We start from the raw sequence: 72,089 nt of genomic DNA on the forward strand, positions 1-72,089 counted from the left end.
TGGAATTGGTAGACCAGCATATGCTCAGGCCAATCTCTTAGGTGAGCTGCCAGGCTACGAAAATCTTGGATGTACTCTGCCACCAACTGCTTGCCCTGCTGAAGGAAGTGAATGCGGGTTTCTGCACACTGGGCTGCTATGGGGTCTTTAAATCTGTCTCTCAACATCTGTATGAAAGCATTCAGGTTTTGCAGCTCTGGAACCCCCTCATTGTGGAGAGACACCAGCCATCCTGCTGCATCCCCCTCCAGATTTGATGTAATGGCATTGACCCAGGCACGGTCATCCAGGTACATCGCTCCATGACACTCCATGTAGTTCCAGACTTGGGTCAGGAAGTAAACCAAGTTGTTTTGTCACCCATCAAACCAGATTGCTAAAGGAGGTGGCAGTCAGTCCTCTCACACTAGGACGTATCCAGGCAGTAACCCCACTGCAGCCAGGATTGCCTGAATGGGAATACTGGCTGCTGCTGGTGCTGTGTGTGCCCCCCGCATGAGATGGTGGCTGGGATGGGAGCTGATGTCCCTTGGTGGTGGGTTCCCATTGCCCCGGGTGGGGGTGGCACCACCGGCTGCAGACGGGAAGGAGACAGGGTAGGCATTGGTTTTATGACCCCCATTCTGACTCCTGTAACTGCCACCCTCGGTGAGGTGGCTCCCTGGACCTCCTGAAGCTGAACTTCTGCCTCAGCTGCTCCATTGACTGCGACTGGGAACTTCCACTCGGTTGGGTCATCTCACTTGGCTGGTCTCCTATTCTTCCACTTGATCCCCCAGGTCACTGTGACTCCACAGGGGATTGGTTATTGCTTACTCTGCTTTCCCCAGGTGGCTTGCCCACAAGCCTTTGGGGTCTGAATAGGGTCCTTCCATCACTCTTTCCCCTTTTAGCGTAGATTGTTGCTCTGCCTTCTCAGCCCTCTGTTTGGAGCATGTGCCAACCACTTGCATCCCAGTATTGGCTTGGGTCACCACTGGGGTCTTTGAGAGGAGGCTTACCATGGCTTCAAACACACCCCTTCTGTTCCTTTGTCAGTTGCTGACATCTCAAAACAGCCTATCTCCTGGTTGGGTCCAGATAGGCTGCTACTGAGAGAGCTAGTTTAATGTCAACTGTCCAGATGGCTAATCCAGAAAAAGTATAAGCTTTACTGAATAAATCCACATTGGCACAGAAGAAGCGAAACCAGCTCTGGGCTTCCCATGCAAATGCACACATAGTTCATTAACCCCTTTCCCCAGAGGCCACCCGCAGTCCATTACATCCACCAATCACTTCTGTTCATTTTATTTTGGGAACCAGACAATTTCTCTGTGACATCTGCTCTGGGTGTCCTTGAGGGAGAGAGCAATGTCTCACAGGAATCCACGATGCTTGGATGCTCCTACCACTCCTATTCTTTGTCAAGCTATGAGCAAAGCAGAATATAGGTAAAAGTTCAAGTCAATCCTCTCTTGTGAGATGGGTGGCTGTACAAATACAGCATGATAAACAAACAAAGAAACAAACAAACAAACAAACAAACAAAATAACTGGCTCATAACAACAGGGATATCCTGGCATTTGCAACTCCTGCACCCTCTGCCCTACTTTCCTTTCCTGTCTGTCAATTAGGCCTTGTAGTACAGAACTTGATTGCCATCTGTGAAGCTGATGGGTAGATGAGACTCATCCATCTGTCTAGCAAGAGAAGCTTTATACTCACAAACTTTATAAACAACTAGATGTCTTTGGTTTGCCTGTTACTTAGTAAATGAGTTGCTAAGCAGCAGTGTTAGTGGTGGTCAAGAAGCAGAGACAAATCAGATGTCTTTCTTTTGGTCCCTGCTTGTGAACTCCGATCTGCTTTGGAGCAAGAGATTCCTGGAGATTGATATTCTCCAAAGAGGAAAATATTTGCTCTGTGAGACTCTGTTCTCTTCTAAAGCCCAAGCAGAAATGCCCATTGAGGAATCAGATGGGAGGAGAGGGTCCTGCAGTAGGCCAGTTGAAGGCCAGCAGTTTGCACAACCTTCCTTAGATTCCTACTCTGTGCAACACAGAATGTTTGCATTGGAAGCTTTATACTGTTTTCCCAAGAGAAATACCACTTGTCTGTGAGGTCCCTCTAATCCAACCTTGGTTTGTCTCAGCAGCTAGCTGCCAAAAAGCTGGAGGCTTAGCTGTGAGCATATATTTTATAAAAGATAAGGGAGATGTAATCCAAGTGGTATAAGGAAGATTTGTGAATGAACCAATCCAAGTGGTCTTCATCAGTGGTGAAATTTAAAATTTGTTACTACCGGTTATGTGGGCGTGGCTTGGTGGGGGGGGGGGGTAATGTGACTGGGTGGGCGTGGCCAATTTTTTTTTACTTTTAAAACCATTTTTTACATGTAAAACCATGTAAAAAAATGCTTTCAAAAGGCTCTGACGATCCCAGCTGAGTTGCCTAATCGGCAGGCAACTCAGCTGAGATCATCAGAGCTTGGATCATCAGAGCTTGGCTCATCAGAGGCATTTAAAAGAAAAAAAGCCTCTGATGATCGCGCGGCTCAGCTGGGGGGTGGGGGCAGGGATTTTTGCTACCGGTTCTCTGAACTGCCCACCGCCATCGCTACCTACTCGCCCAAGCCAGTCCGAACTGGGAGCATTTCACCCCTGGTCTTCATCCTAGAAAGGGTTTGTTGAAAAAGGCTGCAAAAATATTGCTATAGCTAAAAGTCTGCAAAAATATTGCTACTTTAAGTGGCAGAAGGGACTAATTAGGTGAATCACAATAATCTAAGTCTTATCATCCAGGAAGCCCAAAAGTTAAAATATTAAAATATAGCATGAAAAATTTTCCAATAAGAGAAAAAAGAACACATATTACAACTAACATAACTGGTGAATAAAAAGACTTTTACCTAGTACTTAAAAAAAGATGAAACAAGCATTACCAAAACTTTTGCTGAGAACATATCCAAGATATTTTTAAAATTAATTATTTAAAAAATCTTAGAGGACAATATCAAAATTCAGGAGAATTTTGACAAGCTGAATCATTGGGCCAAAGCTCAGCAAAGGATAAAAACTAAGTTCTTGGTTAGATAAGAAAATTCAAAGATAGGATATGTAGAGCCAACCGTAATAAACAGCATTACATAAGCTACTTATTATAAGCAACAGGAATCAGGGTATCTTGGTGGTCACTAGCTGAACATGAATTAACAATATAATGTGATGCAACTGCCAAGACAGCAAATTCAGTCTTAAGTATCAACAGAATATACAGTCAAAATCCAGAGAAGTAATTATTTCTCTCTATTCACGGCTAATCAAACTACTCTGAGAACATTGAGTAAAGTGCTGGACACCATATTTTAAGAAGAACATTGACAAAATGATGAAGGGTATGGACAGAAAACCTTTGAGGAAGAGTTGGATGCAGTGGGTAGAAAAGATTGGAGAAGATTCTATGATTCTATACATATATAAATATGGTTAGGGTTCTTGAGTGGTGGTGGACTCTCCTTCACTGGAGAGATTTTAACAGCAGTTGAAAGACAGCTGCTGAGGAATTTATTTATTTAATTAATTCAATTTCTATAACTGCCCATTTCAGTCAATATAGAGTGCTGGTCAGGGAGTCCCAACCCTTTCATTCTATGAAAATTACAAAATGTAGAATAAATGTAATCTGATCCAAAACCCAGTCTTACATAAAATATGCTTGTATGAAATGACCCAGCCAGATATGTGCTACCCAATGATCTACTTTTATTTCAGATCCAGGCAGGTATGAAAAAAGACTGATTGAATTTTCATAGGAGTCCATTAGAGCTAAATCAAACATTCAAACAATTCATTTTCCCAGCTCATATAAGGGAAGTTTTCATTTCATCAGTTTTATTCTTACCTTTTTCCATTGTCTTTAGGTTTTTTTTTTTGTTTTTTTTTTTACTTTTCACCCTGGGAATGGTAGCAAATACACTTTTGCTGATGCTGGCTGCCATTTTCTTATTCTTCTCCCCTCATTCCAGTTTTCAGCCATTAATATTATTATATAGTCAAATTCTAGTGATTGTTGCACCTTCCAGAAGTCCTTTTAGGGTGAAAGCAATACTTCTTGTTCTTACTGTAGTAAGCAAACAAATGAGGGGGACTGGCATCCACTTTCAGGAAAGAGAGCCATTCCTGCTGCATTGAATTTGACCACTAGTTTGCTCCCACTAGCAGAAGCCCCTAAAGTGAGTTGATTACATATAAACTAAATGTCAAAAGATTGTTTAAAACATTCTCATAATTAATTGTAAATATTACTTACGAGAGCAAACTTGAGAAACAGCTCTGGTACCTGCCTTTCTTTCTTACTGGAAACAGAATCCACCCCCTTGGGCCAACCTTTTTCAGTAGGGTCTCTGTCCAAGAAGCCCACCACAAAATCTTGGTTTCTAGTTGTTAGGATATGGTTTGAGCCTAACAGTTGTCCAGGCAATATAAGTGTACTGTAACTTTAATCTGAAACTGTATTATGTGGCTTTAATGCTGAGTCATGCTGTAATCACATAATTACTGGTTGTGAGAATATTTAAGCAAAGCTTCTGTAACGTGTTCAGTTGCTGCTATGATCTGCTGTTGATGAGGAAGCTGCTATGTTATGCTGCCGTTGTGTATGAAGATGATGAGATGATGAAGCTGTGATGATAAGCTACCATTGAGAGGAGGTGCTATCTGTAATCATTGTTTGATGGATCTGCAACCATCGTGAACCAGAGTGAGTTTGTTATTCTAACCAACTACTGTTTGTTGGGTAAGAAGATTCTGTAACTACTGGACTGATTTACTGGCAAAGACTTGGAATTTGTTTAAAGACTATGAGACTGTTTTTCTATTATAAAGTAAGCTTTTGATAAACCAGTTTGCTTATCTCTTATTCATTGCTCTCAGCAACGTTTCTCTCTGCAATCCACTCTGCTAGTTGGTAACACAACAACAATAACCTTAACATTGGTTATGGGCCCAAAGCAAACCATAACTAACTAGGATTGTTATAGCTAAACTGAGAGTTAATGTGAATAGAACAAACTGTGTTTGTGATAAACAATCCAAGTGAAGATGGCACTAGAACAAGCAGCAAATTTTTCCATGATAACCCAGCTAGATGGAACAAACTATGTATCCTGGTCTGCAAAATGTAGTCTACTTCTGCGTAGAGAAGGACTGTGGGGCATAGTTAATAATCCACCGGATGTAACAGCATGGGATCCTGCTAATGAGGAAGATGAGAAGAAATTAGCCAAGTTTAACAGAGACAATGAATGAGCTCTTTGCATTATTGGACTAATACTGGGTGACCAGCAGCTTGTCCATATTTGTGGCGAAGAGTCTGCTGCTAGGTGTTGGACCAAGTTGAAGAGACTATATGTTCGTGACTCTGTGGGTGCTCATATTTATCTCACATGGAGATTATTTAAACAATATCTTCTTAAAGGTGGAGATATGATGGCTCATTTCGAATCCATGACCAGAATTTTCCAGGAGCTGCATGAAAAGGAACTTGTTTTCTCAGAACTACAATAAGTTTATATAATTCTTTCTTCATTGGACGATAGTTATGATGACTATGTTTCTTCACTAGAGGTTTTGTCCAGAGATGAACTGACATTGGCTGGCATAACCGGTAGGTTATTGGAAGAATCCAAAAGAAGACAAGAAAGGGATCAGTTGAGAGTGCAACAACCAAAAGAAGAAGAAAAAATGTACTCAACTGCCTATATTGTAAAACATTGTTTTGCTTGTGGGGCTAAAGGGCATATAGCTAAGTATTGTAAGAATAAGAAAATGTCTGTTAGGAACAATACTAGACCCAAGAAGGGTTGTAATTTAGCTATATCCAGTTCAACTACTGATGTTAACCAGGATTGTTGGGTTGTTGACAGTGGTGCTTCTCAATCAATTTCTAGAAATAGAAAATTTTTTGTAAAAATGGAGAAGAGTAACCAGCATGTTAAACTAGCTAATGGCTGGAAGGTTAAGGTAGCTGGAGAGGGTGTTGCTCGTTGGTCATTTAATAATGAACCATTACCTATGTTATATATTCCTGGGTTAAAATTCAATTTATTGTCTGTTAAATCATTACTGAATTTTGGGTTTACAGTAACATTTAAAAATGACAAATGCTTTATAGAGAAAGATGGCAAAGTTGTTACTGCAAGTTTAGAAAATGATTTATTTATTTTAAGGGATAACCCAGTATTGGTGGCTAAGTCTAAGTCTGTTTATAAGAATGTTAAACCACATGATGAATGTATTCATTTGTTACACCGGAGACTTGGGCATTTAAATTTCAGGATGTTAAAGAAAACAGTTCAGTTATCTGAAGGGATAAAACTGCAAGCATGTAGTAAATATCTAAACTGCAATGCTTGCAGTCTGCAGAAAAGTAGGGTTACACCAGCAAACCGTGTTAATGGTTTTAAAACCAAAAATCCATTAGAGGTAGTGTTTATAGACCTAATTGGACCCAAGAAACCTAGCATAGGAGGTGCCTGCTATATTCTGAGCATAGTAGACCATTATTCAAGATACGGATTCTGTTATCTAATGAAAACAAAATGTGAAACATTCCAGCATATTAACAACTGGCTACGTTTTGTGGAAAGGAAACAGAAATTTAAGGTTAAATGCTTAGTGACTGATAATGGTACAGAATTTACCAACCATAGATTAGAAAAGTTTTTGCAGGATGCAGGGATCCAACATAAATGGTCTGCTCCGTACAGACCAGAACACAATTCGTTTATTGAAAGACGAGGTCAGACATTACAAGCCATGACTAGAACTATGTTGGCAGATTCTGGTTTGCCTGAAAATTTATGGGGTGAGGCTGTTATGTGTGCTAACCATGTGTTAAACAACGTGGTTCATTCCTCTACAGGAGAAATACCATTCACCTTATGGCATGGGAGGAAACCAAATCTTAGTTACTTACACACATTTGGAACCCAGCTTGGGTACATATTCCATCTAGTTTAAAGAGAAAGGATCAACAGAGAGCCAGAAAAATGTTTTTCGTTGGCTATGAATCAAATCATAGATCTTTTAGATTTTGGGCACAGGGAACTACTAGTGTTTACTGTAGTGCAAGTGCTAAATTTCTAGAGCACGAAGGATGGGATAAACTAGAGCGTGCAGATTATAGACATGATAATAATACTGTTAGTATAGAGCATAATATTCCTGATGATATTCCTGAGGATTTAGATAATGTAAAAACCTCTATCAAGGAGGAAGAACAGGAAGTAGGCTTAGAGGATGCAGTTTTAGGGGAGGAGTCAGATGAACAATCTGTTGTAAATCCTGTATTACCTAGGAGATCAACTAGGGAAAGGCATCCACCTGATCGATATAAAGCAACCGTAGTTTGCCAGGTTAATATTGAACCTTCAAGGTATGAGGATATCAGGCTTTATCCTGAAAAGGAGCAGAATGCTTGGAAGGAGGCAATGAGTAAGGAAATTAATTCTTTAACTAAGTTAGGTGTTTATGAAACTGTGAAATTGCCACCTGGTGAGAAATTAATAGGTTGTAGATGGGTTTACAAAATTAAGAAAAGCATAGATGGCACAGTAACCCATAAAGCTCGCCTTGTAGCTCAAAGTTTTTCTCAGACTGAAAATGATTTCGATGAGGTTTTTGCTCCTAGTTTACGAGCTAGTACTTTAAGAACAATGCTAGTATGGGCAGCTAAGCATAAATATAGCATTAACCATATAGATGTAGAGACAGCATACTTGCATGCTCCATTAAGACACACCATCTATATGAGGAAGCCTTTAGGAGTTGAAACACAAAACCACACTGATTGTTGGAAGTTAAATAAAAGTCTTTATGGTTTGAGACAATCAGGGTTTGAATGGAACCAATGCATAGTTAAAGAGCTAAATAAGATCGGTTTTCATGAAGGTGTAGCGGATAAGTGTCTCTTTAAAAGAGAAACTAATGGTGTAGTATCATTTTTGTTATTGTTTACAGATGATATAGCCATAATAACCAAAACTGACAATGAAGCCATAGATATTGTTAAACAGTTAGAAACTAAATTTAAAATCAGAAATTTGGGAAATATTAGGCATTATTTAGGTCTAGATATAAATCAAACAGCTAGAGGTTATAAAATATCTCAATCTAGCAAAATAAGCCAAATGTTAAAACGTTATGGCATGGAGCTATGTAAGCCAGCTAAAACGCCTATGGCACAGGATGTTCAACAAGGTGAAATCCAAAGTCCTAAATTTAGTAAGGAGATCTACCAGTCTCTTATAGGTAGTCTATCTTATATAAGCAATTGGTCAAGACCCGATATTTCATTTGGAGTAAACCAATTAGCGAGATATAATGCAGAGCCAATTGATAGGCATTGGCAGGCTGCAAAGCGTATATTAAGATATCTGAAAATGACGATGCATTATGCATTGTATCTAGAACCTAACAATGATTTAGTATTAAGTGCATATGCTGATGCCAGTTTTGCTACTGATGTGACCACCAGAAAATCCACATCGGGTATAGCTATCATGTTAGACAATTGTTTAATTGGCTGGAAATCTATTCGTCAAAAACATATTAGTCTTTCGACTATGGAGGCAGAGTTCTCATGTTTGTCACTAGTTTGTACAGATTTGATTTATTATAAACAACTAATGATGGATATTGGTTTAGATATGGATTATCCAATTGTAATACATGAGGACAACCAAGCTGCTATAAAAATGGCAACAAATTTAGCAGTTAAAACTAGAACTAAGTATACTGACATTAGATATCTGAATGTTCGTCAGTGTATCCAAAGCAACATGGTTAAGTTGGAATATTGTATGTCAGAAGACAATATAGCTGATAATTTTACCAAAGTGCAAGGTGCTATAAAACATAGAACGTGTTGTGAAAGCTATGGATTAAGAATCTAAACTGTATATATTGACCTGTCCAAAGGGGAGCATGTTAGGATATGGTTTGAGCCTAACAGTTGTCCAGGCAATATAAGTGTACTGTAACTTTAATCTGAAACTGTATTATGTGGCTTTAATGCTGAGTCATGCTGTAATCACATAATTACTGGTTGTGAGAATATTCAAGCAAAGCTTCTGTAACGTGTTCAGTTGCTGCTATGATCTGCTGTTGATGAGGAAGCTGCTATGTTATGCTGCCGTTGTGTATGAAGATGATGAGATGATGAAGCTGTGATGATAAGCTACCATTGAGAGGAGATGCTATCTGTAATCATTGTTTGATGGATCTGCAACCATCGTGAACCAGAGTGAGTTTGTTATTCTAACCAACTACTGTTTGTTGGGTAAGAAGATTCTGTAACTACTGGACTGACTTACTGGCAAAGACTTGGAATTTGTTTAAAGACTATGAGACTGTTTTTCTACTATAAAGTAAGCTTTTGATAAACCAGTTTGCTTATCTCTTATTCATTGCTCTCAGCAACATTTCTCTGTGCAATCCACTCTGCTAGTTGGTAACACAACAACAATAACCTTAACACTAGTGTTGGAAGAAATATCCTTCTGGGTTCAGTTCCAAGTGGGGAAAAAGACACTGGATTCATGGAAGTTGCTTGGAAAGAAGGTTTATTGATGAATAGGATCACATGCCTTGAAGATCATGGGCAAAAAAAGGAGAGAGATGCTGAGAGGGTTTTATACCCTCTCTGGGCTTTGAATTTGAACTTGTGTTCTTATTGGTTGTCAGACTCCCATGGAGCCATGGAGGGGTAACTTTGTAGGTTTTCTTTTGAGTCCCAGGCTTGGTTGACTCTTGCTCGGTGATGATGTAATGAAAGGGCTTTGGGCAATCCCTATTATGGCTCTGCCTGAAGGAGGTAGATCTTTGTTATGTAGAATAGACTGGCCTAGGCCTTAATGGCCCATTGACAAAGTGGGAAGGGGGCTGTTTCTGCCTCCCTTTTAGAGGAAATATTCTGCCCTTTTAATATTTCCTAAAATATCTCATTTTCCTAGGAGAGGGGTGGGTGCTAACTTCCTACACTTGAAAGCTGAGAATGTTTTGTTGCATGTGAGAGTCTGTGCATCAGAAACTGCACAGCTTCTGATTTAAAGCCTAAATAAAGGCATGAATCATAAGATTTGTATATGATTGTTTATCAGCTATTTTTGCCAATTCTGTTGTTGGAAATAAAGAAGATTTTGCCTTACCAGCTTTTCCAAACAAAATATTGAGGGTGAGTGGGAATAAGGAAAAGTTTCAATTCAGTGTTAGACACGGGTTTTTTACCCATATTTTAGATTTAAAAATTAGATCCTTAAATTACCCCTTCCCAGTTAGAAGTATGGTTACAAGTATTCAAAGGTAAATTTTAAAAAATACTCCCTCCTGTTGGTATAAATGCTGCAATTTCACAAAGAAACAATTTAAGCTTTACAGTCAGACTGTAGTTCATAGTGAAGGAACTAAAATACAAAGAGAAACAGAGTCATAGATTTGATGATGTGACATCTAAAAGGCTGGAATGGGAGAGTGCATATAAGATAAATGTTGATTCATGTCTGATATGAATTCATAGGCCTAGGCATACATGTTGTTCTCCCTCATCCAGGTGCACTAGACACGAGAAGGGACCTATTTCTCCCAATTCTATCCCTTATCCTGGCCTTCTAAATAAATGAGAAGGGGAGTCAAGAGCAGCCTTTAAATAGTTGTCCATTACAGTTCAGGAAACATGTCCCTTACACATGCCCGAGTTGCACGGATCAAAGATCAACAGCACCACCTCTGTCCCTGCAATTCTGTGGTTGCATAGTGTTTAGAGGCTATTAGCAATTAGCAAATAAAATGCCATGAAGTCCATTGCTCTAGAGCTGTGGGGGAAACAGTTCCTTATTAACAGGGATTCCTCTCACTTAGAATTCATATTGAATGAGTTGAATTTATTTTTTTTTATTTTTCAAACAAAAAACAACATAAAAGCATCACCCTTTCAAACAATTACAGACAGTGTTTTGGTCGGTTAAAATCTTTTCGTGCTCACAAACTCTTCAAAATATCAATATGTGACACATGTTTCTTTTCCACTAAGAGAAAAACACATTTTTACACATTTTATCTTAATTTCATTTCATATATCATATTTCATTTCCATGTTTTATTATCTATCCATTGATAAAATAAGTCCCATATCAAATAATATTGTTTATCTTCCTGTTCTCTTATTTCAAATGTCAATTTACTCATTTCAGCACAGTCCAACATTTTCTTAATAATTTCTTCATCATTAGGTATCTTCTCTCCTTTCCAGTTTTTGGCAAATACAACTCTAGCTGCTGTTAAAACATTCACAATTAAATATTGCAATTCTTTATTAAATATCTCTGGTAAGATCCTTAATAAAAATGTCTCTGGTTTAAAGTCAATATGTCTCTTTGTCATTTTTTCCAACCATGTGTGTATCTTAGTCCAATATCTCCTTGCTTCTACGCATGTCCACCACATATGGTAATATGATCCTGGGGTCTGATGACATTTCCAACACTTCTCCAATTTATTCTTAAACATTCTGGCTATCCTCGCCGGGGGTATGTGCCACCTGTAAAACATCTTATACAAATTCTCCTTATATGCTGTAGACATTGTCATTTTATAATTATGCAACCACAATTTTTGCCATTTCTCTAAATCAATACCATAACCAAAATTTTCCCCCCATGCTATCATTGATTCTTTAACTTGTTCTTCTTCCAATTTTACCTCTAGCATAACTTTTAATTACATGGTCATCCGAACCCATTAAAATCTTATCTAAATTAGTAAAAATATTATAAAAACCCTCTTGTTTGAGATCTTCTCGATATCTAGAAAATATTTGCATATATGAAAATCAGTCCATCTTACATCCCTGATCTTCTAGTTCCTGCTTTAATTTAAGTTCACCCTTTTCATCCAATAATTCACTATATCTAATAATTAATTCCCTTTTGAATATTACTGGATATGAAAAAGCTTCAATTGTAGATACCCAGACCATCTTCAGATAGTGATATTTTTTAATCTTCTCCCAATTCAACCATAAAGCTTCCCGTATCTGATGTCTTCTAAAGTACCCCTGTATTTTAGTTCCTTTATACCATAGAAAGGCATGCCATTCCATCAACGAATCATGTCCCTCCAAGTTCAATAATCTAGTATTTCTCAAAGTTATCCATTCTTTAATCCACATTAAACTTGTTGCTTGATAATATAGTTCAAAGTTAGGCAGGCCAAAGTCACCCCTCATTTTAGCATCTTGTAACAACTTTAATTTTATTCTCGCCTTCTTTCCCTGCCAAATATATTTCAATATCATTTTATTCAAATCTACAAAGAATTCCTTACCCAATTAATCGGAAGTCTCTGAAATAGGTACAAAATTCTAGGCAAAATGTGAATGAGTTGAATTTATCATGCTGCAGCTTTCAGCACACCTCCCTTTTTTTTCTATCTTGTAATTTGAGTAGCTATTATTTCACTTTGTTCACCTTGAACAAACAGTCCTAACCCCTGCAACTTTTCACGCTGCCAATTATCTGTATTAAATGTTTCCATGATTGCAACTTCCATATTATCAGTGCAATAAAAATCATTATTTGCTGACACTGAGACTAGGGATATGGTCTTGGCTTATGCCATCAGAGTCTGTTCCCTCCATCCAAATAACTCTCCAAATGTTATTTTTAACATCATCTAACAAAGCCTGCTCTACATAAATATATTTTAATTAATTAATTAATTGAACTTAATGAATTCTGGCAGGGTGACATTTTAAAACCAAGAGAGGCTTAAAGAGATCTTGACAAGTGTTAACTGGGTAGACAAAACGGATACATGTCTATATATATTTACATTTTCCTCATTTTATCAGTGAAAATGCAGGGTGCACATTGCAGTTTGGGAGGAGAGTCTTAGAGCAAAGAGAAGAGAGATTTGGGGTTATTTTCTGTGTGGTCTCCTGGATCCAAGTGAAATCTTTCAGGTGTCAGACTTCAGATAAAAGAAGATCCTGCACATCTTGTGATAGGCTCTATACATGTACAAACAATGCAGAGGCATCCCATAGTGAATCATATTATCTGAATTGAACTACCATGCATGGATGTCCACTGGCTGAAAGTCTAAAATTAATCTCAGGATCTCCTGGTGAAGAACTTGTGATTTGCCACCATCAGATTTAGCAACATTTCCCCAGGGCTGCATATGGTGCTTATCTTCACCAGATATTATCTACAGCGTACCACTTGCCACAGGTTTCTATCACCACTGTCCAGTGGTGGGATTCTGCTGGTTCTAGGGGGTTCGGCCGAACCCTTTGTTAAATTGCTGGCTCACCCTGCCCCTTGCCCCGCCCCTCCGCACTACTATTTATTGCCAATAAATAGGGCGAGCGAGCCAGCAATTTAACAAATGGTTCTGTGTTTTTTTGTAATTTATTGGCCCTGCAGCACACCGAACTGTTTGTTAAATTGCTGGCTCGCCCACCCCTCACCCCGCCCTGCCTCCCACCCGCACGGCGCCAGCCTACCATAGCCAGGGGTAGGCAATTGTGGCTCTTTTACAACCTGTGGACTTCAACTTCCAGAATCCCTGAGACAGCTTGGCTGTCTCAGGAATTCTGGGAGTTGAAGGCCACAGGTTGTAAAAGAGCCATAATTGCCCACCCCTTCCCTAGCCTGAGTTCCGCTGCCTGGGATCCACGTGGGCTGCCACGTGGTTCCCCACCTGCTCCGGACGCAAGAGAGCAGGATGGAGAAAGCAGCTTTCATGCCTTCACTCACCCTCACTCTCTGCTCTGTTGGATTGCCGGCTGTTCGCTTATCCCGCCCACTCCCAATCTATTGCTGCCTCTGGAGTCCCAGCTGATGGCTAGAGGAAAAAAAACTGTTCAAATTCTTGCCGCTGGGCTTCAAAGGGCCACCCTATAGCCAGTGGTGGGATTCTGCCGGTTCTAGGAGCCGAACCATTTGTTAAATTGCTGCCTTGCCCTGCTCCTCCGCACCACTATTTATTGCCAATAAATAGTGGTGGGTGAGGGGCGGGCGAGCCAGCAATTTAACAAATGGTTCAGTGTTTTTTTGTAATTTTATTGGCCCGCAGAGCTTCAGCATAGGCTAAGATCGGCTCCCGAGTCTCAGCTGATTTGTCTCAGCTGTTTTGCTCAGGGCTCTGCTGCTTGCTGGAGCAATTTTTTTTTCTCCTAGCTATCCTGAAAAACAAAACTGAAACTGCTTTGCTGTTGCTGCAACGTTGGATAATTAGGCAGGCAGATTTCTTTTCTTTTTCCTTACCAAAAAAGGTAGGTGCAAACAATGGGAAATTTAGGGAAAAAGAGGAGAGTTCAGGATTTTAAAACACAAAAGAAAAAAAGCTCTATTTAACTAGGGAATTGTAATAATTGAGATAATATTAATTGTATATTTCTGAAAGCAGAAATGGTTAAGTTGTGGTTTGGAGGAATATATGGGGGAAATTATTTGGTTTATTATTATTGGTAAATATAATTAATTGATTTGTAAGAAATTGGATTGCATGGAAATAATTGGAATATTCATGTTCATATTGATTAATATACAAAAAAGATAGTTATATAACTAATTGATTTATATTAAAATGTTGAATTTATATTAAACAACTAATATTACATAATTAACCAATGTGACGATGGATATAAAAATAGATGACAATGGGAAGGGGTATAATATAGAATAGAAGGGAAAAATTGAATTTGATTAAGATTAGAGATGAGGATGAAGGGTAATATTGGTTTTTTACAAAAATAGATGAGGAATAAATATGGCAAAAAGGAAATATAGAAATTGTAAATTTAATTGAAATGACTAAACACTGTTTAAATTTGTGAACCGGCCAAATACTCTGTTCAAAGAAAATACATTGTATGTTTGTATGTGTGTTTCTAATTATTGCTATTTATTCATATTTGTTCTCTTTTATTCTTTAAAGTTTAACAATTCATTCTTTTATCTTAATATCTTTATATTTGTTTGGGGTTGGCTTTCTTCCCTTTCATCTTTTTTATTGTACAGCAATCTTTCTCCTCAAACCTACCACCTCTCTCTTTTCTTTCCTTCTTACTTTCTCTTCCTCCCCCTCTTCTTCTCCTCCCTACTTCCTTTCTCCTTCTCCTCCTCTCTTCCTCCCTCTCTTACCCTCCCTCCTACTCTAATTTCCCTTCCCTTCCTTCATCCCTCTCTATTGCTGTATCCTTTTGTGCATATGGACTACTCAGAGGGCTGAAAAAGTTATTTTTGACTGGTCCTCGCACTTTTGACCAGTCCTCGAACTTACGACTGTCCTCACATTTTACGTTTTTGCCCTATCTTGTCACCATGGTGAAGAGAAGCAGTTGTGAAATGAGTGACATGGTTGTTAAGAAAGCTGCACGGGTATAAATGTGAGGATGGTCATAAGTGTGAGGACCGGTCAAAAGTGCGAGGCCCAGTCAGAAATGACTTTTTTTCAGCCCTCTGAGTAGTCCCTATGCACATAGCCACGCCCACCCGGTCACATGACCAGCTAGCCATGCCTACACAGTCACATGACCAGCTAGCCATGCCTACACAGTCACGTGACCAGCTAGCCACGCCCACCCAGTCACATGATTGCCAAGCCACACCCCCAACTAAGCCATGCCCACAGAACCTGTTGTTAAAAAAATTGAATCCCACCACTGCCACTGTCCAATATGTATCTTATGTGTCAACAAAATGCAATATTTTTAAAATAATTGGCTTGGAATCTTTTATAGCTAGCAGGTTGCATAACATTTAGCCAAATCTGAAGGTATTTTGGAAATAAAAGTCAAAACTCAGGGGAAACTAAACATCTCTCAGGGATATACGAAAAAAATATTTTTAGAATAAATAGCAAAACAGTGATTAGTGTTGATGTTATAAAGGAACTAAGGATCCAGATGTACTTAAAATAAGATTTTTAAATTAATCACAATCTTTCCAATGGGAAAATGGTTTTGTTTGAATTCTTAACAGCTTTAAATAGCTGGTTTTAAGTGAGAGGCTTCAGTTCTTGCCTAGATCTCTTGTTATCACAAACCTTCCAATAAAAGCTTCTTTTAGAACCACTACAGTTTCAAGAGTTCTGCTTTCTTGAGAAAGATTGGAGAGGCAAGACCTTACATTTAGTTTGCATTAGTTTTGATCCATTTAACTGTAATATTTAATAAAATTATTATTAAAAAATAAATAATAGTCCAAATCTCTCTCTCTCTCTCTCTCTCTGTGTGTGTGTGTGTGTGTGTGTGTGTGTGTGTGTGTGTAATTAATTTAAAAAACTATAGTAAACTAATTCTATGGAAGTCTTCAAATGGTTTGCCATAAACTTCATCAGGAGATTCTGTGCTGCCTAACTTCCAAATGTAAATAATTCTGCAATCTGCAGACTATGAAAAGACAGACTAATTTGAATATCCAGTTGGGATTTTTATTCAGGTAATAGGTCAATTTGACATACCTCTTACTGAGGCTTTTTTGCTGAATAAGGATCTGAAATTGATAACACACTCCTACATCTTACTTGCATAATACATTTTAAAAAGTTAGATTCTCTTTTCATCCCCCTTTTAAATTCATTCTCCTTCTTTTAAATGTCTTCCTCCTTTTAAACAAGCTTTCTGCAACAGATTTACCAGTGTTTATGGAATTCACCCACTGCTTGGGAGGTGCTCACTAAGAGTCTATTGCAAAATCAGTCAGGGATGACTTTCTGGCATTATTTATGCTGCTCTAGGCTTTGTATGCTTTTTATTAGAAACAATGCATGGCCGCGATGAAAGCAGTGTTTAGAGGGGAAAGTATCAAGTTATCAAGCAGAAAATATAAAAATTATAAAAATAAAATTGAAAAAGATAAAAGCCAGATTAAGGAATTGGAGAATCAATTTTTGCTTACTAAAGAAAAAAATTTTTTGGAGGAACTAAATTTGCTAAAAAATAAATTGATAGAAGAAGATATAGAATTGGTAAAAAAGAATATAAGATATTTAAATAGGAATTTTTTGAATTTAGCAATAAAAACTCTAAGCTATTGGCAAGGATGGCGAAAAATAAAAGAGAGAAGAGAGAAATTGGAGCCTTGATAGATGATAAGGGTATAAGATGTTATTAAAAAATAGAAAAATGTGAAGTGGTCAGGAACTTTTTTCAAAATTTATATTCGAAAAAATTAATTGATCGGGAAAAACTGAGAAGTTATTTAGAAAAACATGTTGTGAAAATTGACCAAACATATAAAGACTTGATGGAAGAAGATATAACACAAGACGAGATTAATGGAGTAATACAAAAAATAAAATTAGGGAAAGCTCCAGGTGAAGATGGATTACCTGCTGAGTTTTATAAAGAATTTAAGGAAATAATAATACCAAAATTGCAAAAACTATTTAACGGAATTTTACATGGTGGAGAAGTTCCGTTGTCATGGAACAGAACGGTGATATCTATAATCCCTAAACCAGATAAAGACTTAGAAAGGATTGAGTCCTATCGGCCCATCTCCTTAATTAATCAAGATGCAAAGATATTTACCGCCATTATAAGTAATAGATTAAGTAGATTTATAGACAGATATATAAGTTATAACCAAGTAGGCTTTGTGAAGGGTAGATACATGAGTGATATTGTCAGAAGAGTATTAAATATTATAGATGTTGCTGAATATAATGCTGATAAAATAGGTATAGTATCATTAGATATTTTTAAAGCTTTTGACTTTGTACAATGGGAAACTATTAAAACAATTGTTGAGGTACTAGGTTTTGGTAATAAGTTTATACATGTTATTTCAAAACTGTATCAAAAAAGTAGTGCAAGAGTGAAGGTGAACGGAAGGCTGACAGAAGAGATAAGACTGGAAGTGGGTACGAGACATGGATGTCCCCTGTCTCCAACATTATTTTTATTAGTTATGGAAATTTTGACTAAAATGATAGAAAAAGATGAAGAATTGGAAGGGTATAAGGGATATAAGATAAAACTGTACGCGGATGATACTTTGATTATTTTGAAAGATATAGAGAAAGATTTGAAAAAGATACATAAGCTTTTGGAAGAATTTGAGGAAATGACAGGTTTGAAAACAAATTGGTCAAAATCTGAACTATTAATGAATAATAATGGTAAGGAGTGGGAGAATATGCAAGAACAATTTGGGATAAGGATTAAAAAAACATTGAAATATTTGGGCATAACACTTTCACTCAAAGTTAAAGAAATGAAAAAAACTAAATTATGATGTGGTGATGAATGAAATTGAGAAAAAGATAGATAAATATAAAATGATAAAGTTGTCTTGGTTTGGTAGAATTGCAATGTGTAATATGATGTTGCCAAAGTTTAATTTTTTATTTGAGATGTTACCGTTAAACTTGACAGAGAAAGATATTGAAGGATATCAGAAGAAATTGGATAAATTTTGCAATGGTGGGAAAAGACCTAGATTAGTGAAGAAAATGTGGTATCAAAATCAAAAGGAAGGTGGATTAGGAATCCCCAAACTACTCAATTATTATTGGGTTTATGCTATTCGGACTGTGGTAAAAATATTTAAAGGTGAAGATAGTCATTGTAGAGATTTAGAATTAAAAGACATCAAGAGATTTGGCTCAACATGATTTTTAGATAAAGCAAAATCAAAATGTGTAATTAATAGCTATTGGTTAAAGGGACTGAGTAAAATTTGGAATAAATTTGTTAAAATTTTAATTCCAGATATAATTTTCTTAGGGAAGACAATTGAAAATTGGCCGATTAAAACTAATATAAGTCATGATAGGGTAATGGAAGATGAAAATATACAAACTATAATAGATTGGTTAAAAACTTCAGAAAATGAAAGGAGGAAAAAAGAAATCATTGGAAAATTGGGTTTAGGCTGGTTTGAAAAAATACAGATAGAAAAATGGACTAAGAAGATAAGGGACAATTGTTCGATAAGTAGAAGTAAAACTGAATTTGAACATTTAGTATTCCAAATTATGAAAGATGAAATTGGGCTAAAGGGACTCATTAGTAAGATATATAAGATTATAAATTTTGATGGAAAACCACAAAGGGTGATGAAGATGAATTGGGAAAAAGAACTTAATATTAAAATATCAGATTTAGATTGGAATGTGAATTGGAAGAGTAGAATTATGAAGACTTTATCTGTAAGGATTAAAGAGCATAATTATAAGGTTGTTTGGAAATGGTATTTGACTCCATTAAGATTGTCATTGATGGATAACAAAATTAATAAACAATGTTGGAGATGTGATATGGAATTAGGGACTTATGAACATATGTGGTACAAATGTGATAAAGTTAAAAAGTTTTGGCAACAATTGGAGGAAATGATATTTGAAATGATGGGGAAAGCAATAATATTGAGACCAGAAACTATATTACTATTGATAATTAAGGAAATAGAACCAACAAAATATGAGAAAGAATTGATTAGAATTATGATTATAATGGGTAGAATTATAATAGCCAGATATTGGAAATTAGATGTGAATTTTAGAATAGAAGAATGGTATTGTGAAATGTGGAAATTAGCTTTAAACGATAAAATGACGTGATATTAAAATTAGAAATGGTGACTATAAAAAAGATATTTTCTGGAAAATTTGGAAACCATTCGTGGACTATGCGCTGGGAAAATTGGATGCTTCGGTACCTGTACCCCGAGAACGTGGATTTTGGCGATCATGAGGATATATTCCTCCTGGATTCACGGTTATCTTTAGAAGATCATTTGATGGCCGTGGCCAGGGGTGCCTTTTATCAGGTTCGCCTGATCCGCCAGTTGCATCCCTTTCTGGATCGGGACGCCTTGCGCATGGTCACTCATGCCCTAGTTACCTCCCGTATGGACTACTGTAATGCTCTCTACATGGGGCTCCCCTTGAAAAACACCCGGAGGCTCCAACTGGTCCAGAACGTAGCCGCGCGGATGATTATGGGCGCAGCTCGTTACGCCCATGTAACACCTCTCCTATGCGAGCTGCACTGGCTCCCGGTGGTCTTCCGGGTGCGATTCAAGGTGTTAGTTATCACCTTTAAAGCGCTCCATGGCGTAGGACCTGGGTACCTACGAGACTGTCTTTTGCCACCAATAGCCTCCCACCGACCAGTTTGTTCTCACAGGGAGGGACTACTCAGGGTACCGTCAGTCAAATTATGTCGACTGGCGACTCCCAGGGGGAGGGCCTTCTCTGTGGGGGCTCCAACCCTTTGGAATGAACTGCCCCCAGAGATACGGAATATCCCTGATCTCCGTGCTTTCCGCCGTGCCCTCAAGACCCTGATGTTCCAACAAGCGGGGCTAAACATACGAACATGTGAATGATTTTTTAAATGTTATCTAATTCTGGGTTTTATTTAATTGACCAAACTAAGTAATAATTTTAATTAGCAATTTTATGATGTTTGTGTGCCTATATTTTTCTTGACTGTACACCGCCTTGAGCCCTACGGGAGAAAGGCGGTATAGAAATATAATAAATAAATAAATAAATAAATAAATAAATAAATAAATAAATAAATAAATAAATATATCCGAAGAACCAAATCTTCCTTTCTTATGTATAGCACAGGGTGAAATATTGTAAAATTTAATTGTATGTAAAATAAGAAAATTAAAAAAAACAAAAAAAAATGCATGGCCATCATTGAAGCAACTGAGATGGATAGTAATTTTTTCTCCATATGTATTTGAACTCTATATATTTGAACAATACATGGGATGGCACTCTATATGGAAGTGCCCATAATGAGAAACCTTATCATTAATGAATGAGTGGTTTTCAAGTTGTCCTTAAAAGCACCAGAGATGACAATTCCCATACCTGGCTTTGTTTAGCATATACTAACAACCACTGTTACAGAGAATTTTCCTTTTTGGTCTCTTTATTAACTTAATATTCCCTTTATCATTATCCCAATATCCCTTTTCCAGCCTATTGGAACTTTAAAGCACCAGAACAATTAAAGGTCAAATGAATGATTTTTTAGTAAAACCATACTTTCTCCTAGGACAATGAACTATGTGAAGCTGATCAAAGCCAAAGCTATAGATTGAATTTTCTGATTGTTGTTAAAAACATACTGGGCTGTCAAAAAATGTAAACTCAATAGATGTTTGTTTACTTGTACTTGTGCTCTGTTGCAGTTTCCTTCCTCGATTTTCCAAACTAAATCTTGATTCCAGAGTCAACCTCTGAATCCTCTAGTACCCAATTCTCTGGTTCCTATATGGTCCGTTTGGAATCACCTACTAGCACTTCAAACACATTTTCTCTTTGCTACCACAGCATTATATTGTTGTCCAGCTTACTGGGTTTATATTTCAGTCTGAGGCCAATGCTAGTGATTGCTCATCAGCTGCAGTGAAGTTTGACTGTAACAGACCTTGAACTGCTGTGTTTCTCCTTAAAGTTCTAAATTCTCTCTGAAAGAAAGCCAAAGACTACATAGAGAATGCTCTAATTCTAGAGGTGGGTTTGGCCTTCCGAATTGGGAATTGTATTATCAAGTGGCAGCATTAACATGGATTAAAGAATGGATTTTATTAAGGAATACAAGACTATTGACATTGGAGGGTCATGATTTACAACTGGGTTGGCCTTTTTATGGTACAGGAAACAAAGGATACATGGATATTTCCAAAGACATTATGTAAGAAATGGTTTGCTATCAGTGTGGGAGAGAGGAAAGAAAAATATTATTTGAATATTCCAATGTGGATTTCTACAATAGAAGTGGTGACATACCCAAATATTGTGAACATGGGGAATATTGTTAGATATAAAGACATTTTGTCAGATCGGGGAGAACTGAAACAAAAACAAGAACTAGAGAGACAAGGAATTGAGACAGATTGGTATACAAGACTGCAAATACAATCAAGATATGAAGCAGATCATAGACAATATGGTTTTAATTTGGGGAAATCAGAACTGGATGAAATATTGACAGGAACAGATGAGTAAATGATTAAGAAATTATATAATTATTTATTGTGCATTAGACTAGAAGATAAAGAAGTAAAAGAAACAATGATAGCATGGGCAAAGAATTTTGGATACACCATAGAATTGGACAAATGGCAACAACTTTGGGAAAGAAATTATAAATTAACAATGGCAACAGACTATAAAGAAAACCTGTATAAAATGTTTTATAGATGGCATATGCCACCAGAAAGATTAGCTATAATGTTTAAAGATAAATCAGCTAAATGTTGGAAATGTCATCAGTTGCTGGGATCATACTATCATATGTGGTGGTTGTTTAAAGAAGCAAAACAATATTGGGTGAAAATACAAGCATGGTTAGAGGGAATGTTGCAGCAACATATAGAGTTAAAACCAGAGATATTCTTATTGGGAATTTTACCAGAGAATTATAGCAAAGAAGATATGTATTTGATTATTCATATAATAACAGCAGCTAGAATTGTATTTGCACAAAACTGGAAAGCAGATAAAATTCTGTTGGAAGGAGATATTATAAAGAAAATTTTAGAATGTGCAGAAATGAATAGATTAACATTGAGAATAAAAGATAAACAGGAATCGATGTATTTCAAGACATGGGATAAATTTTATGATTGGTTAGAAAAGAAATATGAATAAGGGTATAGGGATAAAATAGATAGAGAATAGATGGGAGAAAACAATTAGAAAAATAGATACCCAGATGATGCCAAGTAAAAGGAGAAAGGCGGGGGGGGGGGGTAAAAGGGGAAAATGTGAGATATTATAAAAACGTACGCAAATGATAAAATGTTACGTGTAAATGCCCACCATTCACCATCCCAGGTATGATAAGGGTTAACTCTACATCCACCTAGATCCTCCCCTGACCCCTCCTTACCTCAGCTCCACCTCCCAGGTACTTAAGACACGGTCCAGGAGTCCAGGGGTCACTTCCAGATGAATACCTGTAATAGAAACATTGATCAATAAAGAGCATTGGTTCACTGCATCCTGTGTTTGGAGTTATTGGGTAAGATCCTAGAAATCAGTAACAATTTGGTAGCAGAGGTCGACTTACCCGTAACTCACAGAGATGGCAGAATCAAGAACCCAGACAGAGGCAAAGAAAAGAATGGCCACCAGAGCCTACATCAAGCAGATGAAAGAACTGCAGACTCTCGAAGGTGCCACAGCAAGGACCACCACAACTGAAGGTGATGGAGACTGCAACCCGAGTCCACGACCCAGGTACGAAGGGCCAAGAGAAGGAATCCACTACTGCGAAAGGGCAGAGCCACCAAGCAACGAAGAATTCCGATCCACCATCCTGGGGATGATGGAAGCGACTGCCAGCAAAGAGGAGCTCATCGCGAAACTCCAAAGCCTACTCGAAAGCAATGGAGCAGCGATGAGCACCCAGCAACAGAGAGAAGAAATCCTCAGCCCGGCAAGAGGAAGGTATCCCCAAGCTGAAGCTCCGGACGTAGAGGATTTCATTTCCATGCCATGCTCTCGGCGGCCATCTTGGAATGGCCAACAGCCAATGGGAGGCCAAGATTTAAATCGAATGGCGGGAAACAGCGAGAACCCCAACTTCGCTGGGGAAGACCCCCAAAACAGCACCCAAGCAAGATCACAAGCCTGCGGGGGCTCACCCATCGAGCCTGAAGCAGATGAAACGATAGAAAAGCTGGCTGCAGCACTCGGCTCAGCACTCAAGCCCCCAGGAGCCAGGAAGAAACAAACCGACGCTCAGCACCCCCAAAAGAGCAGCAGGGTAACCACCGGAACCCTTGCAGCACGCCAGCAGACACCACGCAGGACAACGCACCCCAAAAACTACACCCAAGACCCGGCCGCCTGCAGGACTGAATACCCGCAGGATTCGCACTCGCCACCCGTCGCACCAACTTCCCTAGGCCGCGGAATGAGGAGAAGAAACAACGACTCACCAACCATGCGGCCTCCACCAGGCTTCCTGGCCCATCCAGAGGTCCTCCAGCATCGCCCAGGATCCACCGCTGCCGCCGCCACTGCTGCGCCACCAAATTCGGGAGATCCTCGACTTACGACCGCCACCGCTGCCGCCGTCTCCAGGGATCCTTGACCTGTGACTGCATCACCCCCCTGCCTTCTTCCACTCTTCGCCCAAGATGCAGGGGCCCAGCCATGGCATCCGACGCCCAGGGAGGGCTATGGGCCCGTCAGGAGTGAGCCCAGCCCCCCACCAGCAGGCCTAGGCCTAGGCCTGAGAGCAGCAACAAGGAGCTCCTCACCAGACGACTCCGGCATGAAATGAGCCTCACACATGCTCAGTCGCCACCTACAGGAAGAGAGAGGAACATAGAGATAAGTACAAGGAACATAGAGATAAGTACAAGGAACATAGAAATAAGTAAGTTCAGACTGGCAACTAGCATTCCCCCAGCATATTGCGAGTTCACTCACATAAAGAACCATGGACAGCACCAGACTGTAAGTAACATAACTTTTACTGCTGACAATTACAAATTGAAATTAGATGGGGCCAATCTTTTGGAGTGGTATCACCAACTACAGATTGCTTTCCTGAAAGAAAATATGTTATACTTATTTGATGATCCACCCAAGAAGCCATGGACTTTTGAAATTGACTGTTTGCACCACAGGGCTTACTATCTGTTAATGTCTAGCTTGTCACCCAGCATTTACCCCAGTCTTGGCCGCCACTTAACTGTGGCAGAGATACTACAAAAAATACTTAATTTATTTTATAGTAAGAGTGCAGCCACTACAACCAAAATATCCAGGGAATTTTACTCAGCCAGGCATAAGGCAGGGACACCCATGGGGGAGCATATACTCAAGCTAAACACCACCAGGGCAGAACTCATACAAAGGGGGGAAACCATTTCTGATAACATCATGAAAAGCATCATCATAAATTCCCTAAACCCCAGTTGGGAGAACTTTATCATGCAACTGGATAGTCTCAACTTAGAGCACCTCTCTTTAGAGACATTAACCAACAGGCTGATTGCAGAGGACAGCCTGAGAAGGGAACGCTCATCAAGCCTCAGGGAGAGCAGACCAACAAAAAGGGTAGATTTCCAGACCAGGGACCAAGATAAGCCAGAATGCTTTAACTGTGGGTCTAGAAATCACTATAGGAGAGATTGCCCCAGAAACCAGAGGGACAGGGAACACAGCTACCATAGGGAAAGGCAAGGCCGCAAACCAGGTTACTCAGACAGACGCTCCCCAGAAAGCAGGTTCAGGCGCAGGGACTCACCCAACCCCAGGGACAGGAGAGGATATAGGTATAGCTCCAAGGATAGTCAGACTGGGTCACTATATGAACTTAGAGACCACCAACACCCACATACCCGGGCAAAAGGAAGGAACACATGGCTCATTGACTCAGGAGCCACCAACCACACCACCAACAATAGGAACATACTAGAGGCATTCATGCCTAAGGAATACCACATCAATGTAGCCAACCAGAACAAGGTATTGGTGAAAGGAGAAGAGAGCGCATACATAGATGGAATAGGGAAGATAGAGGGGGTACTATTCATCCCAGAAATACCCCACAATATACTAGCAACACTCAAACTAAGTAAAGACTTGGGCATTGAGACAACCTTCAGGGAAGGGAAAGCATACATGACCAAAGGAAAGAGAAGCATAGGAAAAATCATCATAGAAGGGGGACTCACCTACTTAGTACCCCAAGAGCACTCAAACACTAACTCAGAAAGTAACGAGAAAGGGACAATCACGCCCACAGAAAATAGAGGGGGTGAAGGAGAACACACTGATGGAGGCAAACCCACCACAAACACAACACACAAAGGGAAACCACATATTGGCAAACCCATTCATGATGGGTGCGCCCACTTACTACACAGAAAATTAGGCCACACTAGTTTTCCAACAGTACAAAAGATGAATGAATGCTCAAATGGTTTGCCATTAAAGAATTGTAAAAATTATTTGGAGTGTTCTGTGTGTAAATGTTCGAAAATCAAAACCAAACCAAGGCCCAAGAAGGCCTCCCGCACCACCAACTCAATATTCCAATTAGTTCACATGGACGTGGTGGGACCCATGAGACCCTCTATTAAATACAAGAAGAGGTTCTTCCTAACCATAGTCGATGACTATAGCCGTTACGGATTTGTATACACCCTCAACCACAAAAGTGAGGTGTTCCAAAAATTTAAAGAGTTCTACAAGAGGGTAGAAACACAACATAACGTAAAAATAAAACAAATCATGACAGATAGGGGCTCAGAGTTCCTATCAAGGGACTTCTCCAATTGGACAAAGAAGCACGGGATACTACACTTCTCCTCTTCTCCGTTTTTGCCATTCCAAAATGGAGTATCAGAACGCAAAAATGGCGTGCTCCAAACAATCGTAAGGTGCGTCTTAGAAGATGCCGGACTAGGGCAACACTTCTGGGCAGAGGCACTCACATACTCAAACTACACACTGAACAGAATATGGTCAAGCGTAGTGAACAAAACCCTACGAGGTCATGTACAATAGGAAGCCCCAGATAGCACACCTGCACATATTCATGGGGTATGAGTCCGGAACCAAAGGTTACAGGTTCATCGACAAAGACAACAGATTTGTCGTGTCCAGATCAGCTGTGTTCCATGAGAACACAAACTGGTCAAGAATATACCTCAATGAGGTACTGCCCGGGCAAGAAACTGATGACAATGCTAGGACCAATAACAAACCAGACACAACCGAAAGCGAGACACACGAGAAACAAAAACCCAAACACAATAGGGTAAACATCAAAGAATGGAAAGAGAACCACCCCATCCTAAAGGTAAAAGTAGTCTCAGAATCCTCAGGCGCAACAAGGACAAACCACCAAGAACAACATTGGAATGTAATGCTGGTGTAATCTTGTCCGTCCCGAAAACGCTGCAGTCGTAACGATGTAAAATTGGCGCTCCATGCATACGGCATGTAGCGCTTAAATCCATCCCGCGCCCGCCAGCTGTGAGGCAGAGCCCGGAACAACGCCCCGCCAGTGGCGAATCAGCAGGCTGGAAACGGGCGGGGCGGTGATAGGAGCCAGCTGCTGCATGTCAGAAACTTCCCGAGCAAAAGCTACCCGACCCTGTGAAACCCTAGCCCCGACGCTTCCACCCCCCCCCACCGAAGCGCCTCTGTGCATCCCCCCCATGTGTAAATGTGCGTGTGTCCCGGCCGAAACTAGGAAGCGTGTCGGAGGGGCAGGCGCAACCCCATGCTATCCCACGCCCGTGTTGCCGCGCGGGTGAGCGGAGCCAGTTGAGTTGTCGAGCAGTTCGGCACCCAGCAGGAGGATAGGGCTCGACAGGCGGCTCCCCTTCACCAGGGACCTCTCTGTAAGAGATAAAATAGGTGTATTAGTGATAGCATTTGGTTTGTCTGGGTATTTTTTATGAAACTTCTTGCATAGTTTATCAGCATTTAAGTCCGCCTCCGGGACCCAGGATGCTTCCTCGAGTGGATATCCCTTCCACCGGACTAGGTATTTAAGCTTCCCCCGGTCAAGTTTGGAGTCCAGTATCTCCTCTATTTCGCAATGGTCACCTGCTATCGGTCCAGGGCACACTGGCTTATCCCGTACTGTCGTTACCGGTTTTAGGAGACTGCTGTGGAACACAGGATGGATCTTGCCTAACAAGGGTGGTAGTTTCAGGACCACCGTGACAGGGTTTATAATATGACGTATAGGAAATGGCCCGAGGTATTTCGGTCCTAACTTCCGGTTTGGTATACGCAGTTTGATGTACTTAGTGGATAGGTATACCAGATCACCCACCCTAAAGGGTTTCATACCCATCCGTTTTTTATCTGCCTGTATTTTATACACATCTGCTGCTCGATCTAACGCTTCTCTAACCTGGGGCCATAGTGTGCGTATTTTCTCTGTCCACTCTTGTGGTTCTATTTTGTTACCCTGTGATTCCTCCAATTCAGGTATAGCGACGAAATCACATCCAGAAACAATGCGAAAGGGCGTAAAGGCAGTGCTGCTATGCACTGCATTATTGTACACGACTTCGGCGAATGGTAACAGGCTTGACCATTCCGTTTGTTGGTATGAGACGTAACAGCGGAGGTAGCGCTCCACCATGGCGTTCGCCCTTTCCGCTGCACCATTAGTACTGGGGTGGAATGCTGAACTGAGTCCTTGGGTTGAGCCTATAGCCCGCATAAAACCCCTCCAGAACTTAGCCGTAAACTGCACTCCCCTATCAGAAATGATACGGCGTGGGACCCCATGTATTCGATATATATGTAGAATAAACAGTTTTGCCAGCTTCCGTGCCGACGGTAGGCCACTACAAGGGATGAAATGGGCCTGTTTGGAAAACAGGTCTATGACCGTCCAAATAACTGTGTGGCCATTGCTCTCCGGAAGATCCACCACGAAGTCCATTGCGATTTCGTCCCAGAGTTTATCAGGGGTGGCAACTGGCTGTAACAGGCCAAGGGGTTTGCCAGGCCGGGGTTTGGACTTTGCACAAACAACACAGCCAGCAACATACGTTTCTACATCTTTTCGCATATGCGGCCACCAAAACTGGCGTCGTGTTAGGTGAAGGGTTTTTAGAAACCCAAAATGGCCAGAAGCCTTCACGTCATGACATCTATGTAGAACCGCCGATCGCAGTTCAGGGGGGATATACATTTTATCCCCTTTCCACTCTATCCTGTCTCTGTGTGTGAGTATGTGTTTGTTATCGTGTATCCACTTATCTCTGGATAATGCCTCCCATAACAGCTCCTCCCAGTTCTGTTGTGTGTCTATACCGGTTGCCACCCTTCCCCCCTGTATACCTCCTAGTATGATGGGCTGTATGACATCGTCTCGTTTACTATTGAACTGTGGGAGTCTGGATAGTGCATCAGCCAAGAAATTCTTCCCCGCGGGTACATATTTCAACACGAAGTTAAAGCGATGGAAGTATTGTGCCCAACGGACCTGTTTAGGCGACAGCCGCCTCGGGGTTTGCAGAGCCATCAGGTTTTTGTGGTCTGTCCAGACCTCAAAAGGCGTACGTGCCCCCTCCAGGATGTGACGCCAGCTTAAAAGCGCCCACCGTACAGCGAAAGCCTCTTTTTCCCAAATGGCCCAGCCCCTCTCTGTTGGGGTGAATTTCTTTGAGGTATACACACACGGCTGCAAATGTCCCTGGCTATTGGCCTGTAATAACACAGCTCCGACAGCCACGTCGCTCGCATCCACCTGTACCACAAACGGGATGCTTTGGTCAGGATGTCGAAGTACTGGAGCCTGTATGAAGCGAGCCTTTAGCGCCTCAAAAGCTGCTTGACATTCTGGAGTCCAGATTAGTTTTTGACTTGGCCGAGGTTTTCCTCCCTGTCCCCATGTCTGTAGGAGATCTGTAAGTGGTAACGCTATTTGGGCAAAGGAAGGAATGAATTGTCGATAGAAATTAGCGAAACCCAGGAAGCTCTGTAGTTGCTTCCGGGTTTCGGGAGCTTGCCATTCTACTACTGTACTAATCTTTTTCGGATCCATTCCTAAGCCCTCTCTGGAAATCTTATAACCTAGATAGTCTAGCTCGGTTCGGTGAAACTCGCACTTGGATACTTTGACGTACAATTTCGCATCTAATAATTTCTTTAACACCTGGCGTACTAGTTGTACATGCTCCTCCATCGTGTGTGTGTAAATCAAGATGTCGTCTAAATACACTAGCACACCACGATATAAATATTCATGGAGGACCTCATTAATTAGCTGCATAAACACCGCCGGAGCACCTTGCAGCCCAAATGGCATAACCAGGAACTTGTAGCTGCCAAGAGGACAGTTAAAAGTGGTCTTCCACTCATCCCCTTTTGTTATTCTAACCCAGTAGTATGCTTCCCGTAAGTCTAGTTTGGTAAAATATTTACCCGTCGCCAATGTGGCTAAGAGGTCTTGTATCAATGGGAGGGGATATAATGGCTCCATGCTAACAGCATTTAAACCACGAAAATCAACACATAAACGAAGACCCCCGTCCTTTTTCTCATGGAACAGTACCGGTGCAGCTAGATGCGCTCGACTGGGTTGAATAAACCCCCGAGCTAGGTTCTTATCTATGTATGTACGTAGTTCTTCGACCTCCCTAGGTGTCATCGCATACATTCGGGGTTTTGGCAGTTTTGCCCCGGGTATCAGTTCTATAGCACAGTCTGTGCCGCGGTGTGGTGGTAACATATCGCATTCCCCCTCATCAAACACTGCCGCTAAATCCGCATATACAGCGGGCACCCTGGGCACCAGGGGATTATTGCCCACCCTCGGATATTCCTCCACCGCACCTGTCGAGTCTGTAGCCCCTGGCTCCGGGCTTGGCTCCGGCCCGAGTTCCAAACGGAGCTTCCGGTAACCCCCTTCCCACCAGATGGTCGGCTTCCATCTGTCCAACCAGGCCAGCCCCAAGATAATAGGTTCGATCATAGTCTCTACTACCACAAACTGGAGATGCTCGAGATGTTCCCCTATCTGCAACTGCACCAACTCGGTCACTAGTGTGGCAGGTGCACCCCCTAAGATGGACCCATCCACCTGTTCAAATCGGATAGGGGACCGTAGGTGATATGTCATAAGACCCAATTGCTGCACTAAGGTTCGTTTTATCAAGCAACGAGTACACCCGGAGTCAATCAGTGCCCCTTGGCGTTTCTCCATCCCGGTACGTGCGTTTTTTATGACTACCGGGATTACAAACGGGTGTATCGGAGCACTCACCATTGGATCGTTATTCCCGTTGTCGTCTTCATCACTATCCCCCTCGACAACTGGCACCACATCGATCCTGGAACGGTCCACAACCTCGGACATCGATGCGTTAGGACCCGACTGGGGGATCTGTGATACCACCCTGGTGCGCTCGGGTGTTACCCATTGGCGTTCAAGACCTCTTCCACCAGTCGTGGGGGTGCGACTGGTGACTGGTTGGGGGGGTGGAAGAGGACAGTCTAAGGCTCTGTGGCCCACCTGGTTGCAACGGAAACACCGGAAGGTTGGTCTACGATTGGAATCCCCGGATCCAGGGGGAAAACTGCTGTGATTGATGATGGGCCGTTCCACAGGGGCCTCCCCAGTGACACAGAAAACCTTGGAGGGAATGTTTGCATCAGACAAGCAACCCAGTACACCTAATATGCCAACAATGCAGGCCACGCTTATAACAATTCAGGAAACTATGGTCAAAATGCAAGAGTGTATGACAAGAAACCATGAACAATCTAGAAAAGACATGGACGAGGTAAAGAGAGAAGTTAAGAATGACATTCAAAAGATTGATGGAAAAATGGACTTAATACAAGAAATCATCCAAAAAAATGACCAAAGGATAAAAGAAATAGAACAAAAAACTGAATTGACGGAAGAAAAATTAGAAGCATTAGATACAAAAATGACAGGATTAAATAAGGAACTTGAGAACACTGTGGCCCAATTAGAAATGGAGAAGGCAGCATTCTATTTGCGTTTCCAGAACGTAGCGGAAGACCGGGAGGAAGATTTGACGATGGTAATGGCTGAGATGATAGCAGAGGCACTCCAGAGAGAAAAAGACGAGATAATTAATGAACTAGATGAAGTCTACCGAGTCCACACTAACTACGCCCGACAAAACAAACTCCCGCGGGAGGTACACATAAGATTTGTAAGAAGGAAGGTGAGGGATATTGTATATAAGATAACAAAGGACGAACCGATGTATTATAGAAATAAAGAAATAATCACCCTAAAGCAAGTACCTAAAAGAATACGAGATTTGCGAAGAGATTATTGGTTCCTGGCCACGTTACTAAACAGAAGATATATACCATTCAAATGGATAACCCCGGAAGGAATGTTAGTATCGTGGCAGGGAAAGAAAATCAAGGTGGATTCGCACAGCAAAGCAAAAGAATTATATGACCAAATGATGGGGGCTGAAGTAACAAATGGTAATAAAGAAGAGGAAGGACGATATATCAAAGGAAAACAGAAGAGAGATCGGGAAAGAACACCACAACAAGGAGGGAAAGCAGATGAAGGAGAGACCCAGGAAGAGGAAGGAGTACAGACAAGAGGCAAAAAAAAGGAACAGGAAGAAATAAAGAAGAAACAACAGGAAAGTTAATAAAAAAAAAAATGGAACGGACTTTAAAAATACTATCTGTAAATGTTAATGGACTCAATTCACCATCCAAACGACACCAAATTTACAAAAAAATTTTGAAACAAAAATCAGACATTGTGTGCCTCCAGGAGGTACATATAAGAAAACAGGATATCAAATATATACAATATAAAAAATTAGGTAAAGAATACGTTTCATTGGCAGAAGAAAAAAAAAGAGGAGTGGTGGTATATATCAAAGAAGGAATAGACAGTAATATGAGGTATGTAGATACAGAAGGTAGGATAGTCATGGTAGAACTAAATCTTGAGCTCAAAAAGATATTATTGGTAGTAATATACGCCCCAAATAGTCAACAATTAGAATTCTACAAAAAAGTGCATGAGAAAATTATAGAACAAAAAATGGAGAATGTCTGTCTGATTGGGGATTTTAATGCTATATTAGATGTAAGAAAAGATTATGAATGTGGTCAACAAAACAAAAATAAAAAAAATGTATTACCTAAAACCTTTATGGATATGGTGGAAGAGTTAGATATGGTAGATAGCTGGAGATATCTTAATCCCGAAGCAAGAAATTATACATATTATTCGAATCCGCATAAATCATGGTCAAGGTTGGATATGATTTGGGTAACTAAGATGTTAATAATGGAGATAGAAGAAGTAGAGATTTTACCAAATAATTGGGCTGACCACAACCCGATAATGATGAAGTGGAGAGGTCAGCAGAGAAAGAAGAATAGATGGACTATGAACACACAGGTTCTGCAAGAAAAAGAATATAAGAATTATATAGAAAAGGAGTTAGAATGGTTTTATAAGGATAACACAAAGCAACACACTTCCCTACAAAACCTATGGGATACAACCAAAGCATATATAAGAGGCCTCACGATATCATATAATGTAAAACGGAGAAAAGAGAGAGAGAAAGAATATAACAAATTATTAGAAGAAATTCAAAATTGGGAATGTAAATTGCAAAGAAACCCAGGGGATGAAAAAATAAGGTTAAATTGGTTAACAGCAAAACATAACCTAAACATATTAGAGCAGGGGAAATATGTAACAGCATTGAAATATACAAGACAAAATTACTTTGAAAACGCAAACAAACCAGGGAGATGGCTGGCGTATAGGCTGAGGAAGGAAAGAGAAAAAAGAACAATTCAGAAATTACGAGATGATGAGGGAAGGATTCAATGGGCCCTAGAGGAAAAAAAGGACATAATAGTCCAATATTATCAAAAACTGTATGAAAAGGATATAGTAACAGAGGAGGAAATTGAATACTATTTAAAAGGGGAGGGATTGCAAATACTAACAGAGGAAGAAAGAGAATTATTAGATAAGGAGATTACGATGGGGGAGCTAAAAGAGGCACTGAAGAGGCAAAAAAATAATAAAACCCCGGGGACAGACGGTTTACCAATAGAATTCTATAAGACATTTGGAGACTCATTAAATGGAATACTGTTAGAAATATACAATGAGGCCCTAATGGAGGCAAAGCTACCCAACACATGGAAAGAAGCATACATTTCCTTAATATCTAAAGAGGGGACAGATACCACACTAATAAAAAATTATAGGCCGATTTCTTTGTTGAACACTGATTATAAAGCTTTCATGAGTATAATTGCCAATAGGATGAAAATAATATTACAAAATAAAATACACCAGGATCAAAATGGTTTTCTGCCTACAAGGCAGATAAAAAACAATTTAAGAATAGTATTGGATGTTCTAGAATATTATGAGGTGCATCCAGAGAGACAGGTAGCACTGATCTTTCTGGATGCACAAAAAGCCTTTGACCAAGTTAACTGGCAATTTATGAAGCAACAAATTAAAAGTATGAATTTTGGAGAAAAATTTACTAAAATGATAACATCGATATATCAGAATCAGAAAGCATGTGTTTTGGTGAATGGTGACCCAACAAAATTCTTTGGAATAGATAAAGGAGTAAGGCAGGGATGTCCACTTTCCCCTTTACTATTCATTTTAACATTGGAAAATTTATTAATCAGAATTAGAGCAAATAAAGAAATTCAAGGATTAAAGATCAAGAGAGAGGATTATAAGGTCCAAGCATTTGCAGACGACCTTGTTTTTTTCGTAGAAAACCCATTAGAAACAACCCCAAAATTAATAAAAGAGATTGAAAAATTTGGAAAGGTAGCAGGTTTAAAAATTAATAAAGAAAAGACAAAAATGATAACAAAAAACATGACAATAAAACAAGTAGAGAAATTAGTAAAAGAATCCGGTCTGCAGACAGTAAAAAAAATTAAATACTTAGGGATAAATTTGACGGCCAAAACGACAACAATAAAAGAAGACAATTATGATACTTTAGTCCAGAAAATAAAGGAAGATTTAGAAAAATGGGGGAAACTAAAACTGTCTTTATTGGGGAAAATAGCAGCAATAAAATCAAACATACTGCCAAGACTCCTTTATCTATTCCAAACAATTCCAATAAAATTAGATAAGAAATTCTTTGATAATTTGGATAAAATAACTAAAAAATTTGTGTGGGAAGGGAAGAAATCAAGAATAAAATTGAATATACTACAAGATGATAAAAGTAGAGGTGGATTTGGACTCCCGGCATGGGATAAATATTACAAGGCTGCCAGTTTATTATGGATTAAAGATTGGATAACCTTAGATAATCAAAGATTGCTAAATTTAGAAGGGCATGATTTAATGAAAGGATGGCACGCCTTTATATGGAGTTCAGGAAATAAAATATATAAACATTTTAACAACCATACAATCAGGAGATCCTTAATTAACACATGGCTACAAATTAAACAAAAACACTACATGAAAATTCCTGGCTGGCTATCGTCTATAGAAGCAATAACTCACCCCAACATATTATCAAAACAAAAGATTCTAAAATATAGGGAAATAGTAGATGTTCAGGGGAATTTGAACTAGGGAAGAGCTTAAAGAACAAGGAATGGAAATAGACTGGTGGCCCTACTCGCAAATAAAAGTAAGATACAGAAAAGACCAAGAGAAAGAAGGAATAGATTTAAAACAAAATCAATTAGACAAACTATTAGAATCAAAAGAAGGGAAGCTAATCTCAAAAATTTACAAATATTTACTCGAATTCGATCTGGCAGAAGAGTTGGTCAAAGGGCAGATGGTAGCCTGGGCGAGGAACATAGGGCATAATATACAATTAGAAGATTGGGAAAGAGCTTGGGAAGATAATTATAGAATGACAAAATCGGTACCATACAAAGAAAATCATTATAAAATGTGGTACCGATGGTATCTGCCACCCGCAAGGTTAGCAAAAATGTATCCAAATGTGAACCCGGTTTGCTGGAAATGTAAAAAAGCACAGGGAACTTTTTACCATGCTTGGTGGCTTTGCCCAAAAATCAAAAAATATTGGAACAAAATAAAAACATGGATAATAGAAATAACAAATCACGAAATTGAATTAACACCTGAAGTCTTTTTACTCGGCATGATCAATAAAAATATTAGGAAGGACATAAAATACCTAATACTCCATATTATAACAGCGGCAAGATTAGCATTGGCACAACTCTGGAAAATTGACCGTTTGCCAACTGATCAGGAAGTAATACAGAAAATCTATGTATGCGCAGAGATGGATAAATTAACCCTAAAATTACAGGATAAGGAAGATTCAAATTATTTTAAAATATGGAATAGCTGGTACCAGTGGATAAGTCAGAGAGAGGGAATGCTTAGAGATGAAAGTTAGGAGAAATCAATGTAAATAAACAACTGCACTGTCAGAGAGATATAGAAGGAAATATAGTCACTGTGTGTATATATATATATGTATATATAACATTAGAAAGTAGTTGATAGAGGAAATTGAGCACTATATATGTATAGTATATGTACTTGTAATTTGTGTGTTTGATTAAGAAAAACTTGTTCAGTTTTTCTTATAATTGTTTTAAATGTCTTTTTTTTAAATATGAATAAAGTTTGTTTAAAATTTAAAAAAAAAAAAAAAAAAAAAGATGATGGGCCGTTCCGGACTCCTCCTCGTTTGAGGCGGTGGCCCTGCAACAGTTTTGACCCGAAACTCCCGTAAGCTGACATCCAATTCAATTGCTGCTCGGAACCACTCTGAAAGACGAGGAGGCAGTCCCCTGTACACACATGCTTGTCTGAGATCTCTGTCCAGGCCTAAATGGAACTGATGCACTAGCATACGTTCGGGCCATGCCCGTAGCCGTCCCGCAACAGTCCGAAACTCCTTAACGTAATCCTTTGCAGGGCGGCCCTTCTGTCTTAAAGTCACCAACTCTCCCTCGGCCTGTTGTGTCCTGGAGTCATCCTCAAAACGAGCCCTGAGACCCTCAAGGAACAGGCCAACATCAGTCAGGTCTCGAGCGTGGTCACTGTGAAGGTCTGCTACCCAATCCGCTGCCTCCCCAGTCAGGACGGTGGTGATAGCAACTACCATGGCCCATTGAGATGGGTAGAAGTGGCCGTAGAGGTCCATATAGCTGATGACCTGGTTCAAGAATATGGCTACCCTATCAGGACTCCCGTCAAAAGTCGCTTGCAAGGGAGGCGGACCCCACAGTGGCTGCAAGCCCCAAGTCCCTGGGGCCCACGATGGTACCGGCCCGGGTGGACCCGCTGGCCCCCGGGACCCATGCGACATGAGCCACTGCCCAGGACCGGAGTGGGGGCCCCCCGTATCCCCTGTGCAGGAACAGAACGTCCTCGGGCATCCATTCGTTTTCCCCCGTCCCCCCCTGAAGATGAGGTATGTGTGTCCGATGAGGGGGGGTCTGCTTTCCTCTGTTGACTGGCTGCCCGCTCCACCCGCAGTTTAGGGCTGGCTAGCCGGAAACGTGTGCTTGCACCTGATGTTCCTGTCCCACTCTGCCAACCAGAACCAGGTTCCACCCCCACAGCCCATGGCTGCCAGGACTGTGCCAGGACTGTGCATCACTGGACTCCCCAAACCTTTCCCTCAAAACATCCAAGGTGGAGGGGCCCAGACCTGTGGAATAGCTCCACTCACCCCCTTCCTCATCCTCCACCCACCGTCTCTCACACCACTTCAGAAACCTCTCATCCATAGAAAAAGGAGTCTGCGTTTTGAGGCTTCCAGGGCCAGCGAGCACCAAGCTATGCCACCAGTCACCAGAAGCAGAGGGGGTGGCGCCAGACTGTGTTTCAAGTATCTCGCGCTCCTCCCCGTCGTGGGTCTTTACTTGCTCTTTTGGCCGAACCACCGGATCCGGAGCCAGAGAAACGTCCTGGGTTGGTGGGGTCTCCTCTCGCTCATCCCCCATGATGTCCTGTGTAAGTGCCTCAGGGTCCAAACCCTCCGCCATCCCGCCGCTTTAGAAAAGATGAAAAGATGAAAAGAGGAGTGCCAATTTCCTCTCAGAATCCTCAGGCGCAACAAGGACAAACCACCAAGAACAATGTTGGAATGTAATGCTGGTTTAATCTTGTCCGTCCCGAAAACGCTGCAGTCGTAACGATGTAAAATTGGCGCTCCATGCATATGGCATGTAGCGCTTAAATCCATCCCACGCCCGCCAGCTGTGAGGCGGAGCCCGGAACAACGCCCCACCAGTGGCGAATCAGCAGGCTGGAAACGGGTGGGGCGGTGATAGGAGCCAGCTGCTGCATGTCAGAAACTTCCCGAGCAAAAGCTACCCGACCCTGTGAAACCCTAGCCCCGACGCTTCCACCCCCCCCCCACCGAAGCGCCTCTGTGCATCCCCCCCATGTGTAAATGTGCGCGTGTCCCGGCCGAAACTAGGAAGAGTGTCGGAGGGGCAGGCGCAGCCCCATGCTATCCCACGCCCGTGTTGCCGCGCGGGCAAGCGGAGCCAGGTGAGTTGTCGAGCGGTTCGGCGCCCAGCGGTAGGATAGGGCTCGACAAGTAGATGCACTCACTGAGAGGGAGGCCCAACACATGCACGACTCAGAAACAATACCCAGCAGACCCATAAGACACAACAGAAACAAACTACCTAAGAGATTCGACGATTACATACTCTCAATACACACAGGCACCACAACACCCAGCTCCTACGAGGACATCCTCAAGTTACCACGAGAGGAAAGGGACAGATGGGAAGAAGCCATAGATAAGGAGATGAACAGCCTGAGGGAGTTGAACGTGTATACCCCATCCAGAGTGCCAGAGAACAAAATAGCCATTGGGACTAAATGGGTTTTCAAAATCAAAGAGCTAAAGGACAATAAGAAACTGTACAAAGCTAGGCTAGTAGCACAAGGGTTTGCCCAGAAATACCCGGAGGACTACACTGACACGTACTCACCCACGGTCAGGGCAGAGAGCATAAAAAGCGCTCTAGTAATAGCCACAATCCTAAGGTTAGAAGTCTACCAGTTCGACGTGCAGACAGCCTACCTCCACGCGAAGCTAGACAAGGAGATCTTTGTCAGGGCACCCCCAGGGAGAAACACACAAGGGGGGGCATGTGGTTACTGAACAAAAGTCTGTATGGGTTGAAACAGTCTGGTAAGAGGTGGTATGAGTGCCTAGCGAAGATCCTTAAGGACATGGGGTTCACAGCCACCTCCGCCGACCTATGCTTTTTCACCAAGAGAGAGGGCACATCCATAGAGTACGTACTCATCTACGTGGATGACATTTTATATTGTGGCCAGCACAAACAAAATTGTGATGAGTTTGCCAACCAGTTGGGGAAACATTTCGCACTAAAGACTCTGGGAAAGGTGAACAAATACCTGGGTGTCCAGATTGATAGAACTCAGAAGGGATTCAAGATCTCTCAAAAGGAGAAAATACTGGATCTGTTAATTAAATGTAACATGAAGGAAGCCAAGCCATGTGACACGCCAATACATATTGACTTCCTGAAACACGTGAATGAGGAAAGCGAGACCTTCAAGGACAATACCCTCTATAGGTCTGTTGTTGGGTCACTACTGTATATAGCTAATTGGACTAGACCAGACATCCTCCTGGCTGTCAACCTGCTATCCAGACATGTCAGCGACCCAAAGATGTATCACTGGGAGGGGGTAAAACGTGTGCTCAGATATCTAAAACACAGCATGGACGCATGCCTGAACCTAGAACCAGAGATGTCCAAAGAACCCATCCTAACCTCCTATGCAGATGCTGACTGGGCAGGCAACACAAAAAGTAGAAAGAGCACATCCGGCTACATATTCCTCATTAATGGCTGCCCAGTACACTGGTACACCGGAAAACAAAACCTGGTAGCCATCTCCACAGCTGAGGCAGAGTACATTTGCCTCTCCAAAGCAGCCAATAATCTGACGTGGTTTGACGGTCTGCTTACCAGCATATGGACTGAACCGGCCTACCCGATAGTAATACATGAGGACAACAAAGCAGCCATAGACATATCCATGGCAGAAGCAGTAGGCCAAAGGTCCAGACATATAGACATTAAGTACAAACACGTCAGAGAATTAACGAACATTGGTTTTATTAAGGCTGTACATTGTGAGACCGCCGAGCAAGCCGCAGACATCCTTACCAAACCTCTACCCAGCAAACAACATGCCTACCTTACATCTAAATTAGGGGTACGGGTACAGAACACGCAAGCAGGTCCAACTGTTGGGCATTTAGAGGGGGATTTGTTATGTATAAATGCCCACATTAGCCATCCCAGGTATGATAAGGGTCAACTCTACATCCACCCAGATCCTCCCCTGACCCCTCCTTACCTCAGCTCCGCCTCCCAGGTACTTAAGACACGGTCCAGGAGTCCAGGGGTCACTTCCAGCTGAATACCTGTAATAGAAACATTGATCAATAAAGAGCATTGGTTCACTGCATCCTATGTTTGGAGCTATTGGGTAAGATCCTAGAAATCAGTAACATAAAATAAAAATAAATAATAATTGAATAAGAAATTCTAAGGGGAAAAATAACAATGTTCAGTTTTGATAAGAAATGCCTTAACCTTAATTTGGAGTCTTTTAGTAGAGGCAATAGGAGTAGAGCAATAAAAGTTGAACATCATTCCATATAATTGGAAAGCATATTCTAATGAGCTATGAGATATGACTGCTTTCCAAACAGATCTGGTACAGAAATTCCATATCTATTTTTACTATATTTCTTGCAGAAATATATATGTCTCCTGTAATATTTCAGGTTGGAAGTTGTGACATCTAGTTTAATGGAATAGGCCTCTTGCTCTCTTTAAAAAACAAACAGCTGTGCGTTAAAAGTTAGCGCACCATGGAGAAAAACGATGGCAGGAAAAGATTCTTCTCTATTGCAATGAACAGTGCATGGATGGAATTGTGTTTATTCAATTCTTTTGTGGCGTTGAAATGCTTCCCGGGATACCTTAAATAAGATAATAAACTTTTTAAAATGTTAATGATTAAAATTATGTTTTAACATAAAGAAAATGATACAAAATAACAACACAGAGGCTATTGAACAAAAAATGTAGCAGGATCACTCTTTACAAACAGATAGAGACAGTACAAAAATGTGGATGCGACCAAGATAGCATTCAACTTGAGTTCATGTAATGGTATGTGGGAATGACCTTGGGAGACAGGAAACAGAACAACCATCATGTCAGTTTTAGCCTGCAGAAAGCAAATGTTTCAGAAGAGATCTTCCCTAGTTTTCCAGAGAATAAAAAGAAAGGAAAGGAAAAATACTTTGTCTTGCAAAATTATATTGATACAACCTTAATATAGAGTTAGTACTCCTAGTTGTGCTTCTTGTCTGGATTACTATGCAGAGCTAACATTAATCTTGCAAGAACAAATGTGGCTATAAATTATATCTTTAATTGTCTTTGAGGAAGTGGTAGCCATATCAGATAGTTGACAGTTTCTATAAGAGCACGAATGGTAATTTAGAATTTATATTTGGTAATATCTTAGAACCTCTGCACCATCTTCCAGACTTTCCTCTTACAAGAGGAGATTTGCTTTTCCTACTGTCTTGAGTGCTTAATCTGAAATCCTGCTCTCTAATCCAGGTAAATTTCTCAAATCAGGTTGGAGTCTTCAAGTTATCAACTGAGTCCTGGCAGTTACTGTCTTTGCGAATGAAAGGTCTAAAGATAGGTATCCAGCTGGCCAAAATAAATGGGGTGGGGGAAACATCAGAGTTTGACTGTATCTGATTTTTAGACTTTAGCTACAAGTTCATGTACGGAAATAAGCAGGTGTAGTTTTTCATGGCATGAGGGCATACATTTGAATGCCAGTGTAGATTTAAAAATTGGCAACTGTGCAAATAATAAGGCATGTAGTGGTTAACCTACCTTAAAGTTATCTTTTCTTACCAGAGATGGAGAGGGAGAAAGCTTAAAAGAAAAGGCTTTTTAGGAGTTGGAGTTGGCTGGGGATGGATGGATATAGCAAGGCAAAAATGGGCAACATCTAGCTCTGGTTTAGGAGATGTTTGACATTTCACAATTAGGAAAAGGGCCAAAAGGGCACTCTAATCTAGAAGAGATCCTATTGAATGGTTATAGCATTTTTTTTTTCTGAATCAGGTGGGGATGTTATTGTTTTAATAACTTCATTAAGGCATTCATATTGTACAAATGCCAAATCAAACTGTCAAACCAAACTACGCCAAATCAAACTGGGTATCTCTAACGAGATCTGATTTGCCCCTATAAATCACAAACTGCTGAGACTCTTTGGAAATAGAGCAGCAAATAACCAAATGGAAAAAAAAACACAAACCTGCCAATAAACAGTAAGAAAGGAAGCAAGTTTTGCAATGTTGCCTAGGGAGAAGGATGCCCCCCACCCCCAAGAAAATGGATGCAACTGCAACTGACCACCTCTTCCCCCTGACATATGACAGCCCCCCTCCACCCTCCACCCTCCTAGCCTTCTGAAAAGCATGAAGACTTTGCTTTACCCCCATGCTCTGGAATAGGGTGAGATTGATGAGTGTTTTTGTGGTAGACTATTGTATTTGTTGAAGTTTATTATACCTGGTTTTTACTATGTGTGGTTTTAACAGATATTACTTGTATAATGGTGCTGTTTTAATTGTTAATTGGGAGTTGCCAAAAGTGTGGTACAAGACCAGTGGCTCAATAATTGTTTTAGATAAATAAATTGAAGAAGGAAGAACTTGTTGCACCCAGAAGCCCCCTTTTGGCAGCTGAGGAGCATGCCAAGAGAAGGGGTGGGGATGTGAGCTGAAGAGGAAAAGGTCATTATTGCCACCACCACTTGATTATAGCAATCTCAAAGAAGCACTTTGGCAAGTATTTTCCTTTTGGTCTAGTAAAATCTGGCAGTTGGCATGATGGGGATTTCAGAGTCTCTGAGGACATCCTGAGATTTCTTTCTCAGGCAAAAAGCTGTAGGCACCTGCTCTTTTTCACTGGAGAGTGTCTGATAATGTGTCTTTCTTCCCTCATGTTGCTGACAAGAGCATTTTGCTCCCTTTTTATGGAGTTTAAGTATAATACACTTAATAGCAGTTAGTGATGTCAGTGCTCTTTGGTATAACAAATCTCTGGTGTGAGATAATCTTGGTTAATGATCAGCATAAAACAGAGAGGTTGGGGTTTTAAGGTTGCTATAAATCCTCTTTTCTCTGTGACTGACTGAGAAGGAGGTGAACCCATTAACTTTTCCACCATATCGACAGCCAGCCGGTGCTTTATCCACTGGTCAGTGGGGACAGTAATACCATCCTGTTAACAGAACAATTCGTAGATTCCTCTCCATTCACCACCACCTGAGAAAAACAGGTTAGTCTCCCTATTTCCCATTTGAGAGATTTCATTTTCAATGAAGAGTTGATAAGTTTGTGTCAGGACTATATTACTTCACATGGCAAACATGACTGGATCTGCTTCCACATGAAACCAAAATTACTGTACACATAAAACTTGGTGCTTAGGAAAAGCATTGTTTATAACCTTCTTGGCAGCAAATTTTATTCGTGCATGGCAGGAGGGATGTGCACAAGCATTGCAACTATGAGTTTACTTGATGGATCAGATATATTTTTCATCTTATGATTTAAACATTCCTAGCTTTAACTTGTGAGATTGTTTAAAATAAAATCAAAGTTAAATGATAATTCAGAAATTAAAAATCCATTGAGAAACAGCATTAATAAAATGCAGGTAAAAATAGTTCAGGTTGAAAAACATAGAAAATAATGTCTTTATATGGTGCCAAATCATTGCAATGTAGGCAACAGACAGGCCTCTCTTGGAAAAGCATTCTAAGAATTTTTTTTTATTGAAAAGTTTTATAAGAAATATAAACATTTTCTCCCCCTGCCCTTCCCCCCTCAGCCCTTCCCTCCCCCCTCAGCCTTCCCCCCACCCCCTCCCTTGACTTCCCAGAACAAGCACAGGGTATAGCATCCACAAACATAAAACTAAAATATGCTAACAAATTGTTGACTTCAAATTCTTTCTAGGTCTTTAACTCCTTATAACTCAAAACACTATAAACATAAGCTAAAAGTTAAAAATGTTTCACTCATAAGCTATATGAATCTTCTTAGTCTGATACTTGTTTTGAATATAGTCAATCCATCTTCTCCATTCCGTTATGTATCTTTCGTTTGAATGGTCTTTAAGATATGCTGAAATTTTTGCCATCTCTGCCAAATGCACGACTTTTAGTGTCCATTCCTCAATAGTAGGTGGATCTTCCTTCTTCCAATACTGTGCCACCAGTAACCTGGCAGCTATTATTAAATTCAAAACCAACTTAGTTTCTATTACAGTACAATCCGTAATTATTCCCAACAAAAAAAACTGTGGTGTAAATTTAATCTTTTTCTTTAAAATATTTTGCATAATCCACCATATTTTTATCCAAAAAGCCTTAATTTTTTTACATGTCCACCATATATGAAAATACGTAGCATCTTCACATCCACATCGCCAACACTTAGGTTGTAAGTTTGGATACATACAGGCTAGTTTTTTTGGATCTAAATGCCATCTATAAAACATTTTATAAAAGTTCTCTCTTAAGTTTTGAGCTTGTGTAAATCTTATATTTCTAACCCATATCTTTTCCCATGTTTCCATCATTATTGGTTCTCCTACATTTTGTGCCCATTTTATCATACAGTCCTTGACTAGCTCTGTTTCTGAATCTATTTCCACTAACACATTATACAACCTTTTTATATGCATTTGACTTTTGTCTCTTATTTGTTTTATCAAATTCTCATCCTGTTGTGAAATACCAATTTTTTTATCTTCTCTCCATCTGGCCTGCAGCTGCCCATATTGAAACCAAGTTCTAATTATTCCTTCTTCTCTTAATTGCTCCATAGGTTTTAATTGTAGTCTGATTCCTTCTTTATAAAGGAGTTCTTTGTATGTAGTCTTATCTTGCTTTTGCTCCAAATTTATATTCTCTATCATGTGTCTGGGTACTGTCCATATTGGTAACTTATCATTTAATTTATATTGATACTTTTTCCAGACATGTAATAGAGCATTTCTTAATATATGACTTTTAAAAGTCTTATCTACTTTCTTCTAAAAGATTTTGGCTTCTTCATGAAAAGCATATCATGGTCTCCACAGAGAAAAGAGATTAATCATCCCATTGTTCCTGTGCTTCAAATGACACCAGAGACATCTTTAGTTGAATCTCCACTCATAGTTCAGCATCTCAAAGCTGCCACAAAAAGTAATCCATTCTTAGTGGTTCAGAGTTTCATTCCAGTGAGGACTCACACACTTATATGTATGTGTTTGTTTCATTTCTGTTGCATAGTCTTGAAAGCTTTGCAGTAGCTAACAGTCTCATCATAAAATAAAATGACATCTACAAAGAAAGAAAGAAAAATCACTATAGATACACTGCTCAAATCCACCTCATGAGAGGCCTTAATCAATTATGGGATCCTAGTGGGAAATAGTGGAAAGAGGAAGTGATTAAAACCCTGAGAAAATGAATCTAACCAATGGGAGGCAGTTGCACAGAAGCATGAAGTGTACTGTGTTTTAGATCTGGGGTCCCCAACCTCCAGGCCGTGGCCCACCTCCATGTCTTGAGTCATTCGGAACCAGGCCACGCAAATGGCATCTGTGCATGCGCATGTGCGCATCCCCACTTGCGTGGATAGCAGACAAGTGTGCATGCACACATGCTTGCCAGCCGCTCAGGCAAAACCATCACCTCTCTCCCACCTCACCAGTCTGAAAAGGTTGGGGAACTTTGTTTTAGATAACAAAATGAGTTTTTTATAATAATATGAGCAAGCCATTTCTATAAAGATCTATCAATCTACTCAGTAAAACCCAAGATCAATATTTTCCCCCTTCAAACACAAAGTTCAGAAGCAGTCTCCATGTGAAAATGAAAGTACTTTTGTAATAGTAAGTAATAATTGCATCTGTGTTGCACTGGTCAGATCACAACAGGAATACTATGTATTGTCATCACAGTACAAGAATGATACTCAGGTCTTAGAAAGAGTACAGAGAAGATTGTGAGGGACTTGCAGGCTAAATCCTATGGAGTATGGTTAAAGAAGAAAAGGCTAAGGGGAATCATCACAGCAGTCTTCAAATATTTGAGAAGTGTATGGATTTATTTTGGAGGGCAAAATAAGAATGAGGAAGTGGATGCTTCATGGAGGGAGATCAAACTCAGAATAAGGAGGAATTTCCTGGCAATTAGAGCTATTAAGCCAGTGGTGGGCAATTAATTTTCTCAAGGGGACACATGAGAATCTGGGACTGTTGTGGAGGGCTGAACCAATAGGGCTGTGCAAGTATGTAGGCATGCACACATGCACACATATAAATTGAAAAGGCAATTGCTTTCAAAATGAAAATGAAAGCAATGCAGTTGTATTGCATGCATGGTTACATTTATTTACATTTGATTTCTAATTTCTCATTGATTTCACAAGGGCTGGACAGGCAAAGGACCAGATGTGGCCTGGGGACCATAAAATGCTCAGGTCTATATTAAGCAGTGGTATAGCTGCTTCCTAAAGTTGTAGGTATTCCATCATTTAAGATTTTCAAGTTTGAACAACCATTTGTTTGGGATGGGTATTAAAATTCATGGATTGGACTAGAAGGCCTCAAAGTTCCCTTCCAATCCTATTATTCCATGAAGTTTATTCCATGATAAATATTTATATGAAAGTGGGGAGGTTGCAGTTTGTGGATTTAAAAAAAACCCGAAACAATATTTTTTTGTTATGAAAACATCATATATCCTGGCCTACATTTTATCCAGGGAATTTATAGTGGAAGTATGTAAGAATGTGGCATGAATCATGAAAGTATTTCATCATCATATCCAAATGTGCTTATATTGAAATCTGATATATTAATGTTATCTCCTTTCATCTCAGCTCTTACATTGGTAAAGTAGAATTTTAAATTTGGGAAGGGTATCGATAGATGTTTCTTGTGTATTCTGAATACACAATATTTCTTGTGTATTCAGAGGACTTTATTTAATATTAACTCTTCATTGAACTCTTCTCCTTCAAAGTTCCCTTAATTTTCTGATTTTCTTCTTTACAAGAAAACAGTTATCAAGACTGATTCACACTTTCACCTACATTTCTTCTTCACTTGCAGCTTGACAATAACAGGGGGGGGTTGGAATGCAAGGGAGGGAGAGTGGTATTCAAGCATCCGTTGGCACCATGGGACATTGCTGGCAACCCAAGGACACTCCAAGCAGATGTCCCAGCATAGCTAGCTGTTTCCCATAACAAAATGAACAGGAGTGATTGGTAGACATTTTGGACTGTAAGTAGCCCTTAGGGAAAAGGGAAATTAATTAGAGCTGGTTTCGCTTCTTCTGTGTCATTGTGGTTTGTTCAGTAAAGTTTTATACTCTTGGTAAAATAATGTCACAGGTTCCTTTTTCTGGATTTGCCAACTGGACAATTGACATTATACTAGCTCTCTCTGTAGCACCTGTGCTCCACCAGGAAGTTAGCAGCTCTGAGATGTCGGCAGCTGACAAAGAGATACATGAAGAGACTAAGCCAGGGGAAGACCCCTCTCGAGAGACCCCAGCAATGACTCGAGCTGGAACCATCCCAACTGGGACATTCCCCAATAGAGAGAGCTGAAAGATGGAGCAACTGCTCACACATAAGGGGTAGAGTGCAATTGAGGGACCCTATCTGGGCCCCAAGGGCCAGTGGGTGAGCCAGGTGAGGAAGGCAGCAGAAGCGGAGGACCTCTGATCCCCTCTGGTGACCTGCAGGAGCAAGTGGAAAGCCAGGTGAGTGGCCAAGTGGGACAACCCAACAGAGTGACTGATGGAGCAGCTGAGGGAGAAGTTCAGTGGGCTGGAAGTCCAGGGAGCCACCTCATCAAGATTGATGACTGTGGGGGCCAGGACCAGTGCCATGAAGTTGCTGACTATCCAGTCTCCCCCATGTCAGCATTCCAGAATGACCCAACTCCAATTAAAGACTCCAAAACAATCTTCATCTCAAAATCTTCATTTATTGGAATAGGTATACTGGCACATCTGGGAAAACCCAAATCTGAGAGTTCCGGGTTTTCCCTCAATAAATCAAAACCACATATCCAGCCTCTGCACCCTTCAGTTCATCACATGGCCCAATCACCATCCATCCCAACTTGAGACACCTCTGCAACCATTCTTCCTTCAGATGCAGGAGCACCATGACCTTGACCAAAAAGAAGAATGCTATTATGTCTAACAAAACTCGCTCTATCAAATCCCCCCTTCTACTTTCCCAAGCACAAGAAGGTGGCAGTGTGGAAGCTTCCGAAGTTAATATGGCTTCCAAAGCTGACAGGCGTCCCCCCAAAAGGAAAAAACACGCCCTAGAAAATAAAACAGACAAAACACAAAAAAGGGGTTAATACATTGTTCATAAAACTGCTTAACCCCCTCTCCCCCCTCCTTGGTTTGTCTGGGAACTTATCATGAAACTGTTTACTATTATTATTATTATTATTATTATTATTATTATTATTATTATTATTATTTATTTATTTTATTTTATTGAAAAGTCAGTGCCATGTTAGGATAACAATTTCTGCACAATCCCAAATTTTCCTATTTATATCATCATCCGGTGGGGTGTTCATATTTTTCCAATATTTAGCATATGTAATTCTAGCTGCTGTCAATATATATAACACCAAGTAGACAGTTGCTTTGTCATAACTTTCTGACAATATACCTAAGAGGCACGTTTCTGGTTTGAACTCAATATGTTGCTCAGTTATCATTTCTAGCCATTTATGAATTTTCTCCCAGTAATTCCTTGCTTTCTTACATGTCCACCACATGTGGTAGTATGATCCTGGAGTCTGGTTACATTTCCAACAATTGGCAGAGGAGTTCTTACACATCTTGGCCAATCTTGCTGGTGGCAAGTGCCGCCTGTAAAACATTTTGTAAAGGTTTTCTTTATATGCCGCCACCATCATCAGTTTGTAGTTTCACTCCCAAATTTTTAACCATTTTTCTAATTCTAGGTTGTAGCTGAAATTCCTTGCCCAGGCAATCATTGTTTCTTTAACTATCTATTCCTCCATTTTATAGTTCAGTAAATAATTATATATATATATATATATATATATATATATATATATATATATATATATATATATATATATAAATCAATTTTTCATCTGTCCACATTAAAATTTTGTCCAATGCTGTTTGTTCTTTGTTTACACCCCATAATTTAACATCTTTTTCGTGCCTTGCTTGGATCTGCAAATACAGCCACCAAGATAAGTCGAACCCCTGCTTCTGCAATTGTTGTCTGGATTTAAGATCCCCCCCCTTTCATCTAAAATGTCCTTGTAACATACAATTTTTCCCCAGTTTATAAGATTTGGGTATATTATTGTCTCCATTGGAGAGAGCCAGACCAGTACTTCCCTATAGTGTTGTAATTTAATTTTTTCCCAAATGTTAAGTAACATGTTCCTCACATAATGCCTCTGGAAATATTTGTGCACCATATTTCTGCCATACCAGAGAAAGGCATGCCAGCCTAATTGTATGTCATGCCCTTCTAGTAATAATAGTCTTCTGTTATTCAAATTTACCCAATATTTTAGCCAGGTGAGAGATACAGTCTGGTAATATAATTCCCAAAACCCACCATTATTCCTAGAATCCTGTAATACCTTCCATTTTATTCTCAATTTTTTCCCTTGCCAAATATATTGCAGAATCATTTTATTTAGTTCATAAAAAAATTTCTTTTCTAATTTTACTGGTATGGTTTGAAATAGAAAGAGTAGTTTTGGTAGTACATTCATTTTCACCACTGCAATTCTCCCTATCATCGATAACTGTACCTTCTTCCACCTTTCCAAATCTATTTTAATTTGTTGTACCAGCTTTGTATAGTTGTCCTCTTTGATTGTCCCACACCTAGCTGTTAAGAAAATACCAAGGAATTGGTACTTTTTTTCTATCTGTAGTTTAATTTTCTCTATCAATTCCTTTTTCTGTTTGTTGGTGAGATTTTTAACTAATATTTTGGTTTTATCTTTATTTATTTATTTTCATTCCTGCCACCTCTCCATATTCCTCAATTTTCTTTATCAATTTAGGGCCAGTTTCTATGGGTTCTTCTAATATAAACACTAAGTCATCAATATCATGAAACTGTTTTACTAGCATGTCAGCTTTCATATCCCAACTCTTTACCCACGTAGCTTTTGACAATGGATATCCTTTCCTTTCCAGAGTACTAAATACTGCAATCGATTCCGTTGTAATCTAGAGTCAAGAATCTTCTTGACTTCATAATGAGTCTCCCCCTGTACTATCATAGGTGGAGGGGGAGCAATTGGTTTCAACAAGCTGCTGTGAAACTGTTCTGTCCCCCCACCTCACATAGGCAGACACACAAGCAAAAGACGTATATCAGTAATTTATTTTTACAAGCCGACCTGAATCCCTTTGGCAGATAAAAGTTCTGGCAGCTACTTTCTGAATGCCTGCCAAGTTTCTTATCACCTCTAGAAACAGGAGTCTGCGTATCTGTAGTCTGTTGCTGGGGCAACCAAGAGTTCAAAGAATAGTCAGAAGTCATTCACAAAGTCCAAGCCTTAATTCCAAAAAATATCCCATCCGAAGCTCACGATATGCAGTTTTTGTCCGTCACAAAGCCTGCAGAGCAACCCCACCCACTTTTATCCCCTGTGGGGCATGGCTCAGTGACTCAGCAATCTCTGGCCCTTCCCCACCTCTTCCTTTGCTGTGCACGCCTCTCCCTCCCACGCTGCCTGGGATCAATCCAAGATTGATTTTCATTACTCCCTATTAGTGGGTGCTCTGACATGCATTCCTCCTGGCCTTCAGCTGGAATCTGAGGCGTTGCCAGGAAGGAGGGTCCTGAAGAGGGAGGCCTTGTCAGTTCTTCCCCATCTCTTTCAGAGTCATCTTCCTCCATGAGGACAGGCTCGGGAGCCGGAGTCACAACAGAAACACAGGATGTATCTTCCCTAGTATACGAGGGAGGCTAAGCTGGGCAGTTACCAGGTTAATCTCTTTCACTATAGGGAAAGGACTGATGAATTTAGGTCTCTTGCTGGGTAGCCTCAACCTTAGGTACTTAAGTTGACAAATACACCGTATCTCCTATTCAAAAAGGCAGCTGGAGAGACCTGTGTTTGTCCACCTGAGTTTTATATTTCTCTGCTGCTTCTGCTAGAGTTTTCTTAATATTCTCCTACCTCTTTTGCAATGAAGTTATCCATTCTGTTAGGGACATGTAAATTGGTGGTTCTCCAGGTAATTCAGGCATAGGCACAAAATCCATGCCAGTAGTTATTCGAAAGGAAGTCAACCCAGTACTACTGTGCACTGCATTATTGTAAGCCATTTCTGTGAATGGCAATAAGTCCACCCAGTTTTCTTATTGATAGTTTACATAACACCTAATGTATTGTTCCACCATTGCATTAGATCATTCCGTGGATCCATTGGTAGCCAGATGGAAAGCCGAGCTAAGCCCCTAGAATGACTCAATGGATCTCAGGAACTCTTTCCAGAACTTCGCAGTAAATTGGACTCCTTGATCTGATATTATTCTCTGCTGAACGCCATATAGCCTGTAGATGTGCTTCACAAAGAGTTTTGCCAGCTTTTTGGCAGACAGTAGTCCGTTACAGGCAGTGAAGTGTGCTTGTTTAGAGAATAAATTAATAGTCCAAATCACTGTATTTTCCCCGCTTTCTGGTAGTTCAACAATAAAGTCCATTGCAATCTCCTCTCATGGTTTTGTAGATTCAGCCACTTGCTGGAGAAAACCAGGGAGTTTCCCCAGTCAGGATTTCGTGTGGAACAGATAGCACAACTTTTTACATAGTCCTCTAAGTTGGCTTTCATCCGTGGCCACCAGAATTGCCTTCTAACCAACTGAAGGGTTTTTAAAAACCAAAAGTGGCCCCCTAGTTGAGAGTCATGACTACGCTTTAGTGCTAGCAGCCTCATGGAGCTGGGCACATAAATCTTACTCCCTTTCCAAGCCAGTCCCCCCCCCCCACAATGTTAAGTCCATTTGGTTCTCCTTAAACCATGTATCATCTGATAGCGCACATTTTAACTCTACTGTCAGTTTGTCCTCAGGGAGGTCGGAACGGAATCTGGTTTGTGCCCTAGTGTGTGATTGGGCAGCTAGTTGAGCATCAGAGACCATGGCATTTCTTCTCATCGGCTGTCAAATTGGGGTTTTCTGGACAATGCATTGGCCAGTAGGTTTCTTCCCCCTGGGATGTATTTTAACTTGAAGTTAAAGTGTTTAAAATACTGAGCGAACTTGCTTGGGGGAAAGCCTCTGTGGGGTCTTTAGCATCTCAAGGTTTTTATGATCAGTCCACACCTTGAAAGGCTCCTTAACCCCTTCTAGGAAATGTCTCCAAGATAAGAGAGCCCAGCGCAAATGTTAGATTGGTGATTATGTTTGATTAAGGTTTTATTGAACAAAACTATAAGACACACAGATCTTAGCAACAAATTGTGATTTAATTTAATATATGCTGGAAAGGTTGATTATTATGAAATATATTGAGAATTAATTTGAAAGAGCATGTTGGGAAACTGACATATAATAGATAATTATATTGCAAGGGAAAGTTAAAATAAGAGGGATGGACACCAACTAAATAAGAGTTTGAGACTCGGAGGAAATACGTTGGAAACTAGTTAAAATGCTGGAAATCAGCCAAACAATTGCAGGAGAGTTGGAGGAGACTATGCTGGAAATCAGCCAAACAAGAGTGGAAGCCTTGGAGGAGACTATGCTGGAAATCAGCCAAACATAATATGCTGGAAATCAGCCAATAAAATGCTGGAAATCAGCCAAGCAATAGGAGGAGAGTTGGAGAAGATTATGCTGGAAATCAGCCAAACAATGGTGGGAGTTTTGGAGGAGATTATGCTGGAAATCAGCCAAACATAATATGCTGGAAATCAGCCAATAATGGTGGGAGGTTCGGAGGAGACTATGCTGGAAATTAGCCAAAAATAGTTGGTGCTCTGGAGGAGACTATGCTGGGAGTCAGCCAAACATAATATGCTGGAAAACAGCCAAACAATAGAGGGAGGTATGGAAGAGAATATGCTGGAAATTAGTCTAAATAAAACATGTTTTTGTGATAAACCTGTGTAACATGAAAGGTATAATAAATGATAAATTGGATAAAATCAAAGACAAATTGATAAAGTTTAAGATATTAAGATTCGAGGAAAAGGATCAAGAGATTAAGACTTAGATAGAATTTTGTTTTATGAAGTGTAATAAAAATGGAGTTATATTGAATTTGAAATCAAGATTTGTGGTGATAAAATTGTAAGGTAAATAATTAGAATAAAAGGCTAGAATAAATGTTAAAAATTACTTTGACACTGATGGCAAAAGATATGATAAAGACAAGGTGGAGAAGAACAAGATATAATTAGAATTGATATACAGATATAAGAATGAGCGAAAGTTAATTTGAAACTAAAATTGTATTGATATAATGGATTTGTTTAGATGAAGATGCTAGAATCTATGTTAAAATTTGTTCTTTTAGACTTCCGGTTTCCTTGTCTTCGGTGACGGCGGTGCCTTTTGAAGGACCGCCAGCCCCGCCGCTTGTAGAGCCTCTTCGCGATCGAGAAGCGGCTCGAAAACTTCAAAATCCACAGGATTATTGGAGGAGAGATCGCAGGGCACAGGTCGAGCCCCTGTAACCCCCCAGGGAATTGTTTCTGGGGAGGAAACAGGCGCGTCTCCCTCCCAACCTGCTGAAACTCCGGGCGGCGTGGGACGATTCTGCTTTTGCAGAACAAGCCGGCTGCAGGAAACATTTAAAGCGAAAGGAACCAACCTTAATAAGCAGCAAAAATTTACTTGGACTCTGAAACTCGGAATTGCAAGTATTAGCGCTTTGTTGATTCTTTAACTTGAGAAAAAATGCGAATGAGTGAAAGTGATTTGAAAAAACATGGCGCTCAGCTTTAGAGTTAACGAGCCAGCGAGTGTGGATTGGTGAAGTCATCTTGCTTTGTTACAAAGTTACCAAGTTGTTACAAAGTTGCTTCGCTTGTAACAAGAGAAACAAGAGAAAAATTTCTCCCTTTTTAATACTTGACTTTGTTTTACTTTAGTTCCTATTTGATTAAATCTGGGGGACTTTTTTAGAAATCTCTGTGGAGGTGGGAAAGGAAAAGGAACTTCCCTCTTCAGAAAAACTAGCTTACGTGGCAGGATGGCCTCAAAGAAGCAAGAAGGGAAGGCAGCAGGGGGGGGGATCGCCCACACACAAACATGCAACGCAGCCTCCCCCTGCTCAACAGTTACAGACTCAGAAAAAAGATTTTGACGTGGGAGATTTAAAAGAATTTATTTCTAAAGTTTTGGATGATAAATTTCAAAAATCCCAATAGGAAATAGATGATAAACTTCAAAAGTCTCAACAGGAAATTATGCAGGAAATTAATGAAGTTAAAGATATGGTGAAACAGAATCAAAACAAGGTGACTAAAAAAATATCAGAGGTGGCGTCTGGCCTTGCAGAATTTATTATTAAAGTTGATTCTAAAGTGGAAGAATTTAAATCAGAAGTCAATGTTAAGATGAAAGACAATGATTATAAAATTTCTGATGTTGATGATAAAATGCAGAGAGTTGAAAATGAAATTGTTATGATGCAATTCAGGGCAATGGAATTCGCAATAAGGCTTCGAGGAATCAGAGAAGATGACAGACAAGATTTGAGACAGGTCTGCGCTGAGGCACTGGCTGTGATTCTAAAAATTAATCCTGATGTGGTTTTTTACAAAATAGATAAAATTTACAGAGTGAATTCTTGGGTGGCCAGACAAAGACAATTGCCTAGAGATGTGGTCATATATTTTACGGACAGAGCAATAAGAAATGACATCCTGCAAAAATCTTTTCATACTACTGTGCAAGTGGGGGGCTCACAAATTGGAGTCTACAAAGAATTACCACCTAAAATGTTGAAAACCAGAAAAGATTTTGGCTTTCTTGTTAAAGAATTGCAAAATCAACAGATACCATTTCGGTGGGATGCCCCAACTGGTATAATTTTGAGATACAAGGGAGAAAGACATCGTTTGAACACTGTGGAGAAGGCGGAGCATTTTTATACTACTATCTTTAAAGAAAGAACACCATCTCCACGTACATCCACAGTTCTGGAGATTAAGGAGAGTGATAAGAAGCAACTTCAACAAGAATCTCAAGAACAGTCTAAGCAGGAACCAGAGGAAACGCAGGGCGCTGAAGGAGGTTTTCTGGATGAGCCTTTGTTGGAATCTTCTCCAATCTTGGACCCGGTTCAGATGGTTGAAGTTAAGGATCAGCGTATAACTCGAGCTAAGTCTAAGCAACTTAAAGAAAAGCAACAACAGAAAAGACAAGATAAAAAGGGAGCTAAGAGTACTACACAAGAGACTGGAGCCATGGGGGGAGCAAGACCGAAGATTCTGGAAGACATTCGGTTATTCTGCTCTTTGCTCCAGAAAGATAAAGATGACGATTAAGTGTTTATCTTGGAATGTGAATGGGTTGAATTCAGCACAGAAAAGGAAGAAATTATTTGCATATTTGAAACAATTTAATAATGATATAATTTGTTTACAAGAAACGCATATCACAACTCAAGATCAAAAGTATTTGATAAATTCCAAATTAGGAACACATTTTATATCTTCAACTTCGCAAAAAAAGAATGGTGTGGTTATTTATGTGAATAAAAAGTTAACAGCTAAAGTTATAGAAGCAGATGAAGATGGTAGGTTTGTAGCAATTGAATTGCTTACAGCAAATGGCCAAATTCTTCTGATTGGAATTTATGCTCCCAATCAACAACAGGACCATTTCTATAAAATGTTACATACTAAAATACTGCAATGGGACTACAGATCTATTTTAATTATGGGAGACTGGAATGGAGTAATTGATTCTAAATTAGATAAAAAGAGTTTGGCAAAGTCTAGAATCAGATTACCACAGACCTTTTTTGACATGAAAGAAGATGTGGAACTAAAAGATGTTTGGAGAATACATAATCCAAAAGAATTGGACTACACTTTTTTTTCTGACAGACACAGATCCTTCTCTAGGATTGACTTCATTTTGTTGTCAGATGATTTACTTGTCAAGACAAAAAGAACAAAGATTTTTCCAAGAACTTTGACTGACCATAGACCAGTATGGATAGAAATTGAAATAGGCAAGACTGAAAGACGCTCTTGGAGATTAAATGAGAACTTGTTCAGATACGAAAAAGATATAATAGAACTTAAAAAGTACCTGAAAGAATTTTTTGAAATAAATTTGAATAAAGGTACCCCAATTGAAATTGTGTGGGATGCAAGCAAAGCTTATATGAGAGGGGTGCTTATTTATATGAACTCTAAACATAGACTGAATCGACAAAAGAAAAGATTTGAATTGGAAGCAGAAATAAAGAATAAAGAACAGTTACTTATTAAAAACCCAACAGATGAAGGAATACGTGGTGCTATAAAAATTTTGAAAGATCAATTTCAAATGCTTATGGCGGAACAAGTTGCAACAAACTTACAATATGCGAAGCATAATACATTTTGTAATGCCAATAAACCGGGCAGATGGTTGGCCTATAGATTGAGGAAAAAACAGAGTATACAGACTATTGATAGTATTGATATTGGAGGGAAAGAAATTTTTCAACAAAAATTAATTAAAGAAGTTTTTGTGGACTATTACACCAAACTATATGCTAAAGAGGATGTGCAGAATGGACTTATAGAAAAATACTTAGTTAATACAAGAGTTACAAAAATTACTGACCAACAAAAGGAAAGAATGAATTATCCTATAACAGAGGAGGAGATATTAGTAGCAATTAAACAATTAAAAACAGCCAAAGCTCCTGGAACGGACGGTTTGACTGCAGTGTACTATAAAACTTTGCAAGCAGAAATGGTGGAACAACTCAGAGATCTATTTTGTAATATTCAACAAGGGGGTAACATACCCCCATCATGGACAAGAGCTTATATATCTCTGATACCAAAAGAGCAAGCAGGTCCTAAAAAACCGGAGAATTATAGACCAATATCTCTTCTGAATACTGATTACAAAATTTATGCAAAAGTATTAGCCAACAGGCTGATGCCAGTAATTCAAAATGACCAAGCAGGATTTATCGAGGGTAGATACATGAAGGATAATGTAAGGCAAGTAATAGATTTATTGGAATATCTTGAGAGGAATAAACAGGTACCTGCAGTGCTGGTCTTTTTGGATGCAGAAAAGGCCTTTGATAGAGTGGACTGGAATTTTCTACTAAAGACTTTAAAAAAGATGGACTTTGGGGATCAATTTATACAGGCGGTTTCAGCAATTTACCAAGAGCAAAAGGCACAGATTATTATTAATGGAAGCTTGACAACAGAGTTTAAAATTGAAAAAGGAACAAGACAGGGATGTCCGCTATCCCCATTGTTATTTATTTTAACACTAGAAGTCTTGTTAAATACAATACGGGACTCTAATATCTTGAAAGGTATAATGATAAGGCAAGAGGACTACAGAATAAAGGCATTTGCAGATGATCTGGTTGTTACCCTAACACAGCCAATGGAATCAATAATCCTGATGAAGGACATTATACAAGACTATGGTAAAGTTTCAGGTTTTAGACTGAATCAAAAAAAACCTAAGATGATAGTTAAAAATATGACACAAGATCATAAACACGAGCTTGAGAGGAGGGCAGGTTTTGAGATTGTACCAAAGGTAAAATATCTAGGAGTTCAGGTTGCAGAATCAAACACGAAATTGTTTCAAAATAATTATGAGGTGTTGTGGCGAGAGTTGCAAAAAGATATGGAGACTTGGAAAAAACTGCAGCTGTCTCTACTTGGAAGAATAGCAGCAGTTAAGATGAACATTTTGCCAAGATTTCTTTTTTTGTTTCAAATGATTCCGGTGCTTAAAAGTGATAAACAACTGAAAGTGTGGCAAACTGGAGTGAATAAGTTTGTCTGGAACGAGAAAAAACCGAGAGTGAAATTGAAAATTATGCAAGATGTTCCAGAAAGGGGAGGTCTTAAACTTCCAAACCTACAGTTATATTATGATGCAGCAGCTTTGACTCTAACAAGTGATTGGTTTGGAAGGAAAAAGACTGGAATATTGAATATAGAAAGTTTTGATCTTGAATTTGGATGGCATGCTTACTTATTCTATGACAACAAAGTGGATAAAGTATTTAAAAGCCATATACTTAGAGACTCTTTGATGAGAGTTTGGAAGAAGCACCGATTCAAATGGGATTATAAAATACCGCTATGGCTGGATCTTGGTCATACTTTGTGGAATACAAATATAATGTCACTCGGGGGGGGGGTTTATACAAAGAGGTTCTTTTTACAGATGCGGGCAGATGGCAGCTGAAGACACTACAGACACTGTTGGCTGAAGGGATTAACTTAACTTGGCTACAATATAATCAATTACAATTGAGATGGAAAGAGGACCAAAAAACTGGTATTATGTTGCATGAGGAAGAATTGGTTAGACATATAAAAGAGAAAGGTCCAATGCATATTAAAAGGCTTTATAATGTTTTGTTAGAAAGGGATTCAGAAACAGAGTTAGTTAAAGATTGTATGATTAAGTGGGCACAAAATTTTGAAGAACCAGTGATGTTGGAAACATGGGAAAAAATTTGGGTTCAGAATGTAAAATTTACATAGTCGCAAAATCTGAGGGAAAATTTCTATAAAATGTTTTATAGATGGCACTTAGACCCCAAAAAATTGTCGTGTATGTACCCTAATGTTCAGCCAAAATGTTGGAGATGTGACTGTTTAGATGCTACATATTATCATGTTTGGTGGACTTGTAGGAAAGTTAAGGCTTTTTGGATAAAAATTTGGTGGGTTATGCAGAATGTTTTAAAGAAAAAAATTCAATTTTCTCCACAACTGTTTTTATTGGGTATAGTTAAGGGTTTTACATTGGGTGAAACAAAGTTGATATTGTATATGATAACAGCAGCAAGATTATTGATAGGTAAATACTGGAAAAATGAAGCTTTGCCCACTATCGAGGAATGGACTATGAAGATGGCCAGTTTTGCAGAGATGGCGAAGATTTCAGCATATCTAAAAGACTGTTTACAAGAGACTTATGAATGGGAATGGAAAAAGTGGATAGATTATGTTCAGAACAAATACCAAACTAGGAAGTATCAAATAGCTTTCATTTGAAAATGATATATTAAGATAGAAATATGTTAATGTAATGAAGATAAAAAAGAAAATTATAAGGGGGAGGGAGGGGTTCAAGTTTTATATAAGTTTTATACAAAGGGTTTTTTTTTTTACTTGATATGAGTATACTGTGTGGAAGTCCGGGGGGAGGGGAGGGTTAGGGAGGGTTAGGGAGGTTGGGAAGGCTGGGGTGGGTTGAGGGGGGGGAAAGGGGTGAAAATGTAATTGTAAAACTTTTGTAATAAAAAAAATTGTTCTTTTATGTTTTGAATTTTTACCTTTAAAAGATGTCATGGGAAATTGTTAAAGGAATGTAAGTGTGATAACCATCTATGACCAGATCAAGACTCTGTTCTTGAAAGTTATATTTTATGTTTATGTTTGGAAAAAATAAAAAAAAATATTTACAAAAAAAGAGAGACCCCATCGCACAGCAAAAGCCTCCTTTTCCCAAACCGCCCACCTGCATTCCGTGTCCATTAATTTTTTGACACATAAGCACAAGGCATTAATTTGTTTTAAACATTCCTCTGCAACAGAACAGCCGCTACTGCCATGTCACTGGCATCGGCTTGGACTATGAAGAGCTTATTTGGATCAGGGTGCTGGAGGATCGGCTCAGCCACAAACAGTCATATTAAGTGTTCAAAGGATTTCTGACAGTCCATTGTGCATACCAGGGGTTGGCTAGGTTTTGGCTTGGTTGGAGAAGGACCGGTTTTTAGTAGCTCTGTAAAAGGGAGCGCAACCTCAGCAAAGGAATGGATGAATTGTCTATAAAAATTTGCAAACCCCAAGAAGCTTTGCAGTTGTTTACATATTTATGGGGGTTGCCAGTCTAGCACAATCCTCACCTTCCCCGGGTCCATTTAGATTCCTTGATTAGACACCCAGTAGCCCAGGTAGTCCAAAGACTCCTTATGGAATTCACATTTCGACAGCTTCACATAAAGTTTGGCTGCTAAGAGTTTTTTCAGTACTTGTCTGACTAGTTTGATGTGTTCCTCCATATTTTCGCTGAATATAAGGATGTCATTCAGGTAAACTAGAACTCCTTTATATAGGTGTTCATGTAGCACCTCATTTATCAGCTGCATGAATACTGTGGGGGGCCCTTGAAGCCAAAAGGCATGATTCGGAATTGGAAGCTGCCCAGTGGGCAGTTAAAAGCCGTTTTCCACTCATCTCACTCCTTTATGCAGACTTAGTAGTAGGCTTCCCTTAGATCTAGCTTGGTGAAGATCTTGCCTTTCGACAAGTGGTTCAGCAAGTCTTTCATTAGGGGTAGCAGGTAGGTATTTTGTATGCAAATTGCGTTAAGATCTCAAAAATCAATGCATAATCTCAGTCCCCCCCCCCATCTTTCTTTTCTTTCAACAAAAAACTTTAGATTTTGCAGTCTCAATGAATCCTCTGGCTAAATTGGTATCGATGCACTTTCTCAGCTCAGTCATTTCCGCAGGTGTCATGGAGTACATTCTGGATTTTGGTAACTTGGCCCCAGATTCTAGTTCGATGGCACAATCAGTGGCTCGATGAGGGGGAAGGATATTACATTCCTCCTCACTAAATGCCTCGGCTAGGTCTTTATATTCCTTAGGGTTCTGGGGCTTGCCTGGAGGTGAGTCTGCTGCTTCTGGCAGTTGGCCCCTATAGTCTCTTGGGTGGAGGGACCGGGGGCAGTGGGCCAATGCCAATTATGATCTTCCATATCCATCTTCCCACTTAATGGTAGAGGCCCATTTGTCGAGCCACGCAAGCCCTAACATGATGGATTCTGACATTTTTGGCACTACTATAAATTGTATAAGTTCACAATGCATTTCTAATTTAACAAGTTCTGTAATTTGGGTGGCTGGAACACCTCCATTTAATGTTCCATCCATCTGTTCAAATTTAATTGGGTGTTTTAGAGCTCTAGTTTTTTATTCCTAATTGTTTAACAATTGGACGCCCAATTAAACATCTGGTAGAGCCTGTATCTATTACTGCTGATACTTCTCCTTCCTCCCCAGTCTCAGGCACCAATTAATTGAAAAGAGATGGTGGTGGCTGCACTCACCATCAGGTCATCGTCATCATTAGGCTCGTTGGGAGGGGCTCCTTTGGCCAGAGGTTCCTCGCTCTCTTTGGTGGTGAGGGGAACTTCTATGGTTTGTCAGGCAAATCAGCTGGTGTCTGGGGGCTTTCATGAAACCCTTCTGCCTTAGTTGACCATAGGAGGGCACAGTTGTGGAACTGGCACAGGAGCCAGACACTTGGAAGCTCAATGACCCATTTGTCTACAATGGTAGCACTTGATGGTTCCTGTAGGTTGAGAAGGAGGAGTCTCAGCAGGTTTAGAAAGAGGATGTCTAGCCAAAGTCTTCCAGGGTGGCTTCTCCACTGAGGGTTTGCGATGTGGGTTGATTTCTCTATCCAGGGCTATGGACATGGTATAACAGTCTTGCAGTCATTCTGGCACCCCTCAAATGCCACATGCTTTCCTGACTTCCTGATCAATGGCTTCATTAAAATAGTACAGGGGTATGTGATCTGGCCAGTAGCCAAGGTTCCCTGCGACCAGTCTAAAGTCCAATACAAAGTCTTTTATGGGTTGATTACCTTGCTTCATCTCCTTTATTGTGGCTTTATTCTCATTGATCCAATCAGGGTCTTCAAATCTGGCCTGAAGTAGCTCAACAAAACCTTCAGCATCATTTAGTTCAGCAGCTCCCTCATTGTGCAGCTGGGCTATCCAGTCTGAAGTGTCTCCCTCATACATCCCCTCTGAAATCACCGATACTAAGTTGCTATCTCTTTTGTATTGTTCTCCATATTGATCTAAATGGGCCCAGACTTGGCTGCAGAAGTAAGCCAGTTTGGTAGGCTTACCATCGAATGTGGCTCTAAACTGAGGTGGTGGTGGCCTTGTTGACGAAATGGCCATGGCAGTGGGCAGCGGGGCAGGGACCTGCTATTGCACTGCAGCAGGCAGTGGGATGAATGTTGGTGGTGGAGCTGGAACCTGCAGTGGAGCTGTGGCTGGCTGTTGGATTGGAGCTGGCGGCAGGACCAGGGCCAGCTGCTGTGCTGGCTGTGGAGCTGCAGAAGAGTTGAGGAACTCCAGCTGGCTGCTGGATCAGCCTCCACTGCTGTGCCAGATCATTGGGGCAAATTGGGCCCATGGAGACCCCAGAAAGAATGGAGCAGAAGGTGCTGGCATCCACTGGCACTGGACCTAACCCTGGCTGGGATAGAATCCCCAGCCTGGGGGGATATATTCTGCAGGGGGTAGCATGAAGGCAGGCTGGTGGGGGTGGTGGTCATCATGCCAGCTGTGTCTGCTGTCTCCCCATTGCTGCTTGTCCCTGTTGTGCTAATCCATTTCCCCGGTCCTCCCTAGCTGTGTGGAAAGTTAGAGGAGCCTCCCTAGTTCCACTGGCAGGTCCTGGATCAGGAAAAGTGAACATAGACTGTGTTAAACTCCATCTTACTTGAGATGGTTGGAACCGTGGGGCATAACTTCCCACTTAAGCCACTCAAAATGCTCTGGGAGCCTGGTCAGCGACTGGCTTTGAGATGGAGGCAACAGGTTCCAGTCTCAGGAATTTCTGGACCCCAACACAATCCCCTTTCTCCATTCTGGCTCATGGGGTGACTTGCTGGGCCACCTACACAAAGGAAACATTTCCATTAAGCTGGACTTGAGGGAAACATACTACTGACTGAGGATTGGAGGGAGGGTAATGAGTGGAAGACTGCATTTAACTGCTCTTTGGGTTGCTACCAATTCCAGGTGGTGCCATTTGGGCTGCAGAGGGCACCAGCGGTATTCATGCAGTTGATAAATGAAGTTCTGCATGAATCTGTATAAAGGGATGTTGGTATACCTGATTGACATTCTAATGCCATGATGGCGAGCCTATGGCATGCATGCCAGAGGTGGCACGCAGAGCCCTCTCTGTGGGCACACATGCCAGAAGTGGCATGCAGAGCCCTCTCTGTGGGCATGCGTGCCATCGCCAGCTGCTCTTCTAGTTTCCTGCATGCACATGCATGCCTGCCAGCTAGTCTTTGCACCTGAGCACCGAAAAATGGCCTGAAAACAGCCCAAAAAATGGCCTGAAAAATGCCAAAAAATTCCCAAAAAACAGGCATGTGCATGCCGGCCAGCTGGTTTTTGGCTTTCCGGTGCTCTGGCACATGCACATGCACGCACATTCTGGTTTGGGCACTCAGTGCCGAAAAGGTTCACCATCACTGGTCTAGGCTGATCTTGTGAAAGTCGCACTTAGACAACTTTGTGTACAATTGGGCTTTTTATAGCTTCTTAAGTACTGCCTTCATTAGCCATGGTCTCAATCAGTGGTGAAATCTGAACCAGTTTACTACTGGTTTTCTGGCTGCACATGCGCGCTGCATGCCAAGTGCACTCTGTGCACAATGCATGCCAAACGCGCTCTGTGCGCACATGCAGAATGCACACCAAGCACCAAATGCGAAAATCAGCTGACCGGTGGGAGGCACGCGGTAATGCGTGGTGAAGCTGACCTGGATGTCGGCTCGCATGCCCACAGAGATGGCTCCGTGTGCCACCTGTGGCACGCATGCCATAGGTTCGCCATCACGGACCTAGAGGCATTAAAGACCCTGAAGAACCTATCCCCTAAGTAGGTCTGGTGGGCTTAGCATTTTAACTGTTTCAATTTCACCTTTCACTACTTGCCGGGGAGGGAAACGACTTAGCACAGGGCATTTCTGCCCCAGTATAAAAGTACCTGAGAAGAAGTAGTTAACTCCATCCTCCCATCCAGGCAGTTCGCAGTGCCAGCACTCATAAGAGAACAGAAAATAGTCTCTTGGCAACCAGCTGGAGATTCATTGGCACAGCCGCTAAAAGATGCCTTTAGGGAAGACAATAGGTTCCAAAGACACAAGGATGACTTGATGTTAAAGGAAAGCTTGGCATGGAAGGGGAGAAAATTATAGGTCCTGGCCAGCAAGAGAATCTTGATCTTGCAGAGGAGCCATGATGCGAAAACCACAGGGCATTTTGGGTTTGTGAAAAGCCTTCATTTTGTAATGAGACAGTTGTGATGGCCAAGGATAAAAAAGGACATAGAAGTCTATGTGCCCAGTTGCCCCATGTGTGCATCCATGAAGTGTCTGCCTGGGAAGCCTCCAGGTTTGCCACAGCCAGTGGCCAGCCCTGTTAATCTGTGGGAGGAGATATCCATGGATTTCATTGTGGAGCTGCCTGAGAATGCTGGGAATACCATAATCTGGACTGCCATTGATTTGTTCTTGAAACAAGCACATATGGCATGTCCAAAGATTCCTTCACCTTGGGTCCTATACAAAATGTTTGTGCAACACATCTACAGACTACACAGGGCTCCAAAACACATTATCTCAGACCGGGGAGGTGGCTGGGTGCAGTTCACATCAAAGTTTTGGCAAGAGTTTTTAAAAATGATAGCTCCTCCCAGGGAATTTAGCTCTGCCTATCATCCCAGTACTAATCGAGCTGTTGAATGAGCTAATGTGGTGATAGAGTAATACCTGTGCTGTTATGTAAATTATCAGCAAACTAATTGGGCTGAGCTCCTGCCTTTTGTAGAGGTGGCATATAACAATTTGTTGCACAGTAGCATAGATTTTACCCCTTTCAAGGTGGCTACAGGGACTGAGTTCCTGCCCATGCCAAAGCTCCCCCAGGAACCCCATCCCCCATCCCCAGTGTCATTAGCTGAGTGGACGGATACTTTGAAAGCTATGTGGGTTACCATGTGTAAGACATTGAATAAAGCTAGTGAGAGTCAAAAGAGGCAGGCAGATTGGAAAACAGTCCCCCAGAGAGAATTTAGTATGGGGGATAAAGTTTGTCCACACAATTTCTGAACCTGAGGCAGCCCTGTAAAAAGTTAGGTCCCAAATATATAGGGCCTTTCCAAATCATCCAGATTGTGAATCGGGTGACAATGGAGTTGAATTTGCCAAAAAGCCTTAGGCGAGTTAATCCAGTGTTTCATTGCAGCCTTTTAAAACCCTTTCAAGATTCTGGGTTGAGACCAGTCAGAGAACTACCTCCTCCTCCTATCCTACTTAAGGGAGATGAGCACTATCAGATCAAAAAGATTCTTGATTCCAGATGCCACAAGGAAAAGTTACAATATCTAGTGTTGTGGAAAAGCTACCTGTCAGCAGACACTGAGTGGGTGGCTGCTCCAGATGTTAGGGCAGCTAGGTTGGTTAAGAAGTTTCACACTAAATATTCTAAACACCCACAGTAGTGGTAGATTGCAGTAGTAGGTGTTTGCTAAGTAATAATGTGTACAGTATATATGTTTATTACTGTTTCAGGTCTGCCATTCTTCCAAGTGGTCTGCATGTCAAGACTGATTTGCACTTTCACCTACATTGTGTCCTCCATTTGCAGTTTGACAATAACAGGGAGGGGGTGGTTGGAATGCAAAGGAGGGAGAATGGTATTCAAGCATTCATTGGCACTGTGGGACATTGCTGGCATCCCAAGGACACCCTGAGCAGATGTCCTGACGTTGCAGACTGTTTCTTATAACAAAATGAACAGGGGTGATTGGTAGATATTTTGGACTGTGGGTGGCCCGTAGGAAAAAGGGGAATTAACTATACTTGCTTTTGTGTAGGAAAACCAGAGCTGGTTTCGCTTCTTCTGTGCCAATGTGGTTTGAAAGGAAAGAATAGAATAACAGAGTTGGAAGGGACCTTGGAGGCCTTCTAGTCCAACCACATGCTTAGGCAGGAAACCCTGTACCATTTCAGACAAATGGTTGCCCTATCTCTTCTTAAAAACTTCCAGTGTTGGAACATTTACAACTTCTAGAGGCAAGTTGTTCCACTGATTAATTGTTCTATCAGGAAATTTATCCTTAGTTCTAGGTTGCTTTTCTCCTTAATTAGTTTCCATTCATGGCTTCTTGTCCTGCCTTCAGATGCTTTGGAGAATAGCTTGACTCCTTCTTGTTTGTGGCAACTCCTGAAATATTGGAACTCTACTATCATGTCACCCCTAGTCCTTCTTTTCATTAAACTAGACATACCCAATTCCAGCAACCATTCTTTATATGTTTTAGTCCCCTAATCATCTTTGTTGCTCTTCTCTGCACTCTTTCTAGAGTCTCAACATTTTTTGCATCATCATGCCCAAACTAACTGCAGTATCCCCACCACCACCATTTCCCTGCCGATCGTCCTTTCATTGGGGAGCCCTACACAGATGCATATCCCAAAAATGCTCCCTTCAAAGCCTTTAGCCTTGCAGTCCTGGGCAGGGAAGGCAGAGGTTTGCTCCGAAGCTGTGGCAGAGCATTGCACTGGGAGGCCTCTGCAGGCAACATTTAGTTGCATGTCTTGCTTCAGCAGGAGGGGTGCAGGCCGTGGGCAGCAGGGCAGCGCGACCACTGGCAAAGGGGGCCTTGGCAGGCGGGCAGTGGGGGAGGTGATCTGGAGATCTGAGCTGAGCTGCCCCACATCAGGCAGGAGCAGTCCAGCAGGGTTGCTGAGAGCAGCACAGCCAGGAGGGCAAGGCCAGCAGGAGCAGGTGCAGTAGACCCAGCAGTCAGGCAGAGGCAGGGGGAGCCAATTCCAATACATCACACAGCTTTCTTCCTCGTCATAGCAGCAAGAACCTGATTAAGACCCGAGCTCCAGGCCTGGTGGAGCACAAACCATGGTTGCTGCCTGCTCCAGAGTCACAATGTGAGCTGCAGAACAGACACGCCCTCGGCTGTGAGGTTGCCTGGCACTATGGGAAGGGTTGGGGCTGGCAAGAGTGCACCAGAAACACCTCCAGACACCCAGAGAGACAGAATGAAAGGCAGCTCCTGGCCCTCATTGGCTCATCTATTTGATTAAGGGCAGCCCCTTAACCCTCCATGAGGTGACTGGGGAAGAGAAGGGCTGTCTCCTGTGCTGGCCATTCCTGCCCCTTCATTAGGGTTTATTTTTGGGGTAGGGCTTATATTAGGCCCATCCCCCAAAAAATCAGGCTAGTGCTTGTTTCCAAGGTAGGTTGTATTTTCGGAGAAACACAGTAGGTGTTTTCTGATTTGTTGCTTGATTATCTTTTTCACAATCTTCCTAGGTATTGAGGACAGGCTGATAGGTCTGTAGTATCCTGGATCTATTTCCCCCCCGCCTCCACTTTTTTGAAGATGGGAAATACATCAGTTCTTTTCCAGTCCTCTGGTAGTTCCCCGGTGCTCCAGGATCTTTGAAAGATATAGTTCAGCGGTTCTGAGATCATGTCTGCCAGTTCCTTCAGAACCTTGGGGTGTGATCCATCTGGTTCTGTTGATTTGAACTCGTCTAGGATGGGCACATGCTCACTTACCATTTTCTTTCCTATTTTAATTCATATTCCTAATCTGTTTTTTATGGTACTGTTTTTGATGGGTTGTTTTTTTCCTTTTGTGTAAAGACAGATGCAAAAAATGAATTAAGCAGTTCTGCTTTCTCCCTGTTGCTTGTCACCTTCTTGCCACTTTCTCCCACTAATAGTCCAATCATTTCCTTGACTTTTTTCTTGTTTTTTACATGTTGAAAGAAGGTTGTTGTTTTTATTTTTTTGTGATTTTTGATTTTTGTCACAAGCCTTAGTTCATTTTGAGCCTTAGCTTTCCTAACTTCATCTTTTCAGGCTGGGGCTAATTGCTAATATTCTGCCTTAGTTATGTGCCTCTTTTCATGTTTTATATTTGTCTTTTTTGTCTTTCAATTTACCACAGAGTTCTTTATGCAGCCATGCTGGTTTCTTTTGAGAACTGCTATTTTTCTTCTTCATTGGTATTGTGCTAGATTAGGCTTTTATAATCTCACTTTTCAAAGTTTCTCAAACTTCTTGGGTTGTTTTCCCCTTGAGGATTCTCACCTATGGAATCCTTCCCAAGCTCTCTCTAAGTTTATTGAAATTAGCTCTCTTAATATCCAAGACTCTAGTTGGACTTTGTTCTATTGCTTGTGCTTGCATAATGTTGAATTCCAATATTACATGATCAAGGGGAGTAATTTCAACATCTATCATTTCATCTCTGTCAGTGAGAATTAAGTCCAATATGGATGATCCCCTAGTTTCCTTCTCTACTTTTGGGGACATAAAGTTGTCTGCTCTTCCACTTGGTGAAGAGTTTATCTCCCAGTTGATGTCAGGGTAGTTAAAGTTCCCCATTACTATTGTGAATATGCTTTCTACATACCTTAATTAACTGACCAGCAAAAAGTTCATCTATTTCCTCTATTTGGTTGAGTGGCCTATAGTATGGACCTATGGCAATGTCATTTTCCCCCTTTTATACTGATCCAAATTCATTCAAGACAGTTTTTGTCATTGTTGTGCTCTATTTCTGTAGAGATGTAGTTATTTCTTATATATAGTCCAACTCTACCTCTTTTATTTGGTCTGTTCCTTTTAAATAATTTAAATCCTTCTAGGTGTATGTTCCATTTGTAGGTTTCATCCCACCAAGTTTCTGTAATGGCAACAATATCTGCCCTAATTTACTTTAATTTCTAATTCACCCTGTTTATTCCTCATACTCTGTGCATTGGTGTATAGACATTTGAGTCCATTTTGATTGACCCTGTGTTTACTTTCTACATAACCTGTGTTGTGCCTGAGTTCCACTACTTCTTTACCACCTGTTTGATTGATTAGTGTACACGGTATGGCACTCACTTATTAAAAGCTTAATTTTGCTTGACAGCAAAGTTGATATTCTTACCTGCATAAACATTCTATGTTACATGCACTGATAACCCTATTAGCTTTAGATTGCTGGGGACAGAAATATTCTGTATCAATTAACTCTCTATCCCCCATTGTTTAGTTTAAATGTTTCTCCAGAAAATCTGTAAATTTAATGCCAAGTAACTCAGTTCCTTTCTTTGATGGATGCAAACCATCTCTTTTGTACAGTTTTTCATTGGATCAGCTGCAGACATCATGACTAATATAACCAAGCCTTCCCCTTTACACCACTCCTTTAGCCACACACTGAACTCTGCTATACGCTGGCCTTTTCCTTTTTGTTCCTTATATACTGGTAAAACTTCTGAAAAGGTGAGCCTAGAGCGTAACTTACTGAGTTCCTGCCCCAAGCTCTGGAAATCATTCTGCACAGAAAGTACATCTTTTTGGGACAGATCATTCATGCCATTCTTGACTATCTTAAAAATATGCCTCTTGTCTCTGCTGGCAGTAGCACCTGGCAGAGAGCTGACCTCTTTCAAAACCTCCATAGCCTTTCCTAAATTGACATCCCTTACAATAGAATCACCAACCAGAAGGTGGCTTCTCTTTTTGGATACCTTGCTCTTTTTGCATGACTGTTGTGTAATACCTGATTCACACTTTCCCCTATCCAAAACAAGTTCTTCATCTTGTATCATGATCCCCTGCTCATTTAAGTTATCGTCATCACAACTACCTTGACCTACTACCTTAGTATCCCTATTAAGGTCAGCAAGGGCACTGTATCTGTTATGCAGGGGCACAGCGAAAGCTTTGTGGCTATGGTTCACGGCTCTCACCCTGCCAGATCCCACGGTTGTCCATTCTGCACTTCTCCTGCAGGATCCTTGTGGTACAGGGGGCTGATAGCAGGGCAGCTCAATAGAATAGAATGGCTGAGCTGGACACCTAATTTCTGCTTGAAATTGTTCAGTAAAGTTTTAAATACTTGGTAAAGTATTGTCCCTGAAGTTTCTTTTTCTGGATTTTCCAATTGGACAATTGACATCAAGTCAGTTAATTCTTCATTTACATTCTACCGTGTTTCTCCAAAAAGAAGGCTGGGTCTTATTTTCTTTTGATCCCCAGAAAAAATGGCTAGGCCTTCTTTTTTTTTTTTTTTTTTTTAATTTTTTATTGAAAATTATTAAAATTTACAGAAAAAAAAGCATAGCAATAAGGATAGAATTGCAGAGAGTAATATAATACATATAGAGTTTTAAAGTATCAATTTTTGCCTAGAGATAGTACAAAGCTCCATTAAACCTACTCATCAGAAGAAAGAAAAGTTTATCCAGAAAAAAAAAGATTCTCAATTGCCATGCAATACTCCTATAAATATTTACCCACGTTCACACTAAGGTTAATATTTCCATTCTTCTTAAGATTTCTTTTTTTGCAGCCAAGCATACCACCTGTCCCAGCTCCTATATAACCCCGATTCTTGTCTATCTCGCAAAAGTCCAGTAAGCTTGTCTGCTTCTGCACAGTCCAAGATCTTTCCGGTTAACGTAGCCTCCGATGGCGTATTTTTGGATTTCCATTCTTGCACAAATGAAATCCTGGCTGCAATGATGATGTGGAGAGCAAGATACCAATTAGATTTGTTTAAATTCTCTGGTTTCATGCCTAATAAAAACATTTCCGGGTTCAATTCTATCCTACATCCTATGATTTCTAAAATCCATTTTTGAATTCTAGCCCAATATTCTTTTGCTCAGGGACAGGTCCACCAACTATGAAAATAAGTTCCCATAGCGGCGTTGCACTCTCCCTCCTTTCCTCAACCCTTATTAACTGATTAGGTCTGAGTGATGTATTAGGCTGAATAGAAACTTAAACAGATTTATACTATATTTACACTATATCCAGAGGGGACTGATCTACTATTGTTATTGTGGAAAATAATTTATTTATCTATATACTTAATAGATCGGCTAAAAATTGCAGATTAATTGTATATATTGGGTTGATTTAAATTAATTGATAAATAGAGAATTTGAGGAAGAGAAAGACTAAGTAAGCTGGAAAGTGGAGAGAACTTAGTTTGTATGCTGGGTTGGAAGAAATTTTGGTCTCCAAATAAAAATCAAGGAGGACCCTAAGGAGAGATGTCCATTGCAGCGGCTACAACGGTTACTAAAGGGAGCAAGAAAGCTTTACTGCCCCCCTTGGTGTCATCGCCGGTATTATCACTCCAAACGTCATCTAAATCTATAGAAGATGCAAATACATTGGGAAAGTCCCCCTTGTTACAGAATCTACAGGGAATGATGCAGACGATGCAAGAAGTAATGATGAAGAATTTTGAGGACTTAACAATGAATTTGAGAAGTGAAATGGGAGCGGTGCGGGGAGACATTAAAATATTAAATGAACAATTGACAAAAGTGCAAGAGGCAATGGTTAAACAAGAGGGAAGACTTCACGAAGTGGAAGCCCGTACCAATAGATATGAAGAACGCTTGGCATCTACAGCCGATAACAGAGCTCCAGATTGATCCAGTTGCCTTCCAGCAGGCATCTGAATGCGAAACAGAGGCCGGGGTGATGCATGCGAGTGGTCGCAGAAGAAGCAGCCACAGAAGAAGATGAGGTAGGTGTCGGGGTGTGCGAGGCCTGGTAAGTAGGGCAGCTCCACCACCCACATCCCCACCTTAGCTTATTTTTTTTTTACCTGTGTGCCTCACCCCACCCCCTGCACTCCAGGGTGGGCGGGGTCTTAGGGCTAATTTGTGGGTGGGGCTTAATTTGATTGCATGCGCTCAAAAATGTGATAGGACTTCTTTTCAAGGTGGGTCGTCTTTTTGGAGAAACACAGTAGGCATTCTCTTGCCACAAAAATCAGAGCAGAGAACCCAACAGCAGACAATATGAAAAAGTATGCAAAAATCAGTGTATCCATTTCTCAACTTTGTCTTTAATACCTGCTTATAAAATTCAAACATTTGAACAACAGTACTACTGCTGCTGCTGTTGTGTGAAGAATTGCTAAAACATAGGATTTTGCAGTTAGAAGATTTAATCCTGAAATAAATTGGATCAATTTACCCATTTCTTTTGGTAGAGGATAGAAGCTGTTTTATGTCATCTGATAAATTTTCATGCCAAGCCTATCAAATTGGATTAATGTAGAGTTCCATGTATTTCTTCTTTCTCCTCTGCTCCTGAATTCATTTCTCCTCTGCTGAGTTTTCCTACATATTAGCCGACCACACAGAAAAGCTTGCATAAAAAACCTTCCCCTCAGCATTTGAGCAAGCAGAATTTATTTAACTTAAGTCTCTTTAAACGAGTCCAGAAGGATTTCATTTTATGAGCCTGCTTGACTTGGATCCTTTTGGCACAATGGACTCAGCTTTGTATACAGCTGAGATTTCTTTTTTATCTGGATATAAACACCCAAAC

This window comes from Pituophis catenifer, unplaced genomic scaffold (genome assembly GCF_029215685.1).
Source record: "Pituophis catenifer annectens isolate HBS135680 unplaced genomic scaffold, rPitCat1.0.hap2 SCAF_3, whole genome shotgun sequence".
Lineage (NCBI taxonomy): Eukaryota > Metazoa > Chordata > Lepidosauria > Squamata > Colubridae > Pituophis > Pituophis catenifer.